Source organism: Carassius auratus, chromosome 48, assembly GCF_003368295.1.
Source record: "Carassius auratus strain Wakin chromosome 48, ASM336829v1, whole genome shotgun sequence".
NCBI classification, from domain to species: Eukaryota; Metazoa; Chordata; class Actinopteri; order Cypriniformes; family Cyprinidae; genus Carassius; species Carassius auratus.
In genome coordinates, this window is record NC_039290.1 from 5023502 (window position 1) to 5089853 (window position 66352).

General features: G+C 35.5%; 7 protein-coding genes and 1 pseudogene across 24 annotated transcripts; 1 reads left to right on the forward strand and 7 right to left on the reverse strand.

Annotated features, from left to right (window-relative positions):
- Nucleotides 1-8686: 8686 nt before the first annotated feature.
- LOC113065344 (gametocyte-specific factor 1-like) lies at nt 8687-11698 on the reverse strand. Of its 2 annotated transcripts, none has more exons than XM_026236568.1 (8): nt 11593-11698; nt 11240-11365; nt 10932-11050; nt 10696-10822; nt 10032-10112; nt 9771-9834; nt 9289-9359; nt 8687-9020 (listed from the first exon to the last, which is right to left on the reverse strand). In XM_026236568.1, coding segments are annotated over exons 2-8 (549 nt in total). In that variant the 5' UTR covers nt 11325-11365; nt 11593-11698; the 3' UTR covers nt 8687-9018. The 2 variants fall into 2 exon arrangements, with proteins under 2 accessions (XP_026092353.1, XP_026092354.1); XM_026236569.1 differs by lacking the exon at nt 11593-11698 and adding an exon at nt 11550-11568.
- A 1030-nt stretch (nt 11699-12728) lies between these two features.
- Nucleotides 12729-19108, forward strand: LOC113065584 (LETM1 domain-containing protein 1-like). Of its 4 annotated transcripts, none has more exons than XM_026236936.1 (9): nt 12736-12859; nt 15096-15244; nt 15345-15460; nt 15551-15633; nt 17403-17589; nt 17692-17793; nt 17883-18035; nt 18117-18213; nt 18837-19108. In XM_026236936.1, the coding sequence occupies exons 1-9, from the start codon at nt 12741-12743 to the stop codon at nt 18941-18943; spliced, it is 1113 nt and encodes a 370-aa protein (XP_026092721.1). In that variant the 5' UTR covers nt 12736-12740; the 3' UTR covers nt 18944-19108. The 4 variants fall into 4 exon arrangements, with proteins under 4 accessions (XP_026092724.1, XP_026092721.1, XP_026092722.1 ...); XM_026236937.1 differs by having other exon boundaries at nt 15114-15244; XM_026236938.1 differs by lacking the exon at nt 18837-19108 and adding an exon at nt 18422-18830.
- Nucleotides 19109-19370: 262 nt separating this feature from the next.
- Nucleotides 19371-30130, reverse strand: LOC113065585 (CD63 antigen). The gene is made up of 8 exons (XM_026236940.1): nt 29945-30130; nt 27095-27178; nt 22008-22190; nt 20891-20965; nt 20712-20804; nt 20205-20351; nt 19913-19996; nt 19371-19807 (listed from the first exon to the last, which is right to left on the reverse strand). The coding sequence occupies exons 2-8, from the start codon at nt 27158-27160 to the stop codon at nt 19742-19744; spliced, it is 714 nt and encodes a 237-aa protein (XP_026092725.1). The 5' UTR covers nt 27161-27178; nt 29945-30130; the 3' UTR covers nt 19371-19741.
- Nucleotides 30131-31469: 1339 nt separating this feature from the next.
- LOC113065586 (myosin light chain kinase 3-like) lies at nt 31470-40160 on the reverse strand. 2 transcript variants are annotated; one of them, XM_026236943.1, is made up of 16 exons: nt 40034-40139; nt 39041-39312; nt 38621-38706; nt 38164-38233; nt 37081-37828; nt 36645-36838; nt 36006-36114; nt 35779-35872; nt 34070-34179; nt 33835-33976; nt 33610-33680; nt 33248-33376; nt 32775-32846; nt 32545-32625; nt 31821-31953; nt 31470-31713 (listed from the first exon to the last, which is right to left on the reverse strand). In XM_026236943.1, exons 2-16 carry the CDS (start codon nt 39300-39302, stop codon nt 31621-31623), a joined length of 2394 nt encoding a protein of 797 aa, XP_026092728.1. In that variant the 5' UTR covers nt 39303-39312; nt 40034-40139; the 3' UTR covers nt 31470-31620. The 2 variants fall into 2 exon arrangements, with proteins under 2 accessions (XP_026092728.1, XP_026092726.1); XM_026236941.1 differs by having other exon boundaries at nt 31471-31713; nt 39041-39317; nt 40034-40160.
- Nucleotides 40161-42276: 2116 nt separating this feature from the next.
- Nucleotides 42277-48449, reverse strand: LOC113065587 (targeting protein for Xklp2-like). Of its 4 annotated transcripts, none has more exons than XM_026236946.1 (18): nt 48299-48449; nt 47603-47728; nt 47358-47504; nt 46649-46766; nt 46485-46550; nt 46361-46408; nt 46028-46150; nt 45440-45549; nt 45188-45351; nt 44931-45099; nt 44533-44671; nt 44228-44444; nt 44034-44129; nt 43770-43940; nt 43539-43685; nt 43229-43340; nt 42807-42973; nt 42277-42642 (listed from the first exon to the last, which is right to left on the reverse strand). In XM_026236946.1, exons 2-18 carry the CDS (start codon nt 47709-47711, stop codon nt 42532-42534), a joined length of 2214 nt encoding a protein of 737 aa, XP_026092731.1. In that variant the 5' UTR covers nt 47712-47728; nt 48299-48449; the 3' UTR covers nt 42277-42531. The 4 variants fall into 4 exon arrangements, with proteins under 4 accessions (XP_026092731.1, XP_026092730.1, XP_026092729.1 ...); XM_026236945.1 differs by having other exon boundaries at nt 42807-42994; nt 47603-47725; nt 48299-48425; XM_026236944.1 differs by having other exon boundaries at nt 42361-42642; nt 42807-42994.
- An 840-nt stretch (nt 48450-49289) lies between these two features.
- Nucleotides 49290-51619, reverse strand: LOC113065588 (trafficking protein particle complex subunit 6B-like). Of its 3 annotated transcripts, none has more exons than XM_026236948.1 (6): nt 51324-51619; nt 51129-51196; nt 50750-50888; nt 50557-50640; nt 50081-50174; nt 49290-49876 (listed from the first exon to the last, which is right to left on the reverse strand). In XM_026236948.1, the coding sequence occupies exons 1-6, from the start codon at nt 51399-51401 to the stop codon at nt 49845-49847; spliced, it is 495 nt and encodes a 164-aa protein (XP_026092733.1). In that variant the 5' UTR covers nt 51402-51619; the 3' UTR covers nt 49290-49844. The 3 variants fall into 3 exon arrangements, with proteins under 3 accessions (XP_026092733.1, XP_026092734.1, XP_026092735.1); XM_026236949.1 differs by having other exon boundaries at nt 50750-50885; nt 51324-51618; XM_026236950.1 differs by having other exon boundaries at nt 50750-50867; nt 51324-51613.
- A 564-nt stretch (nt 51620-52183) lies between these two features.
- Nucleotides 52184-57471, reverse strand: LOC113065589 (zinc finger protein PLAGL2-like). Of its 8 annotated transcripts, none has more exons than XM_026236956.1 (3): nt 57241-57471; nt 55508-55571; nt 52184-55257 (listed from the first exon to the last, which is right to left on the reverse strand). In XM_026236956.1, the coding sequence occupies exon 3, from the start codon at nt 55209-55211 to the stop codon at nt 54081-54083; it is 1131 nt and encodes a 376-aa protein (XP_026092741.1). In that variant the 5' UTR covers nt 55212-55257; nt 55508-55571; nt 57241-57471; the 3' UTR covers nt 52184-54080. The 8 variants fall into 8 exon arrangements, with proteins under 8 accessions (XP_026092741.1, XP_026092736.1, XP_026092738.1 ...); XM_026236951.1 differs by having other exon boundaries at nt 55508-55574; XM_026236953.1 differs by having other exon boundaries at nt 52184-55275; nt 55508-55574.
- A 2252-nt stretch (nt 57472-59723) lies between these two features.
- LOC113065289 (PAN2-PAN3 deadenylation complex catalytic subunit PAN2-like) lies at nt 59724-66349 on the reverse strand (annotated as a pseudogene).
- Between the last annotated feature and the right edge of the window lie 3 nt (nt 66350-66352).

A 66352-nucleotide genomic window follows, 5' to 3' on the forward strand; every position in this document is an offset into this window, starting at 1 on the left:
TTTGCTTAGAGAGAAATGTGTTCCCTGTAAAACAAGTAGAAGAAATTACACACTTTTATATGGCAAATGGAACAAACCTCTCAAAGTCATAGGTTAGTTCTTCTCTTTCTTGATGCTGCAGTTGACTTTAAAACACACATACACACACTCACACACACACACAAAATGCAGTAAATCTAAAATTCTATTAAAAAACTATAACATACTAATGCTAAAACTAGGGCTAACCATTAACTTTTGTTTAACCTAGCTAACATACAATTTTAGGGATGAGGCACAGATGACAGGAATCGGGAGTTGTTTCACAATAAACAAATGCACAACTGCTCAAAATGTTGACGTTAGTATGATTTTTAAAACAAATTAACACTTTTTACAGTAAGGATGCATAACATTTTATTTCTGACAGCGTAAACAAAAATGCTGAAATGTATAGGCCTATAGGCCTATAAAGAAAAACACAGCTTTCAAACGTTAAGTGAGTATTATTAACGTTACTGATTTTATTATTTGAATAATTTACAAGATCTGTTAAGTTTATAAGTATAGGTATCGGTTTTGACAATACTGGGATTGAAAACAGAGGTACAGGACAGAAAATTTTAAAAGAGGTTTGGCCCAACATGGTTCAGTGTGTAACCTCCGATGTGAGCGGCATGATGCAACTAAGGTCAGGAAGCTTTAGAACCCATTAAAATCAATGATCATAACCCTATCTACAATGGATGACGGACATTGTTATTTCTGACAAGAAACGGATTTGCACTTTACAGTTACTGTTATTTAGCCTACTGTAAAGGGAATTTGCAGTATTAAATTCACTGGGGGATAACAGTGAACTACAACATATGTAACTTAACCTAGGGCCCTCAGTATCTTAATTACATTAACGAACTGCTCCATAAAATGGCAGCCACTTGTGTCACTTTAAAGAACATGGTCAAAGCCATTCACTCTAATACATGTGACTGTTTGAAAATGTGCCAAAGATAGAAATCAGTGCCTTAAAACAGATGGTGCTAAAAAACATGCAATGGAGAACAGGGAGCTGTAATCCAAATTAGAGATTAAGGGTGCATGCTATATCACTGACCCCAATCCTAGGACATTCAGCTCATAAGACCCCACCACATATAATGGGTCACTGCTTTTTTTTTTTTTTTTTGTGCTTTTTATGAAAACAATGCACTGCTTTTAATGCACTGCTATACCACACAGATGCTGGTTTCATACTATAAACAGCTTAATCCAAAATTGTTAAGTTTTTGATTGATAAACAGTTGGCTCAGGTGGGATTTTTAAAATAAACTCATATTTTTGTTCAGTATGCTGATGCATTAAATTAATCAAATGTGATCGTAAAGACATAAAGTTACAAAAGATTTCTATTTCACATTAATGCTGGTCTTTTGAACTATTCATTAAAAATACCTGAAAAAAATATTTTATGAAGTTATAATGAATGCATTATATTAAGCCTTAATATTATATTTGATTATTTTAAGCCTTAATATTTATAAAAAAATCAAGCAGCACAAACATTATAACATAATAATAATAATTTTCTTGAGCACCTAGAAGGAGTTTTGAAAGATAATGATTAATTTAAATAATTCTATACATTTTTCAAATAATATACTTATTTTAAATCACACATACAAACATAAATATTGTGCATATACATATACGCCAATTTGATAAAAGTGCAAGTAAAAAAAATTATATTGCAAATTCATCTGGGCCTGTCCTAGGATGAATATATATTATGGATAGGTATCTTTATGCATATCTAGTGTTTAAATATTTTAAATATTTTCACAGTCATAATATAAATAATTGAAACTCTTTTTCAGTCTGTGCAGTTAAAGGGTTAGTTCGCCCAAAAATGAAAATTATGTCATTAATAACTCACCCTTATGCTGTTCCAAACATGTAAGGCCTCCTTTTACGGTATACTGTCCATGTCCAGAAAGGTAAGAAAACATCATCAAAGTAGTCCATGTGACATCAAAGGGTCCGTTGGAATTTTTGAAGCATCGAAAATACATTTTGGTCCAAAAAATAGCAAAAACGTAGACTTTATTCAGCATTGTCTTCTCTTCCGTGTCTGTGTGAGAGAGAGTTCAAATCAAAGCAGCTGGATTTCCGGTTCGCGAACGAATCATTCAGTTCACCAAATCGAACTGAATCGTTTTAAACGGTTCGCATCTCTAATACGCATTAATCCACAAATGACTTAAGCTGTTAACTTTTTTTAATGTGGCTGACACTCCCTCTGAGTTCAAACAAACCAATATCCCGGAGTAATTCATTTACTCAAACAGTACATTGACTGAAACTGCTGTGATGAACACTGAGCCGAGCCAGATAACGAACAATAGACTGACTCGTTCATGTTTTTGGGCGAACTAACCCTTTAAGATTCTGCCGTATATGCAGATCTTATTTTTCTCCTTTAGAATATCATGAAAATCTTGAAGACAGAACTAAAAAGAGAGAATCTTGCTATGGGTTCTCATGAATTTTCCCCAGATAGGCACTGAATGATTGATGCCATGATTGCTTTATATTACTTTCGGACCTTCTTGAAAGAAAGAGGGAGGGCGAGTGGATGAAAGGAATGGAAGAAAAGGTCACTCCCGGTGGTTGTGGCTGTCAGACAGCTGTATGGTCCTGAGAAGTGACGTGGCATTATGAACTGACAGAGCTAGAGAAAAGCTATGGAACAGGGGAAATGTCAAAGTAAAAAGGAGGGAGAAAATGTGAGGTAAATGTTAGCATAAATGTAAAAGCATTAAAAAGGCTCTTGGTGGGATTCAACCACCTTAACCTGTTATGCAACAAGCATTGATTCTACAGTGATTCTTTAAAAGGCCTACCAGTGAAATACTTTGTGCACAGGAAGTCACTGTTTGCTACCAACTGTCACTGAGACTTATACTGACAGAGAAACAATTATAACGATGCCCTAAACTATTTTGAGGTGAATCCAAAACCATTCACCATCTATGAAATGTCATCGTTTTAGATCATATCTGACAGCTTTAACTCCCACAAGTAATCAGCATTTTTCTTCATCGTTGACAGAATGTTATACAAAATCAAGGGTCTGCCCAAAAGCCACAGGGGACACAGTCTAAAAAAAGATTCTCTGGAGACTAACTGTGTGACCTCAAGGAGGAAAACTTCCTGTGTTTAATCACACCAACGCATAGCCTCAGTTACCCTCGACATGCAATATACAGTCGATATAAATCCTTCATTCAGAAGAAAGTTTTAAAATATAGTTCTTTGGAGTCGTTATGGCTTCATTAAGTTTTTTGCAGATGTGAATGATTTAGATGTCAGCATGAGGCGGCAGTGGCTCAGTGGTTCATGTAGGTTGTCTACAAACCGGAAGGTTGGTGGTTCAAGTGTCGAGGTGTCCTTGAGCAAGACACCTAACCCCAGCTGCTCCCGACGAGCTGGATGACGCCTTGAATGGCAGACACCGCAGTCGGTGTATGAATGAGTTGTAGGAATGGGTGAATGTGAGGCAAATTGTCAAGCGCTGTGGATGGCCATGTGGTCTGTTGAAAGAGCTATATAAATGCAGTCCATTTACCATTTAGATATACTCTACATATGCACAATTATATTTATATAAAACAAAACAACAGTCACACATACACAAAAATATATTCAGCACAATAAAGTCACAAATCACACAACATACACATTATTAGTTCAAAACTGTGTGACTGACTAAATCTTACAAATGTTGACGTTAAGATTAAATTCACACACAGAGTCTGGTTTATCATTGTGGGGACACTATATAGGCGTAATGGTTTTTCTAATGTAAAAAACGTATATTCTATCAATAAAAACCTAAACCTACCCCTCACAGAAATACTTCTGGATTTTTACATTTCCAAAAAACTAATTCTGTATGATTTATAAGCTCGTTTTCCCCCATGGGGACCTCAATTTAGGTCCCCACGAGTCGGTACATTCAGGTTCAAGTAACCCCTGGGATAAAAAAAATAATAATAATAATGGAACAAACAACATAAATAGGCTAGTATTTAAATATCTTTAAAAAGATTTTAATTGAATGATGCTTTAGTATGGTACCCCCACAGATGCATTAATAACTGACATGAGGCACCATGATGATCAGACAGTTGACCTGGCTGCTCTTTCTCATCCTTTTTAATTCATCTTGCTTATTCAGTTGCTTATATATTAGAGATATAGTTGCCATTGTTCTCTATCCCTCTGAAAGGCTATCTCTGTTTTGCATGGACAAATGCAAATGCTCTAATGCGCTCCCTGTCGTCCCACAAGCTGCAGACTTTAGTTTAGCATTTGGGAGTAACAGCTGCAATACCTTTCCATCACAGTCAGGACAGAGCGACCCATCACTCTAGTGGTGTGTGAGGAACAGGAAGTGACAGGCTGTTTTTCCCCCCTTCCCTTCCTTTTTGTTCAGTCCAATGAGTCTAAATGTGATTGACAGAAAAAGGCATTTTAAACCCAGCCACTGCACTGCAAAGCGCAAATGTTTGTACAGCACACCAAATATTGCATAACTAGATTTCAATGAGAATTGACAGCTTGAGTTGCTGGCTGCGTATTATTACACATTTTGTTTTTCTGATAAAAGGCCTACGAGAGTTTTATGGGTGTTGATAAAAGCATCCGAGGCAAACATACTTTGAATTTCAAAACAAACAAAAAAAACTTAACACTGCATTTTATATATTAATATGAATTTACCATTTAAATCTTCACTGAAGAAAAAATAAAACTTTTTTTTTTTCTTTGCTTATATTTGCTTTAACGTGTTTGGTATATTAACATTATAATGTTAATATACCAAACACGTTAAAGCACAGAACTGCATTTCAATAAGAAACTTGAACTCTAGGTTGATTTACCCTGAGATTGGGTTCAACTTAATAAAACAAAAAGGTTCACAGGTGTAGGCTACATGACTTTACAAACATTTTAGTGTCTATTTTAATCTGCAGCAGCTTTCCACATAGTCTCATGCTCTCTCACATAATTAAAATGTTCTCTAATCCAAACTTTTGCATTTCTTAAATTAATGAAATAATCATTTGACTTTTATCCTGTTTTCTCAGGTTTGACACGTTTCCCCTCATTTCAGGGTTAATATACTAAAATAAAAATAAATAAAAAACACTTTCACTCCCATTACATCAATATTTATCCAATTAAATCAAGAATTATTTGAAATCTTGAGTCTTAAACTTAAAAATCTGCATATGTAGGGGAAAAAGCTAATTTATAAAAAAAAAAAAAAAAAAAAAGAATCAAAAAAATGTTTTTTAAATCTATATTCAGGGAAGGACTAGGATTCCTGATCTAATGATTTTAATATAAATTATTTAATAATTTCACCTGTATATAAGAAAATACAAAATAATCAGAAAGGCTAAAATATGAACAGTGAAACAATATTAATAATAATGAATATAATGAAGTCCTTTGAAGTCTTTTTTTTTTTACTACAACTGATTGCTGAAACAATATTTTGTGTGTTGAATTTGTATGAAATGAGATTGTAAGCCTGCGGTGTGACAAGAGACATGTCACAATCAAGTATTTCAGAATCCTGTATGATAAAGTATATATATATATATATATATATATATATATATATATATATATATAATTCTTATTTAACCATAAGATCAAGCACGTCCTCTGAATCTGAAGGAACAGTGATGGAATCAAATTCCTTCTGTATGTCTACCAACTGTCAGAAACGTCTTGCTGTACCTTTTCAAACATGCTGTCTCAAACTGCAGCACGTTGAGTCCTGTTGAACAGCTTTTTCACACAGTGCTTACGCAGATGGTGACCCAGACACTGCGGAGACCTCAACCTAAGCTCAGAGTCCTTCAATTATCACATTGCATGCAATAATACACTGCATCCTTTCCCACCTGACTGTACTGTCTGGGTTTCAGGAACCCTCACAAACACAGAGCACCATTTAAAGCAAATACTGAATGCTTTAAGTGCCTTACAATGATTTAAGTATGTCACCGCTCTGCATTAAATTAGATCAAATCTTGTTAAAGTCAAATAATTTTTATTGCTGGAAGGGGAAAACTTTAAGCTGGATGAATTTAGTACAAACATTAAAGAGAACACTGAAGAAAAGAACTTTGATCTTCTTTAAAATCCATTTTGTCCAAAGATCAAACATTCTTAAGTGTCTTATTCCCCTTTAAAGTTCTGCCAGCTATACTGATAAACTATCAACATTGAAGTACCAGCAGAAACAGATGAAACCATTCTTTTCTGAAGACAACAACGAAAACTTATTGCAAAAATGTTGTGCCACTGGGTTAAAATGTGTATATTGTGCAAATATGTACCTGGACACAAAACACACAACTACAAATATGGCATACAACAGATCACAAAGTGCATTGTGCTTTACAGATTAATCCTATCAAATTTCATGATTTGATCAAATAGTCAAAGTTAGTACATAATTACACAAACTTATAAGACTATTGTAATTAAAAATGTATTAAAAACTTTGTTTTTTAAGATGGGAACTGGGCATTACTCACTGAATTAAATGCTAAAGCATATACTCAATGAATGCACACAATATCTACCAAATAAGAAAAAAAAACATGCTTTGGTAAATCTATGACACAAGTCATAATTAAGACAAAATTATGACAGTCAATTATGAGCTGAAAAGCTAAAATGAGATATAAAGTCATAATTATGACAAAGTTGAAATTGATGGCCAACAATTAAATGAAGTCAAAATTACAATATACGAAGGTAAATCATGACAATCAAAATTTAGACACTAATTCATACCTTGAAATTGACAATTTGAAGTTGAAATTATGATTATGAAGTCAAAATTATGAGATACCAAGTCAAAATTATGAGAAAAAGGCAAACACTGAATTCCACTGAACTATGAAATTCTACTTAATAACTTTTATTGGTCTAGTAAACAGCAACCAAACGCTGCTGTTAGGCGCTCTCTGACGTAACTGTAAAACGCTGGCAGAACGGAAAGGCACAACACAGGCTGCTAGAATTGCTCTCTGGGGAAAATTAACTGAAGGACAGAATACATTTGCAAATCATGAATAGTATACAGCAATCCAGAGCAAGGGTGGAGAACCACACTCACACCACATTATTTTCTGCTCCAACTTTATTATCCAAGCAGAACCTATTAATGCCCCCATTAAAATCTATGAATGAGACGCAATCATACAATGTTATTTTTCTATCAGCAAAGCTTAAGGGTACGAGTGCCCCACTTCTTTCCATTTCTAGACTGTCCTATTCTGCAGACCGTCATGGCCAATGATGAACTGACACGCTCGTGTCAAAACATAAAATGCTGAGCGAATGGAAGCGTGTGAGAGACTACAGTATGATGCTGATTAATTTCAGCATCTGTTGGAGGGGAGAAAACCAGATGCAAATGAGGAGACTTTATTATCGGTCACGTTGCAGAATGTTGTGTGTGTCATCTAGGATTTGTCTCTGCATTCAGATCTGATTTAATTATGGTTTAAGATTAAATTATTTTTTAATAATACTAGAAATTCTAGTTAGAAATATTAGAAATTCTCTCAAAACATTAAAAATAGATTTTAAAATGTTAACGTTTTTATATGATATAGCAATGTTAAGGTTATTTTTAGATTTTAAAATGTAATTTTTTAAAATACTGCTGTTACTTAACCTTTTAGATTAAGTATAGGATATTAGCTTGAATTTTAACCATCATGCAACAAACCATCACAAAACTCCGACAGCATTGCACTTAAATTTGCTCACATACCCATAAAGTGAAGTTTAAAAATAAAAGGGAGATTGTAAACTGCTTCTCGGCACAACAGTGCAACAAAGGAAGCGCTACACAGCTGTGTTTAACAGGCACAGAACCAGATCAGCCCTGCCTAGTGCATACGCAATTGCAAGCACACATACACAGAGACCCTCTGTGTAAATTTCTGTCGTCTGTGCAGCTAGCAAAGGGAGAGCTGGTGTGGCCAGCTGTCTGTGCGGGTTAAACAAGGCAGAGGAGATGAGGAAGAGGGGGCAGACCTGTGGCCCTGCCATACTAACTCATCCTTCATTCATATTGCCACAGTTACACTAGCCCATCTTCTCTAGGACTCAAATAACCACTGTAAATGGAAAAAGGACAGAACTTTCACACACTAATTAAAAATGCTCCAAGCACACTGTGGGTGAGGACATAATCTCCAAAATAAAAAAAGATTTCAAAAGACTGTTACAATAATGCAACAATTTACAAAATTGAATCGATCGGTTAAATTTACAAACACTTTTGTTAATGATATTAATCTATGAGAGCAATGCTATTCATTTTAGACTAAAGCCTAAACGTGTGTAAAAATGTATTCCAGTCACAATTTAAACAATGCATTTTTACACTATCAAAACCATATACACGTTTTTTGGTCCAATTTAAATTAAGTCATTAACTGTTTGAATTTTTACTTTTAAGTTTCTAATATTGTTAATTATGGATACGTTTAAAACTAAACTTATCAAATTCCCAAAAGTAACAGACTTGATTTGGGATTGTAGTTTGTACAAAAAAAAAAAAAAAAAAAAAAAAAAAAAAAAAAAAAAAAAATTATATAGAGCAATAGAGGCTTGCACTTAAATCTTTAATGAATCATACAGATCAGGATTAAAGAACCACTTCCACAAAAAGCAAAAGGTCCAGATAGATTGGCACTGAATGGGGTCTCACTTGAAAATGACAATTCTTTGCTTTAATAAGGAGCATCTCTACACATGGACCATAACCGTTTACAGAGTGTATTACCTTGTAGAAAATAGGAAAAGGGAAAATTTCACAACACTTTAAAAATTAAAAACTTTAAAATATAAGTAGACTTTAAACAAGTTAGGCTAGAAATCACACAGGGCTTAAAGTATTAAGTAAGATTAGTAGGTGAAGTCCATCCAGTGGTGACATCCTTACCAAAAAAAGAAAGAAAAAAGTGAGAATGCCAATATTGTTATTACACACACACACAAATAGCATACACAGCTTAGACTAGTCTAAAAGTAATTAATTTTTTTACAATACTGGTCATAACTGGTTTAGAAAATGCCACAGGACTGTTTGAATCCGCTAAGAGTGCTGCTGCCATCTACAGGAGTGTTAATAACTCCCATGGATAGAAGCGCAGGCTCCTCTAAAAGTTACACCCCTGGTTAAATTAAGAGTGTTAAAGCGCTTACAGAGTTTCCATGGAAGAGTCCGTGGTGCCCGGAGTCCATCGGATAAACTGATGGTGGTAGATGGCTCTGGACTAACAAAAGCAAGAGTGCAAGTGTATATAAAGCAAAAATAATAATAATAATAATAATAATAATTCACCTGAGTGGAGCCACTTTAGCCCCGTTTTGTCAGAAAACATCAGACAATGGTCAGGTTTTTTTGTTTTTAAACGCAGGAATAAGAGTACCATAATTCCTCAAATAAAAGCCTGGGCCTTTATTTACCTGAGCTGCAGAAGGTAACAGGCTTTTATTTGAAGCAGGCTTTTATTAGAGGCAGGCCTTGATTTCTAATTCCATCTGTTTGATAAGTAATTGTTTTAAATAACCAGTTTTACATTTTAAAGCGATAGCGTTGCAGTGGACAGAGATCATAACATTAGCACAGAATCAAATCACAAAAAAAAAAAAAAAAAAAAAAACCTCAGACCATGAGGACTCACTCGTTTTGGGCAAGCTGATTGTTGGATGCACCCCAGACAAACATAGCAGCATTATCATCAGCCTCTGCAATCATAGGGCCAAACAGAGGGAATCCAGAAAGAAGGGGATTTATTCTTTTAAACCAAAATAAAAATACAGAAACTACACATATTTAATTAGGCAAACTGGCAATGCCATAGCAGATATACAACAGAAGCCTGAAAAAAACGAGACTCAAAATGGCACCCCATACACTCAACAGATCACACACACACACACACCTGTTTCCCAGTCCTCATAGGGTGAAGGGTTTGTGCAGGTGTTAACAGGCACCTGAAACTTCTCCAGCAGCTCTACATTTCCTATAAAAAAAAAAAAAATGATCAAAAGCATACAAGAAAGTTCAATTGCTATTATGTGTTTTTTTTTTTTTTTTTTTTTTAATCAAATCTTTGTATACTGTAGGTATGACCGAAAACACAGGCATCTAACGGTTAATCTACAAAAAGCATATACATAAACCCAAATAATAATAAAAAAAGTTATTGTATAAACGTGTCCTATTCTGAGTCCTAAACTTCTGAAACATTGGAGTCTCATTTTAGAGAAGTCAGTGCAATTTGGGAAAGAAATCAATTAAATCTATGTGGGTGGGGATTAAAATATTCAGATGTAAACCTTTCTGTTATCTTTAACATTTTCAAAAGTAACTAGTTTAATTACACTTTCTCAGTAACTTATGGATTACGGTTACATTTATTTTGTAATTAAATTACATGCAACTAGATACTCCCAAACACTGATCCTGACTGACAAATGAAAAATATCTTTAAAAAAAAAGATTTTGGAAAGGAGAAACAAAGTTTTTTTTTTTGTTTTTTTTTGGTCCCATGAAAGAACAACGAAAATCTCTCAGTAACAGACCATCAAACATGCAACACTAACCATCTTCAGCATTCAGTGACCTCTTGTCTTCACAGTTCGCAATGTGATGAGACAACTCATGCTTGGGAAACAAGTGTCTGGCGTTGAAGGGGCAAGTCTTCAGTTCACTAGCCAGTTTGGGGTGGTTCTGATACAGATAGGGGGTGGACAGATAAAGTCCTCAACACCTTCACAATTTCAATAAATATATCATCAAAAACAAACACATGGAGATCTCCCCCCCCCCCATAACCCACCTTCCTGCACTTGAGAACATGAAAAGGGAAGCGAGAGGCTCTGATCTGGTGGTTTTTGTCATAAGGGCACTGCACAATCCTGTTGGGGTCACCGACGTCATCAGTGTCTTCACTATAAACTGTGGAAACAAGAAGCTCATCATCAAACTTGGTTGATCTTGTGGCTGGTTCACACGGAACGCCTTTTCCGTTCCACTGCGCTACTCGTCCAGTGTTTTTCTATGTGAACGCGCTAGATGGACGTGTTTGACTGTAATATTGTGATTTCAGATGGGGTAGGCCTATAATAAATCCAGCTGCTAAATTACCGTTTTCTTCAGTCCAGCCATGATGTTGATTTTCAGAGTTGACTCCGGACGGACCAACGCTACTCCCGAATCTAATAGTGGCCATACTCGCTTCCTTCTGGGGTTTTGGGAGTTCAAAATGTCACCCTAAATAAAACACGCCCAATTTAAAAACAAGCCAAGTTTTAAGTAGAAAAGTGGCTCGTGCTAAACAAGACAGTTAAAGCACTTGAAAGAAGGTACGTCGAACGCCAAAAGTCATAGTAGTTCGATCAAAAACATTTGCAATTTTTCTTTCAAAAAATTAAAAAACAATCACAACGTGCAATACTTTCTAATCTCTTTACATGGCATAGTGTCGACAGAACACTTACTACTTGTTTTTGTAGTCTTAAGGTATGGCACGTGCTCCCCTTCACTTGATTGACCGTGAAATGTCACGTGACCCACTACGTAAAAACCTTTGTTTCGTCATTACAATATTACCATAATTAAATACTATGTTCAATACTTTTCCAGATAGAGACAGAAAAAAACTATTTTATATAAAATAAAGTTAAATAAAACAATTAAGTTCAATTCATTTAATGTTAGATTAAATTAGATTAGAAACAGCTGTGCTGATTAATGTTTTTGGAACCTGTGATACTTTTTTTCAGGATTCTTTGATGAATAAAAAGCTTTTATTCAAAATATAAATGTTTTAATTTGTAACAATATACACTACCTTAAAAAAATTGGGGTCAGCAAAAAAAAAAAAAAAAAAAACTTTCCTTTTTTTTCTTTTTTTGTTGTTGAAAGAAATTAATGCTTTTATTCAGCAAGGATGTGTTATGATTTATATTGTAAGAAAATATTTATATTTTAATGATTGCTGTTTCTTTTTATATTTATTGAAAAAAAATTTATATTTATATTTTGTGAAAAAAGATTCACAAAAAAAAAAAAAACAGGTTTCACAAATTTCCCAAAAAAATAATAAAATAAAATAAAAATTAAGCTTTATTATGTTTCCAACATTGATAATAAATCAGCATATTAGAATGATTTCTGATCATGTGACACCAAAGACGTAATTAGGATGAAAAATCAGCCTTTGAATTACAGAAATACATTTTAGGCTATTTCAAAGTATATAGAAAACCATTATTTTGAAACGAAATAATATTTTACAATATTATGTTTTTTTCTGTATTTTAGATCAAATAAATGCAGCCTTGATGAACAGAAGAGACTTCTGTAAAACACATTAAACATCTGACTGATCCCAAACTTTTGAACAGCAGTGTACAAATATATTAATTTTTAGTTTGCTTGAGCCAAGAAGACTAATACTGTTTTGAAATTACTCCAATCGCACAAATACTACGGTATCTATCGAAAAAAATAAATAAAAGTGGTGCGTTTCTCAACGGCTCTGGGTAATGTATGTGCTGTGATTGTAGCAGCCAATCACAGCGCCGCGCCTGCATTCCATTCTCTGAAGACACGCCCACGAGAACTGTCAGCTGCTCCGTCCAAGATGGCACTGTCCTGTAGAGGTGTGTGGAGCGGAGCTTCTTTGATCTTATTTTATGGAAAACGACCTGTCGGAGTCAAAGCAAGTCTCTGCACACCTAGACTGGATTACACAAAATCCAGGTAGCCTACTATTCATAACAAGTATAGGATTATCGATCATATGTATGCGGTTGTGTGCATACCATACATCTAGGTGTTTTTGCATATGCACTCGTTATAAAATGATACTAAAGATAACGTAATGTTTCATCATAAATTATACAAATGGAGCTACTGGAAATATTTCTCATTGTCTGTCCTCCTTTTAATTAAGTTGGTTCGACGTTTGACATTTGTCAGAGATTCGCCCTCGGAAATCTTCTGAGCTCAAGGACAAGAAACATAATGTGTTATAATTGTTTTCAAATGTAGAAGAGAACACGCAATGTGTTTTATTTGTTTTTATCTGCCTTAAGGTATTGTCACTGATAGTCCTTGTAAAAGTGCAGGGTAGGGACCGCCTGCAAAGTGCAAAACCAAGAGCCACTGAGCAAAATCACAATTAAAAATTGTCTTATTACTGGTTCATAAAATAAAATTTAGATGTTGGTTTTATTTACAGAACTGCAGGTGCATCTCAATAAATTAGAATGTTGTGGAAAAGTTCATTTATTTCAGTAATTAAACTCAGAAAATTGTGAAACTCGTAAAATAAAGTGCACACAGACTGAAGTAGTTTAAGTCTTTGGTTCTTTTTAATTGTAATGATTTTGACTCACATTTAACAAAAACCCACCAATTCACTATCTCAACAAATTAGAATATGGTGACAATCAGCTAATCAACACAAAACACCCGCAAAGGTTTCCTGAGCCTTCAAAATGGTCTCTCAGTTTGGTTCACTAGGCTACACAATCATGGGGAAGACTGCTGATCTGACAGTTGCCCAAAAGACAATTATTGACACCCTTTACAAGGAGGGTGAGCTACAAACATTCATTGCCAAAGAAGCTGGCTGTTCTCAGAGTGCTGTATCCAAGCATTTTAACAGAAAGTTGAGTGGAAGAAAAAAGTGTGGTAGAAAAAGATGCACAACAAACCGAGAGAACCGCAGCCTTATGAGGATTGTCAAGTGAATACAATTCAAGAATTTGAGTGAACTTCACAAGGAATGTACTGAAGCTGGGGTCAAGGCATCAAGATCCACCACACACAGAAGTGTCAAGGAGTTTGGCTACAGTTGTCGTATTCCTCTTGTTAAGCCTCTCCTGAACCACAGACAACACCAGAGGTGTCTCACCTGGGCTAAGCAGAAGATCTGGACTGTTGCCAGTGGTCCAAAGTCCTCTTTTCAGATGAGAGCAAGTTTTTTATTTCATTTGGAAACCAGGGTCCTATCTGGAGAAAGGGTGGAGAAGCTCATAGGCCCAAGTTGCTTGAAGTCCAGTGTTACCTTTCCATACCTTTTGTGTTTTTTTTAAACCAAAGTCACTGCACCCGTTTACCAAGAAATCTTGGAGCACTTCATGCTTCCTTCTGACCAGCTTTTTGAAGATGCTGATCATTTTCCAGCAGGATTTGGCACCTGCCCACACTGCCAAAAGCACCAAAAGTTGGTTAAATGAGCATGGTGTTGGTGTGCATGACTTGCCAGCAAACTCACCAGACCTGAACCCCAGAGAGAATCTATAGGGTATTGTCAAGAGGAAAATGAGAAACGAGAGATCAAAACAATGCAGATGAGCTGAAGGCCACTGTCAAAGAAACTTGGGCTTCCATAGCACCTCAGCAGTGCCACAAACTGATCACCTCCATGCCACGCCGAATTGAGGCAGTAATTAAAGCAAAAGAAGCGCCTTACAAGTATTGAGTACATGTACAGTAAATGAAAATACTTTCCAGAAGGCCAACAATTCACTAAAAACTCTTTGTTTGGTGAGCTTTTGTTAGATGTCAGCCAAATTCATCACAATTAAAAGAACCAAATACTAAAAACTACTTCAGTCTGAGATGCACCTGTATAGCACAACAAAAGCTATTGAAATGGAACATTTGAGAAAAAGCTTACAAAACATCACAAATATTGTGGAGTTTACCGCCCCCTAGAGGACAATGTTGCACTTGTCTTCAAGTTTGACATTCAGAAGTTTAAATAAATTAATTTAGAATGCACACAGTTTGATATGTAAACTTTAATGGGTGTGTCTTGTTACTTGTTCAAAGAACAATGTTTACAGCCATTAGGGTGCATGCTATTGAATTCAAGTTGAATCTGTTAACACATTCATTCTCAGAAGAAATTGCCCTGGGTTCATCAGGAAATACAGTACATGCCCTGCCGTTTTGATATTTTACAAATTTATGTATGTATGTGTAGTAGTTTGTGGTTTGTTAGACACTACTCACCTTCACAAGCAAGACATGGAATTGGTCGAAGCATTCTGAAATGGACCAATGAGAAATATGAGAGATTCCTGCAACGTCGCTTTCCACGATTTTACGTTCTCTATCAGACTTTTATGAGAGGTCAGAGTGAATATATGTTTAAAATCATTACTGAATTTGTATCCTCATAGCATCTTGGGCAAATATGATATAATATAGGGTTTTATGATTTTCAATAAAGGTTTCCGACTCCTGTTTCAAGATGGTAAAAAAGTGAGAAGAATCATAGCCTGCATGCTGAATGAAAAAACTGAGTACCAGAATTTGCATTACCGTGATATGGAGAAAATCAGGCAGGTGGGTCAAAGAGCTGAAACAGACATTTTTGGGATATATTGCTGTTATAAGTTGTATTCAATTGTTATCATTTTTGTTTGTTGCTTTCAGGTCCGCAGGGACTTAATCAAAGCCATCCCATTGGTCATCTTATCAATACCTCCCTTTGCCAACTATGTGGTCTTCATCCTTATGTGAGTATTTAACTTGTTTTGGTGTTTTGGCTTTTAGCGATTATGAAGTATTTTTGCATCTTTGAAACTGCTTGAATATTGCATGTCTCCTTTATTATCTGTCACTCTTCCATTCATTGATCCAATGATACTTCCATCCTCAGGAATGTGGTTTTTCTGTATTTATTCAAATTCCTGTATTTTCTGACAAAAGCAAAGCAGCAACATTATTAAGAGGGGAAAAAATGGCAATTTGTCCATAAAATAACCAAATGATACCTGAAGTGAGTGTTGTTTATGGCTAGTGATCTTATTTGCCTGTTTATATATTTGTGAAAGTTTGTTCTTCTGTTTAACTGTTTTATTACAGTAACATTATATGTAAACATGCATTCACAGTGCTCCGATTGACCCGGTATGCAAATTTCAGGGGGCCAATAGATCTCTCAATTTCAGATGACAATTCCTTTCTATGCGTTTCATATATTTGAAAAGAACTGATTTAAGCGCAATTGGACAAAAGTCATTTACCAATTTTGCATGAGGTACTTCGGTTACAGGGATGACGCATCTCTTGTATTTCCTCTTTTGAATCTCTTTATATTCCTTCTGTGTTTTTTTTATCTTACTTTAACTGCTTTATTTAACTCCTTTACGTTCTGATGACTATGCGGCATGAAATAAATTTTTTTTCCCATATTTAAATAATGTTTCAAATCTTTGTTAATCCATGGCTTGTTATTTTGCTAGATTCTGACATTCTTTGTTTGAACAACAGAATTTACACAGAAACTAATGTAGCAGCTTATTGTATCACTCATCAATTCATAGTTACTACAACAATCATTATCATTAAAAAGAAGCCCGATTCAGTAAACTCAAAGCACACTCTTAACCTCTCTATTATAAAATTTAATTAAGAAATATATTACTATTGCAAAAATATTATTGTAATATAGCAAAGGAGTGATAATAAAATTAATGATAATAATATTGAATAAGCTCAGGCTACCTTACTGCAGAGCTCTATGAGGTTGGTTTTGAGTCGGCTGTCATGGACAGATGAAGATGTAAAATTTCATCAATCTGAGGGAAAAATTGATGCGTTTTAAAATAAATATTATTATTAATCCTTATATCTATTACAATAATATTTTTGCAAAAGTAATATTTTATTAATTGTATAATTTTAATAAAAATATATTTATGTTATATATATAGTTTTTGATAATAATATAATTATTATGATCCTTTTAATTTTACAGTGTAATTGTATTATTGCAATTGTAATATTTCTTTATTGATTGTTTTACATTTATTTTTTAAATGTTAAAATACTAAACCTTAAATACGTTTATCGTTGTTGTTGTTATTAAATACTAATAACTCAATAGTATTATTTCAATAGTAATAATAATTTATTTCGATTTTTACAATGTAAATACTTCTTCAGTAATAGTTATTAAATACTCAACAAATAATACTACAATTATTTTGCAACAGTATATTATTTGGGGAAGTCTTGGCCTAATGGTTAGAGTTTGACTCCTAACCCTAAGGTTGTGGGTTTGAGTCAGCAATACCACGTCTGTGGTGCCCTTGAGCAAGGCACTGAACCCCCAACTGCTCCCCGGGCACCATAGCATAAATGCTATGCCCACTGCCCACTGCTCTGGGTGTGTGTTCACGGTGTCTGTGTGTGTGTGTGTGTGCACTAAATGGGGAAAGGTGGATGTTTTTCTTCTTTCTTGTCCTTAGCTGATCACATGCCTGCATCATCCTCTACGTAGGTACCTCTATCCTCGCCAGCTTCTGATCCGGCACTTCTGGACCCCACAGCAGCTGGTGGAGTTTCAGGGGGTGTATCATGCCCAGAGAGCACAACACCACTGGGCTATAGTCAAAGGGCTGGAGAGCATATCAACATCTGTCCAAGACAGCCGCCTCAAAAGCCGCCTCATGGAGCTCTGCAGTAAGGTAGCCTGAGTTCATTCATAATGTTACGTATATGCGAAACCATACCCTTTATAATTTAATTCTGATTTTGACTTTTCAATAAATATAAATGTGTGTCTGCAGGTCCGAAGTGGAGTCCATCCTGTGGTGTCTGATGTCCATGCAGTGAGAACTTTGTTCTCTGGGCCTCCCTTGGGTATCAAGAGAATATATGCAGATCAGATGGTGAGCTTCAAATACTCAGCTGAACAATGAACTGCACTTTAAATGTTTGTTATTTAGTCTTGTATTTGAAAAAAAAAATGTATTTGCAGAGGCACCTGTGTCCTTTGCTTTTCCTGACGCCCCGCCTCCCAGGCTTCTGGATTGGTCGACGCTTGAACAGCCACGCCTTAGAACTCATGCAGCTTGACCGCGCCATTGTTCGATTAGGCGTGCACCAATTAAACGATGCGGAGCTCAGAGAGGTCAGGGGTCACTCTTTCCTGCCTATTACATTTTTTAAGCAGACTTTCTTTTGAAGACTATTTTTACATCACATCTCCTAGGCATGTTACGTGAGAGGGCTGAATCCTGACCATCTGAGTCCCGGACAGTGCCGGGAATGGCTCACACAGTGGTTGCAGTTCTCAACACACCTCAAAGGTATACAAGCCATAAGACATTTATGGAGTGATAAAAACAGATGTCGAAAATGTCCCTCTGTGAAAAGAATTTAAAGTTAATGTGAAATAAGAATTTTGAACCTGGCCTTTTCCAATGTTCAGATTTTGGTTCTGGATATGTATGCAAATTAGTGCATATTTTAGATAATGTAAACATAACATTTAATTTGCAACATTTCTGTATGCAGATTCTCTGTAGACAATACAACATGTCTGGTGTACAACTGAATGAATTGCCGAGGATACTGTATCCCATAATGCAGTGCAGTGTTATGAATGAAGCAAAAGTAATTTTAATGATTATTTACTCAAAATTAAAACGGTTCTTGATGATAACAGTGTGGCATATTAATATTAAGAATTACAGTTTAAATGTTGTTTTTAAGTATATTGTATACTGCACAGTATTCAGTATTTGAACATAAATGTACTCTAAAGTTAGCTTTTAATACACACTGAATGTTTCTTAATTGGTCAGTTGAGGTTTGTGTTGATGGCATGAACAAATAACAGAAGAAACCACAGTTTTTCTTTTGAAACTGAGATGACAGTTACTGTGTTGCACATTCATTGTGGTATTGTGTTTCCTTTCTGTTTGACCAGAGTCAGAGACCTCCCTCTATTTGCACTGTATGGTGCTGCTCACTGTAAACTACCCTAAACACCCAGGTCACTGGCCTCAGAAAGAAGTAGATGACTTCTCTTCCTAATGCCCAGTGCTGAAAATCCACCACCACACCCAAAGGCAAAACATCACAGGAACAAACAGACTCATGTTTGCAAATCCAAGCAGGGCAAAACCTTTTTTTTTTTTTTTTTTTTTATACATGAGTCCTTTGGCTCAGTCACACATTATTTTCATTATGAAGGAATTATTCTTTAAAAGTGTTTCTTGGCGATCCAATTTAGTTTATTTTAGTAAGGAACAGACAGGAAGGTCATTGTCACTGAAAGATGTTATCGGGATTCTGGAACATGCGGAATAATTAAATTAATTTGTTTTCTTCCATATAGTTAGGCTGTGTAATTAGTGACATACATTTACACTATAAGAGGTTCTAACAACCTCTGAGACAAAAAGTACACTGAAAAAATGCCAAATATAACCATTTGGAATAAAAGCTCATTGGTCTTGAAACATTTTCATTCTGAATATTTATTCTGCTAACAATAGTTGTTCATGCACAGTCATTTGTGAATTGAGTTTTGAGGCATTTTGTGCCTTTGTTTAAAATATGTTTTAAATCAGAAGGTTTACAGCCTTTAAAAATTCTGGAGATATAGTGTATTCCCTAATATAATCCCCTAATATAAGTTCTATAATGCAGCATATACTCATTTTAATTAAATGTATTATTTATTTTTGAGATCTCAAAACAACACAAAGAATATTGCTCCTTGTTCCTGACCTATCAAATAAGAAACAGTTTTCTGGAGCACTGGGCTGTTTGGTCAACGCATTAGTGATATGCTTAATGAGTTTTGTCAGATTCTGTAACTAGATGCGATCACATGACCTCATACCCACTGCGGATGGCTCGCATCAGAATGCAGGACAACACAATGCCTGTGATCTACAAAAAAAACAAACATATGTATTGGTTAGAGTACAAAGAAGAGAAGGTTGCAATGACTTTTTATGCACATATAATAGAAAAAACGAATCTTGAAGGTCTTACCTGCACAAGTCCAATGACCAGAGCTGGCACAGAGATATACAGGATGATATGCTTTAGAAACTTATCCATAATGGGCTGACATCCCTGTGTGAATCAATCACATAAACAAAATCTAAGTGCTTATAGCACATCCCACATATTCTGTCCAATAAACAATCTGAACTAGTCTTATTTAAAAAAAGAACATTTAAAAACTCTACATTTTCTATTTAAGCTATGAGGACACAGTTACTTTTTTTGTAGAACTTCTTTATAAAAATGCCACAGTAACGAAAAAAGAAAGGTTTCTTACATCCATGTAGATTTTTCTGGTGTCTCGGATAGCTCCTTCACCACAATCCTTAGTGATGTTTTTACAACAGGAGTCTGGGACTGAATCGTGAGCCAAAAATTTTGAGTTCAGCCAATCAAGAGACGAGTTTTGTCCACAGCACTTTTGCTGAAAGAAAGACATTACAATTTCAACTTACACATTATCTGGTCTTTTTGTAAATTATATATATATGTGTGTGTGTGTGTGTGTGTGTGTGTGTGTGTGTGTGTGTGTGTGTGTGTGTGTGTGTGTGTGTGTGTGCGTGCATGCGTGTGTGCGTGTGAAAAAAAAAGTGCAGTACACGGTCTAAAGTGATTTTAACCACATAACAGCACAAGAGGAAGCAGGATGTCAGTTTAGCATCAACAGATGGCACCAAGCAAAAATAATGGGAGAAACTCATGTGAAAATGGACACCGGAGCAGGATCACAGGTCTTGTTTGGACAAGCAGCACATCCAAAAAGTGAGAGTTTGGGTTTACTAACCTCTTGCTGTATCTCATCAATGATTTGACGATTTTCTGTTTCATTGTATCCTGCGATCAGGATGTCAAAGCGTTCATGCAGTAGACCATTCAGCTGCAGAGAAAGATAAATTATTATGAGACAAATGGCACTAGGAAATACATTAATAAAAATGAAGTGCCCATGAGAAGAGTGCTCACCTTCCCCCATAGGACATATCCAGCGATGGCGGCTCCGATTTCAATGATGATGATGAGGGACAGAAGAACAGTGAACTAGGAAAGAATAAATAAAGGTGAAGAAATTCAAGGAATAGCGTTTCAAAGAGTTTAATGATTTTCTTGAGAGAGGGTAGGTGCTATACAATGGCATATTCTGAGGCACCAGTTCATTCTAACTTTGTTATCCATTTTAGTGAAATATGCAGTTAGTTACACATCTATTCTTCCAATTATGTGTTATGTCAAAAGGAGTCTGGATTTATCTGTTGGCCGTTAGTAAATAATCAAAAGCATCAGCATCAATTTAGTGGAAATAAAACCTAGATGTAGTTTTCCTTCTCTGATGACGTCAGATTCACAGTATGAGCAGAATATGCTTAACCATTCTCTTCCAACCATTAGTTTACTGCAAGCGAGAAATGGAGAGGAGGTGCAGTCAAATAAAACCCCAACCTATTTTATGTTTATCATTAATCTGTATTTTCGTTTGTGAATTAATCTTATTTATTGCTTCAATACTGGTTATTATTATTTTTTTTTATTATTAGTAGTATTATTTCTTGTTCCAGATTATTTTTACATACAATTCCCAAATCTGTCATGTTATTCTATTTGCATATTTAAATATATAACATGTAATGGAATATTTCAATAATTAAATTAGATAACAAACAATAGATAAATCTTTGAAAATATAGCAATATAGTATTTTTCTCACTTTTCAACTCAAATTTATGTTCTCCGACTGCTGCATGAGGTTAAATAAGATGAAAACAAATTAAAACCAAAATGCATGGATTTCAAAACTACTTCCTGATTACAAATTTGGAAGCAACAAAGGTAAAAATGCCATGTAATACTTAGTGACTAAGCCTTTGTTTACAAGGAGCTTGTGAACTAATAGGTACAAGTTAAGAATAAATGGTGCAAACAAAATGTATCCCCTTGTGCAAGCAGCTGAAGTGACTGTAAACACTTAAAACGATTTCCTTTATCTTAGTGAAACTGTCTGAACAACCATTAGTTTACATTTATTGGAAAACCTGAATCTCATTTTATGCACTAGAACACAAATATTTTCCTCACACATCCCTACCATGGTCATCATGTACTGATTCTCCTTCCAGGCACCACAGCAGCCAAAGAATGCAATGAAGAAGATGATGGATCCCACCACTATCAGCAATATAGGAGACCCCAAGTATCCTTTGATGATGGCTGAGGTGTCGATAGACAATTTAGCCAATACCCCAATAATTATTAAGGCCAGGCCACACAGCTAGGGATAAGAGACAGAGAGAAGTGTGAAAAACAGTAGTTGTATAGTTGTAAAATTGAGAAAACAGAAGAACGATGATCAAAAATAAACACAAAAAGAGGACCAGGAGACTTGAGACAGAAGCCATATGTCATATCGTGTATGCATTCTCAGAGTCAAATGAAATAAAAGTACCAATTCTCATCTTAGTCTATTTTATCATTTAACTATCTTTTAATTTGGAATAAATAATTCATGTTAACTAGGTTTTATTGGAGTGTTGGTTTCCACTAAAGATGTAAAGAACAGAAATTGTACCTTAACTTATTGCATTAGCATTAAAGAGAAAAACAAAAAAAGGGAGCTGTAACTAGGTGTGGGTATTGTAACAAATCTTTGTAACTATCAGTACACTAACTTGCCATTTGCACTGGCTTTAAATATCAATTCATCATGCTATGTAAAGTTTCTCAGCAATCAGGAAATTAGTTACACACCATCATCACATAGATAATGTACTGTGTAAATGTTTCTTCAGTAAAGTCTTGAGGACTGATCGGCAAAGCTGAGCAAAGTGTAAAGGATGTTTAGTAATATGTATGTGTCGGCTGTACAAATGTAAGATACATGGGCATGTCACAGCAAGTCAACCCCCAGATAAACTTTTATGTCTACACCAAACCGACTAATGTACAAAGCAACACCCATGGAAATATTTGAGGGTAATAAGTGGCAGCATGTACCTGAACAAAACTTACAAAGAGGAGGATGAATCCTGCTGAGTGAAAAGATATACACTGAAATTGTCAGGAGTGTCTATTATTACAGTAAAAAACACATTACTATGTTTTAAATAAGGAGTTTAATTCTCTATTATCAGCCCATATTATTGAGGGCTGCACAATATTGAAAAAAAAAAAGACAATGCGATATTTTATTTTTCTGCGATATATAATGCGATATGAAATCGAATTTTTTCTTACAAACAAAAATGGGGTGAGCACACTTACATTCTCATTTTAAATTATTTCAAAATCAGAGTATTATTTAAATTAGAGTTAATTATTTGTTTGTAACTTTAGGATATGGTTTGAACTGTTAACATATTAACTAACATTAACTTACCACGAGTAATACTTTTGTTACTACATTTATTCATCTTTGTTTATCTTAGTTTATAAAAACTAGAGCCCGACCGATATATCGGCATCGGCCGTTTCATGCTTCACTCATGTTATGAGTGTTGCATAGTTTGCCCACCAGAGGGAGCTCCGCAGTTGAAGAGAGTCTGCAACTCCACTATAGAAGAAAGCGATCAGCCAAGCCACAGAAATGTACTGTTTTGACGGTAAGTCTGTCGTTCGTCATGAGAGATGATTTAGTTCATACACTGTATATAAAAACGGTGTGGTAGTTCTAGCTAACGGTCCTATCATTATCACTTTTAAATATTCTGTAACATCACTTACGGCCGCTAATGCATTGCTTTATTAGATTAGCCACAAAGCTAATATCATGTTTAACAGTGGAAGAGCGCTAATGTTAATAAGAGGTCAAACTATAACTTTAGCTTTTATCTTATTCTAAATATATCTGCAGTGTTTCCCACATAATGACCGCGTAAGGGGCAGTTCACATATCGCGCCTAAAAACGCGTGGAAAACGCTAGGCGCGCCGCTTTTTCCTTCTCCAAAGCGCTCGGGCAGAAGCGCTCCTGAGGCGTCTGCCTTTGCTATGCAACCATGACGTGCTCTCTCCATGCAGAGTTTGCTATGCAACCATGACGTGCTCTCTCCATGCAGACGGGGAAATTTCAGCAAAGCATAAATGGATTTGCAGCACTAAAAATCGCTCGCAGTAGCTCTGCTACAAAATTTATTTCAAAATGGCAATCCATATACAGCTATGAACAGCTGTTCCTTCATCTTGGCTCAGTTTTCAACGTTGTTACGGGAAAGGATGAACCTGATTGGTTAGTTCTTGTCACATGACCCGCGGTGCGCTTGCAGCATTCTGAAAAGTTGAGATGTTTTTAACTCAATGCGGTGCGGACGCGCCTGGAAAAAACGGGCGCGTCGCACCGCGTGCGCGTCGCTTCCCTGCACAAAGAGAAGAGAAGATATACAGGTCCGTTGTGAGTGTGTCTGTGAGAGCAAATATATTGTAGTTACAGTAACTACAGTAGGTGCGTCAGAAATGATTAAACCAGAGGGGATATGTAAATAAATATGAGTTGAACACGCGCTTTTTTCTTTTTCACAGATTGTTTCAAAGCAGCTTTACAGACATAACAGGAAAATGTTGTAATAAAATGGTTAAATATAAGTAGGTAATATGTCATACCTATATATATATATATATATATATATATATATATATATATATATATATATATATATATATATATATATATATTTCTCATTTTTGCCTATGTAGGAGATCCCTGTCTATTATAATTCTAATTCTAATGATGACATGAGTAATGATACATGGTGATATTATTAATACACATGCTTATTCTTTCTCTGTCTCTCTTTCTGCCCTAGGTGAATGCTGTAGCAGCAAAGTGTGGGACTACTTCTGCAAATACTTTAACTTTAGTATTAAAATTTATTTACAGTACACACACAGACTGTTAAAACCAGCTTCAACTGGAAGAAAGTAAAAGTGTTAAATGTTTAAAACCACACTGTTTTTTGATCATTAAAAAATATATACTTTTGATGTGCAATTGTTTAGTCATTGAGACCGTAATCTAAGGCTTTTTTTTTTTAAACATAAATCCCTTCTGGAAAATGGTTTATACAGCCCACATACATAGAACAGGCAGATATTTTGCTATTGAATGTTGTGTAAGTGCAGTTTATAGGAAATGGGTCTAATATCCAGTTTATTTTCAAAATCAAAATATCGGCTTATAAATCGGCTCTTTTTGAGTTAATATCGGCATCGGCATCGGCCCCCAAAAATCCAAATGTTACTTCACAGTGCATTAACTATGTTAACAAATACTGTACAACTTTTGATTTCAACAGAAGGCTGGATAGGTCAGTTGTTTAAACCATTCATTAAATTGAATCGTTAGTTCGCGAATCAGACGTTGTGTAATGATCTCTGCAGTTTAGGATATCGCACAAGATTTGACAACACAGAAAACATGTCATCACTGGATAGTTTGCGATGTACGAATCCACGATAGTCACATTGCGATATCATTGCTTAAACGACACATCGTGCAGCCCTACAAGTTACCCCTTGGCATTCTTTCACAGAATGTGTCACGTTGATCAGCCACATGATGCCATCACAAATAGGAAGATCAATCACATGACTGAAACTGAACTTTTATATCTCACTTCCACTGAGACATATAAGAGACTATTACATTCCCAGCACAAAACTAAGTTTTATTATTTTCATTTTGTTGCTCCAAATCAAACACAATTGCAATTCTCAATATCACTGGGATTGTTTACAGGAAATGTACCCAATATGAAATTAAAATAATCTTAAATTAACAGAAGTAGAAAGGTTTCATTATTATTTGAAAAACAATTAAATGGTAACTGAAACATAGCAGATCCCTTGTTTTAGTGCTTTTTAACATTACAGTTGAGAAACTCCATGTGATATAATGTCCTATTCAGATGCCACAAAATTTCCCTTGGAAAGTTACATTAATTCCCACACATGCAGTTTTTAAATCAATCTGAACTATAAACATTTTTATGATTGTGGTCATATAATATATTTTCAAACATTTCTCATTTACTTTGATGTTCACTGAATCCCATAACTAAAGTCATATTTCTTGTGTCACAAATCATTTATTTAAATGATAAAAGGTGAGTAAACAGATAGTAGTTCAATTACTTGTGGGATATACTGGAATAAAAAGAGATTGAAATTTAAACTTAAAACAAAAATAAGATGAGGTGAATCCAGAAATTGCTCTGAATGGTCAACGCAGTAGCAAAATCTAGGTAGATACTTAAATAATTCTGTCTGTTCAAACTGATATTAGTATTTTTTTGTGATCACAGGACGCATAGCTGGTGGCCTTGAGCACTTCCCAATCAGAGTATATATGAAAAACAAGCTTTAAGCTCATACATATCCAGTAGCAACTATGCTATACATACAAAAAAACACCCATGCTCATGAATGATTGGTCATTGAAAGCTCAACAGCAAAATTTGATTTACATGCTAACACTAAATGACTGTATTCCTGTAATCTGACAAAAACAGGAAACATTCCTGAACGTTGTGAAATTTTTTGGGCCTTACACTCTGAATCACTATAACAGGAAACTTATTTTGTTCTCCACTGGGATTTTTTACTGGCAAAACTGTGTCATCATAGTTACTATGAACTCCTATCACTTTTTTTTTTTTGAGAGGGGGAGGAAAAATTGTGAAACACCACAAGACGTAAGACGTTGAGAAGTACAGAAAAAAATGTCTACATTATTTTTCCTTTTAAAGGAAAACGCCACAGTTTTTCCATATTCCTCAATGTTCTTCCCTTAAATTAGAAGAGTTGTGGGTGGGGGGAGTGCATGTACAGTTCTCTCTCCACCTTCAATACCACGACTTAGGTGCCCTTGAGCAAGGCATCGAACCCCAAACTGCTCCCCGGGCGCCGCAGCATAAATGGCTGCCCACTGCTCCGGGTGTGTGCGTGCGTGCGTGCGTGCGTGCGTGTGTGTGTGTTCACTGCTCTGTGTGTGTGCGCATTTCGGATGGGTTAAATGCAGAGCACAAATTCTGAGTATGGGTCACCATACTTGGCTGAATGTCACTTCACTTTCACTTTCAATAAGCCAAAGACAGTTCAGAAAAATGGGCCAGCAGTTATAACAAGTATAACAAGTTATAACATTTTACTGTATGATGTGAAATAATACATTATTTGTTACTCACCCAGAAGATGAAATTAAAGAAAAAGAGCAGGTATTTGATACATTTCGCTCCTCCTTCTACAGCCATGATGACTTTTAATTAGATCTTGAGAGAGAAAAAAAGGGAAGGTAAATACACATAAATGAAAGTAAGTGACCACACCCACTGCTCTAATAATTAACTGTATATTACTGAAAGTCAAATATCCTATTCAAGCCACTGGAAGAAAATTACAAAAACTAAAATAATGTCAAAGGGCAAGAATATGTAAAGATGAAATGTGATGATTGAGCTATGACTGAAAATGACAATTGTATAGATGCCTATAAACATTCAATAAATCAGATTCTTTCCTCCCAACATTTTCCAGGGTGGACATGTAATGCTTGACCTCATGACTAACATCACAAAATAACTTGAAATAACACAAAGATTATTTTTCTGAGTGGCTGATGTCTCATCCAGTGTGTGAAGTCAGTTTTTACAGGACAGAGTATCACTGGAAAGTATCTCAAGAGACAAAAAAAAAGATTAAATACATATTTATATATTTATATGGAAACGTGAAAAACTTTTTGTGACAGATGTGCCGTTTCTACAAATACTTTATAAATAAAATGTGGGTTTTGGATCCTAAGCCCCATAGTCCCCATTCTCTTTACCCAGAACAAAATCAATGTAATTAGGTAAAAATTAACATTAGAAATGCTAAAACTGCTGACTTGTCTTGAGTAACAAGGAACAAAGTAAAACCATGACAAAGGTCCAACTTAGTACTTCATCTGACTGCAGTCATGAGATTAATAGTTAGAGTTTAGTTTGTGGTTTTAAAGGAAGTGTGAAGGTTTCCTGTCGATTTTTTTTTCAAGGCTACACGATCTTTAACTCACTCAGTAAACTACGTACTACAGAGGTCCCCTGTAGGAGAAAAAAAAACAATCCATGCCGATGGTTTCGCAATCCATCCCCTTAGTTTATAAACCGTATTTACGAATTCTTAAACTTCATTCATACGTTAACATACAGTTTTATTGAAAATTATTGTGTGGAATATGCCTATAGCAAAGTGTATTAAATAATTGTCCATCGATTGTAGTTTGAGGTGGAATACAACGATTTAATAAGAAAGATGTGAATCAAAATATTGTTTAATTTGTGATAATCTTAGCACTTAATTATTATTGTATCATAAACCTGGCATTGTAACTGAATTTGTCCCTCCTTTGTAAGTCGTTTTGGATAAAAACTTCTTATGCATAGCCTCTATAATAATAGATAATAATACAAAAAAAAATAACCGTTATTTTTATTATTATTATTTTAATATATAGGCTAACTATATGAGTGCACTTAAGAGAGTAAAATGTTTGTCATAAAATAATTCATGAATGCTTTATTTTTAAATAACCTTTTACAGTTTTGGAAATGTGTACTATTCTTCGTATCATGAAGACTTATTTTGGTGATTATATTATACTAAGCTTTCCCCCCCAAAGTTACAAATTACATTCTTCACCGTTAATGTTATTAAATAATTAGGCCTAATATAACATTGCATTCAGTTAGAGAGAAAAGAAAGGACAATGTCACAGGCACATTATTTGTTTTGTATTGCTTTTTACCTTCTTCTCTCAAAACTCTATCCTTTTTTTTTTTTTTTTTGGAAAATTCAAGGAATTTTCTATTCTTTTTAGCATTTATTTTAGGCTATAAAACACAGGCGGTGGTGTTTTGTCCTATTGGTGAATAATTAGATTAGATTAGATTAGATTCAACTTTATTGTCATTGTAAATTACAAGGCAACGAAATGCAGTTAGCATCTAACCTGAAGTGCAAGAAACAGTAAGTACATAATATACAAGGTCTACAATATGTTACAAATGTACAATAAATATAAGATTTAAGGCAGTATTATGGACATAATTTACAGATTTTAAATACTATTAGCATGATATACAGATAGGTGTCCTATGAACATACTATACAGATGCATTGTGTAAAAGTGTATGTACTTCATAGGCAAAAACTATGAACATATGAACATCATTTACACTAGTGCAATGGACAGTAGTGCATGGAAAATATGTCAGTGTGCAAATGGATTACTCGGTTTTCAGGGATTAACCGGGTTATTTTGACGTATTATGAATTTGTGTGTACGGTTTATTAATCCGTGGGCACGATTTGTTAAACCGAGGGAACAGTTTAAAACTTCCTGAGTACGGTTTATAAACTGAAGGGACGGATTGTTTTGTTGTTGTTGTTGTTAGTTTGTTTATTTTTCCTACAGGGGACCTCCCAGGCTCCGTAGTAGTTGTAAATAAATAAATAGATAAATAGATAGATAAATAAATAAATAAATAAATAACTAAATAAATAAAGTTTGCGATTACGAAAGTTTACGACACTCAACTGTAGTTCTTGTTCCTTATAATCCCCATCCTCATGTGTTACACAAACAAACGCCTATTTCTTAACTCCCAGCTTCCAGTTCGAAACTTTTAGAAGGTTTAACATTAAAGTATTTAAATCTGATTAAAACAGAGTTCAAATGTTCAAAAAGAAACCCACCAATGTGTCGCAAGTTTGGAAGACTTTTCAGGCCTCGCTTTTTCCGAGAGGACTGATGAAATTCAAACTACGACACACGAAAATCGCAGAGGAGAATAAATAATGTTACTATTCACTGGGATAACTAACTTACATACGCGTGGAATTTCGAGGATTTCTCGTTATATTAAATGACTAAAGAAAACAAAAAATCAGTTCTCCTTATAAACAAAGAGAAAGTGTGGCATTCGTTTCAGTCTGGAGAATAATGTTACTTCAGAAGACGTCACATGTTACATAACAGAAATAAAAACGCGTACCTCTGGTTAAAATGTCAAGTCCCGCGTGCAAGAAACCTGTAGAGTAAAAAATTGGATGCTGCCTGTCCGTCCAAGCAACAGTACACACGAATTTAAGAAGTCGAGTGTTGGATTGTGTAAATGTGACCCCTCCTATAAGTGTACCCCAGCCCTCACTGCAGAAGAAAAGGCTGAACCTAGGACAGAAATCATCTATATACTCTAAGCCTTTCTTTCTTATTTCAGTGGACTAAAACTGTTATGGTTAACAGATATTGTCAACAACAATACAAGCGTCACATTTTAAAGGTGCACTCAGTATTTTTAAAATTAAAAAGTTTTTACACAAAGAAGTGAACAGCACTTATAATAAGGATGTGCACAATAGCATCGTACAATCACTAAATACAATTGTACATGAAGAGGTTGTCCCCTCATGAGCTCAACCATGTTAACATCACATGGTCAAGTTATAAATAATAATAATAATAGTTATGAATAATATATTCATAGTTATATTAATAATAATAAATATTATATATTTATAATACATTCATCCATATGTAGCTACATTAGATAAATGATATATATATATATACGTGCATGCACACACATACAAATTCAGGGTTTCACACCAATACATTTAAGTGTTAAGTCTAAAACCAGTGAGACGGAAATAGTTAAACATAAATAAAGATGACTCAAAGTTTATATTTTAATTTTGATTTGACATCATATGACTAAAAGAATATACAAAACCCTAACCATTGGGGCTTTGACTTTTGTGTCTGTTTTTGTATTGTTTATAAGTTCTTAATAAAAATTCAAGAAACATGACCAGTCCATATCACTAATAAATGTTTTAAGGAGTAATGCTGTTTGCTATAATTACAGTTAATATGAGATCATTTTATTACAGTCTTACTCATATCATTTGACATATTAAAGACATCAGCAAAGATTAGAAATCATTTAGCTTCTTGTTTCCCGTTACACATTCACGCCCCTTGTAATATAATTTATTGCAGCATCGTCAGCTCAGCATGATTGAAATAAAATGACTGCATGACAGTCATGCTGATAACATCATCAGCAATGATGCAATTTTAATTCCAGGGAAATTCCACTAACATTTGCTCAAGTTCCCTTTTAAGATCCATTTTGTAACTTTTTCCTGTTTTAAAATGCTAAAGGGGGCGGCTTGATCTCATTTTATGTTTAAGTCTGATGAATAATAATAATAAAAAAATATTGCTCTGCAAAGTTGAAAAGAAAATTGCTAATGAGTATAATGTATATATATATTCCTTGCATGTTTAGGATAAAACTGATTCAACGATCACACCACTGGTCTTCGTCTATACACCATCAATATATAAATAGAAGAGTAACTACTTTTTTAAATTCTTTTTTTGACTCATCCACATGCTTTTTCAATTAGAATAACATTTTGACAAAAAAATAAAATAATTTAATGAATCCTTGAAAAACACCAGAGTTTTTAACAATGTGATGGCAAAAGCAAATAAAAGAGAAACAGTCCCTTTGTACATCTGTTTTATTGCATGTTACAGATGCATGTGAATAATTATATTGGCAGCCAGTGAGTATTTAATTATGAAAGGTGGGTGGCAAATACAGCACAGCAATACAAAAACATGATCTGCATATTATAAAAGCACACATAGTGAGCACAGTCAGTATGACGTCTCTGACGCAAGCGCAGTTAGGGAACCTGAACTTCCGATCTTCTTAAACCTATTGGCTGCAGCAACAGCTATGTAGTTTTTCTGCAAAAAAGAGACAGTTGAAAGAGGATGGAGGAGAAATTAAGTGAGTAAGAAAGCATTTAGTATCTCAAGTGTTAAGAAAGTGGTAATTCATTGTGTGTTCTCACCTTCCACATTCGTCTGGCCATATACTTCTTGAGAAGAACTTGAGACTTGAGCACAATGTTGGTGCTCTTGGCTTTCTCAGTGATGTTGTTAAGCCACGGGTGTTTGAGACACTGTGTAGCACTCAGACGACCACTGTTAAAAAAGGACTTGGAATAAACACCACAAGTTGTATGAAGTACTTTTATTGTGTTTTTATGGTGTTTCACATCTTTTTTTAGAGCTTGACTGCCACTAGCTTTCATTGTATAGAAATGTGCAGCTCAGGCATTCTGTTAAGCATCTTCTTTTGTGTTACACAGAACATTCTTATATATAGCTGACCCCAAATTTTGCTTTAGAAACTTTAGTGCATCCAAGATGTATGAGTTTCTTCCTCAAGAAAAGAGTTGGAGAAAAGTAGCATTACATCACTTGCTCACCAATGGTTCATATAGAGTGGTCTGATGTTTTTATCAGCTGTTCAGACTCTCACAGCAACCATTCACTGCATTGGTTAGCAAGTGATGTAATGCGACATTTCTCCAAATCTGTTCTAATGAAAAAAAAAAAAAAAAAAAAAATCTTGGATGGCCTAGGGGGCAAAATTTAAGCACATTTTAAATTTTGGGTAAACTATTCCTTTACATGTTTTTGGAGTGTCAAAAGAATCTCATTTTAAGATAAATTATCATATTGAGATGAAATTAGTATTAGTCTCTTGAATTTCAGTCTTTTCAATCTCACCTTCTTTCTCTGATCAGCAAGTTGGAGACGAAGTCCCTAGCCTCAGCAGACACATGCTCAAATGCATCCTCATCAAAGTACCTACACACATCCAACAGGGGGCGATGTTTACAGAAGATTCCATTTTAAAACGTTCTTTAGATTTGATGATTTCTATAAAGGTATTTCAGTGCTTGTTTGTAATTAGTCCATGTTCTGTTGTGTATAGAATCAATATAACAGTGAACTACCAGTTGCCCATAAGCACATTGTTGAGGGTCTGGCTGTCATCATCGCCCAGAAAAGGAGAGAGGCCACTTAAGCTAGAATAACAGAAATTGAATGTGATTTTAATTGTTTCTCCAGTTCAACATGAAGCTAACAGGTTTGCACAAGTTTCTTTTACTGTTTTGGCGGTGACACAGAATACTGCATAACACTGGTATTGCTTTAGTTAGACTAAGCAGTTGACTGAGTGACCCTGGATTCTGTTTTACTGCCTTGTTTGATATTTTTGGATTCACTCCCAGTACCTTCACTGGACATCACATCTGTTAGCTAATCTTTGTAAATAATTTGTATGAAATCGCTTATTAAAAAATAATTGAATTTGTTTTCATTGCCGTCTTATGTATCTTTTGGAGTGGTACAGCAAATTTTAAATTGGCTCAAATTATTGTGTAATTGTGAATTACATGTTCTGGTGTGTGTTAATGTGATTTACAGCATGTATGTGACAACTCCCAAAGTCCACATATCTGTAGGGAAGGAGACAAAATCGAAGTTCACCACCTCCGGAGCTAAGAATTCAGGCGTTCCGAATGAAACTTTGAGCTTCTCTCGTGGTTTATATCTGAAGAGAGACATGGAGAAGAGTCAATTGAACCATAAAAATAAGCCTTGGCTATAATATTTGAACTCTCAGAGGATTAACACATTCAAAAATACACAGTGGTCATGGAAAGGTATGTAAGGCAAATGTCATGCCCAATAAAAATGGCTGATGACAACACTAATCTTGATTTGAACTCATAATCATGTATGGATAAGTACAATACAATAGTAGTGTACAAGTATAAATCCCACCTCCTCGCTAGTCCAAAGTCAATAATTTTCACCTGATGGCTAGAGCGATTCACAAGTAGAATGTTCTCCGGCTGAAAAAGGTGATAAACTGTTACATGTTCCCCTCTGACATTCCAGTTTCCATAAGGTTTATGCTATAATCTCACTGAATCCCTTGAGAAAAGAACAAAATCACTAGCCTAAATCTGACAGAACAAAGGGACTCCTTTTTGTTTCATCTGTCACCTTGAGGTCCAGGTGAAGTACATACATCTGGTGCATGTACTGGACACCCTCACAGATCTGTTTCACAAAAACCATGGCATCCACCTCAGTCAGCGGACAGCTCTCATCCACAATTCTCTCGAACAACTCACCTCCCTCCACACTGAATAAAAAAAAAAAAGAGTAGTCATTTCATCTGCCATGTTGCACTTTAGCCAGTTGTGTTTTATTGCTTCATAAGGATCTCACTACTCACTACTCCAGGATCAGCACCACTTGATTCTTGACCTCAAAGGCTTCATAAAGTTGGAGGATGTTTGGGTGACTTAGCTGGTTCATGACTTGGATCTCATTTAGTGCCATATCCTGCAAAACAACATGAACAACCTTGAGAAATTCATAATTTGTGAACTCTTTTGTTCTTGTGACATTGAAGACTACAGTAATGGCTGTTGAAAATTAAGCTTTAGAAATTATAAATAGAAATGTTTCACAACATTACTGTTTTTGGTCATATTATATTACAGCCTTGGTGAGCATAATAGACCGCTTCCGAAAACATCTAAAAATATTTACCCTTACGAAAAAGAAATGTGCTATTAGTATACTTCTTTTAAACTAAAAATAGGAAAGTATGCTTTTAGTTTACTTTTTATGTACTTCTCAATGTACTCTTCATAAATATACTTAAAATGACATTTAAGTATTCTTGACTTATACGTCCAAAAATTATAAATATATTTGAGCTATACTCCTAGAATCCGTGTTTTCATTGTTATACAGTAGAGGGCGCTAGTACACATCTTCTGTACAGAATTTCCTAAAAAACACAGTTGAAGAAGAAAAAGAAACAACAGATACTAACCTATCTAATCTAACAGGATCATCTTACATAAAACAGCATCAAAACTTTAACGTTATGAAATAAAATGTTGACAGATGAAGAGGTAATAATTACAGTCAAGCTTAGGGGTGTTGATCAACTCCATCTACATTTTAATTATCATTCTGAATCCAATTCATAGTTTTGTTTTGTTTGAAATGTTATTTCTTCATTTTTTATTAAACACGTTAAAGTGTTAAAAAAAATAATGCAAGAAGCTTGAATAAAATGTTTTGGTTTAGAAACAGATACATTGTTCATTCTTTGGATGTTTTGTATGTTCAGATATTCATACAACAATATACAAATTAAAACCTAAATAGGGAAATTTAAAGTATGATGTAAAGTACACTTAAAGAAAATTTATGAGAATACTTGCAGTATAAATCTACTAAACTAGTAGTTTACTGAGACTATACTTCAAAGTGTACAAAGTATTTAATTGGTAAACTATCAGTATACCTATAAGTTCACTTTTAGTGATATTGCAGTACAAACTACAAACATAGAGGTAAACTAGTTGTGTACTCAAAATTTGCTAATGTTATACTTTTATATACTTTTATATACTAGAATGTGGGTCAATTTAGTCTCAGTGAGTATTGAAACAGTACACTTACAAGTACTAGAACACTGATATTTGTATACTTGCTACATAAAGTGTACTTAAAAATATACTTGAACTTTACTTTAGTATACTTAGTAAAATAAACTTGAAGTATACTACTTTTTCGTAAGGGTAGCCCCAAGACCATAATCTGAACATCTATAAGAAGGAAAAATGACACAAACAACTGCAATGCTGCCAAGAAGTAAAAATAATTTTGCATAGTTTAATTGTTTCTTATAGCCTAGCTCTCATAGTGTTTTTAGATTTTTTGTCACAGAAGTAAATATCCAATTCGTGTTGTATGTTTCAAATAACCTCTAGTTTTTTATGGTACTGATATGTTATATAAATAAAAACAAACCAAGGTAGCAGAGCACTAGTTTGACATGTTATGGCATTTCTATTTAAAGTGCAAATGCTTTCAGTTATATTTGTGAAGTATTAAACATACACACAGATGTGGTCTGCTTACCCTTTCTCTGGCATTTCTTGTGTTGATGATTTTAGCAGCAAGTCTCATCCCTGTCTTAGTCTCTGTACATTTGTGCACCTTGCCAAATCGACCACTGATGAAACAGATATTTAATACAGTGGTAAAACAAAAAATATCAAAGGTGCACATAATTGTAAATTATTAGACTATTAGATTCAAGTGAAATAAATGCTAGCAGTTCCAGTAGACAGAAATGATCATCTCACCCTCCCAGCACTTCTCTGGTGTGGATACTGAAGGTATCACTGGGTGGAGGGTTAGACTTCAGCGACACAAACCGGTGAGCGAAAGGTGCAGGCTGAGGCGAAACATCATCTGAAAATAGCCAAGAGGACACTTTTTACAAGTCTTTTTCAGACAACTGTATTTTTGTCTGTCTATTTAAGTGGGAATCTTGTGTCAGCCCTCACTATGAGACATTCATGGTGTTGATATCTGATCTATAATGCTCTTCCTTTTGGGTTGGAGCAGGAACAGCTGACGGAGAGTGGATGATACAATAATGTGCCAGGGACAAAGGATTATCATATTCTAGATACTTCAGATTTCTAAAGTCAGGCTATAGGCCGCCTGTCACCTCTTTAACCTTTAAAAACTAATTCACACAAGCACTGTTCTGTCATTTGGTGGTTATTTTATTCACTTCTGAAAACAATCTACTGAAATTGTCAATTACAAGTGAACTTGATTTCCTATTAAATTATATATATATATATATATATATATATATATATATATATATATATATATATATATATATATATATATATATAGTAATATTTTTAATTGGTTTTTATTTTATCAGGAACATATGATAAAAATAATTAAAAAAACAGGTCACTTACCAATAACTTTAAAACATGTTTTAGGAGGGTTGTTGCTCTTCATTTGTACTGGATTCTTGTCTGTAGCTGGAGTTATTTTAATCTGTATTCCACCTGAAATGGGGTTTGAGGCTAAAACTGCTTCGGTCCCTTTATTAGCCAGAGGTGTTGATATCGTGTGGACCAAATCTGCCTTTCCACCAGTGACCTGTAATCTGTAAAATATGACTATTTATGAATCTATATATTAATGTTAAAAAGTTTAGGGTAACTTTCTTATAGTTTTAAAGTCACTTATGCTCACAGAGGCTGCATTTATCTGACCAAAAATGGTATATTTTATTTAATTCACTGACATTTGTTACTTTATGCTTCAATCAACTCAAGCCCTGCTCCAATAATGATCAATTGCAGTTTAAATTGGGAGACAAGCAATGCATCCATTGCTTGTTTTTACCTTTGTAAGGAATTAGGGCCGCTCTGCACTTGTCTAAGTGCGAAAGCCTCTTTTGTGGCTGTAGTAACATTCAGACCCAATGTTTTTGGTGGTTTGTGGCTTGGCGGTAACAGTGTTGCATCTTGTGATGTTGTCATTTTTGTTGTAGTTGTATTTAATGATGACTTTCCAGAACTCTGCGCAGTTGCAACAGGAAGACCCAGACTTGTTTTGGGAAATGTTTGGATTGGTGTTGAATCTGGTGAAGTCAGCTTGGGAGGACTGTTGGGTACCAGTGAAGACGTACATTGAGGCATTACTGGAGCAACCAGTCCAGCTGTTTTCGGTATTGTATGAATTGGTAGGGTTACATTCACTGTTTCAGTTTGCTTCGGTCCGATTGTGTTGGGCAATACCCTAGCCTTTGTCACAGGAACAGGTGCTTTGGTGTTAAGCGGTGATGTTTTCCTGTCATCTTGGGCTTCTTTATTTGGTGGAGCAATAACAGACCTCTGGGATACCACTGAGGCAGCAATGACGGGCTTTAGTACATCATTCTCGTTTGGTGGCATGTTCTTATTTTCAGCCTTATTCATTTTCTGTGTTTGATGTTGAGATCGATCCAATCTCGGGCTTACAGTGGATGTTCCTCTTTCTCCCTTGATCTGCAATTTAGGTTCATGTTGACCTTTAACCTCTGTTGAATCTTTTTTAGGTTTATGGTCCTCTGTTCTCATTCCATTGTTTTCATTGATTTCTAACAAAATACCTGCACAAACAAAAGATAAAGTATAAGTATTTTTTGTGTGAAATATCCCCAATAAATATGCGTGAAAGTTACACTATTTACTCTTTAAATGTGTAAACCTAACATTCATAGCCAATATTTGAAAATATTGTTTTTTTTTCGTATAGCCGCTGTTGGTTCTTTAGTCAGGTGATTTATGGGTCTCCCTGTCATTCTTCAGTGTATAAATATTTAGCATGCTAACAGACCCGTCATTCAAATTTATGTCCATCAAAAATGACTGTGACAATTATGTTGCCCCACTTCACCTTTCCAAATGATATATATATAGTGTAATGAAATTTGATTGTAGTTACCTTTCTCCAAAGGCATATTAAAGGCATGGGGCACCATACATTCTCTGTCCAAGCGAACATAGACTTCCTCCTGTCAATAAAGAGTGATAAAATACCGTCTTATAACAGGATCGTCTTATATTCGGGACAGTGTGGTATGTTATTGTCAACACTAATGGATAAATGTTTTGATTATTTTATGCATGTACACCAGTTTTGCTGTTTGCTGCTTTAAATGCTCAAGCTCTTTAAACAGTAATGAATTCTGATTGGCTGTCAATGTTTTTTCATTCATCAGCTGGGGAAAAAACTTTCCTATTCTCATACATTTTTTAAAATACAGTTATCGTTCTTGGTGCTAATGGGCCTTAAATGTCTTGTATGGCATGCTGATTAATGCAGTGACTTTGCTATAGTCTTAAGAGTTAATGGAACCGTTTAAAAGCAATTCTGGCTGATGCACTTTCTTTCCACTGACCGCAGAGGTTCGAACAGGCAGTGACTTCCGTCTCTGTAGAGCCGCTAAAGGCACAGACTCTGTCTCACACCGTCTGTCCTCTAGACCTTTCATATTCAAGAGACAGAATAGAACATTGTTTAGACACCAACTTAGTTCCAAACCTGTATGAAATTTGTGGAACACAAAAGAAGATATTTTAAAGAATGTTGATAACTAACAATTTTGGTTTCCTTTGACAAAAAAGTACTTGGAAGTCAATAGGAACCCATACTGTTTGTTTGTTAACATTCTACAAAATACTTGCACTCAGCAGGATAAAAAACAAAAGTTTGGAACAACGTGAGTAAAAAATGATGACAGAATTTTCTGAATTTTGGATGGACTATCTCTTTAAGACAGTTTAATATATCTGATTGTCGCTGCATTCTGGCTCCGTACTGTGTGCCAGATCCTCCAGAGCGGTTTTCATCTCTAAGACTTTCTTTTCAAGAGAATCCAACAATCTGGTCTGAGCTGACAACTGGCTGGTCACGGTCTCCTGCAGTGTGCTGTGCTGAACGCAGGTCCCACACATGGGGCAACTTCTCTCTGGGCTCAAGAGGAGCTGCTCCACTTTTAACCGTAAGTCATCAACCTTGGCCTCCAGGGTTGTGGGGCTGGACGGAGGCACAGGGCATTTCATAGAGCCCTTGAAAGACATTGAATGAAGGCTGTGCTAGAGAGATGGGGAATAAATAGAGGTACTGAATACAAGGTCTTTTTGAGGTCAAAATTAGAAATAGGCCAATAGATTTACACACAGAAGTAAACATCATTATTGTTACTTCCAAATTTTTAATAGAAACCCTGCTGAAATAAATCCACTTATACCATGTTGGTTTGCTGATCTTAGCTGGTTTAAGATAGTCTCCCAGCAAAACCAGCTAAAAAGAACCCAAATTAAAAAAATAAAATAAAATAATAATAATTATAATAAATAGATCTAACTAAGACTGGTTAAACACAAAGTTTTGCGCACATAGCTGTCAAATAACAAGGACCTTTAAGCTTTATTTAACATTAAATCAATACAATTAATATGTAATTAATAACTAAGTTAACAATATTACAATTAAATACATGACATTAAATCACTAGTATTAAAATTATTTAATACCCTAATATTTAAATAATATTTTTAGCTGTACCACTTTTTCAGATTCATAACTTTTTAATTTAAAGTTCTGCAGTATGACAAGTGAACTTTTTTAAAAGCAGAAATATCCCATAAGTATGTTTTCTGTAACTACAGATATACACACACAGTAAGTAAAAAAAGTGGAATAGTACGGTATGAAATAAAGCATAGCTTTCCTCCAGCTTAACAGACTGTAAGATTCATCTTAATAATGTCTTCAGATTCAACTATAATTCAAAAAAATTCACACCCACCTGTAAAGATGTTTGAGCAGTTTAAGTACATGTGTTTTCCGCCAAGGGTTTGAACAGACTGTTCTCTGGTGTTTTGTGGAAGCTCGCAGAGTACCAGTCTGCCAGATTCCTCTTTTATCACTCTGTGGCCACCTCACCAGAAATAGGCAGACAAGAGAAGGGGGGCTAACAAACAGTAAACTGATAATAGAGGCACGCAGAGCTGGCCCTGCGGAGGGGGCACAAAGTCTTTCCAAGACAAAAAGAGTAGAGACAGCAAAGCATGAGCTTAACAAATGTGAGACACGTACCTCTAGTGTTCTCCCATGCACTGCTAACAACAGCAGCTTTAATGGAATAAATTCTCTAATTTACATATAAATTACATATTGAAACAAGAATAAAACTTTGCATGAGAAGTATTAAGTAAAGTTACTAAAAACTATAATGTGCAAGAATTAAAGCTGCAGTAGGTAACTTTTGTACAAATATATCTTTTACATATTTGTTAAACCTGTCATTATGTCCTGACAGTAGAATATGAGACAGATAATCTGTGAAAAAATCAAGCTCCTCTGGCTCCTCCCAGTGGTCCTATTGCCATTTGCAGAAATGCATCGCTCCCGTTAAGAAACAACCAATCAGAGCTGCGGTCCCTAACTTTGTTTGTGTTCAAAATGTAGAAAAATGTATATAATAAGCGAGTACACCATGAATCAAACCAAACCGTGTTTTTAGCTTGTCCTGAATCACTAGGGGTGCACCTATAATAAGTGTTTCGGACTATTTTAAATTGCTTCGGGGGTACCGCGGCGGAGTAACCCAGTACCTTTGTGATTCTTCATAGACATAAACAGAGAGAAGTAGTTCCGGCTACGATGTTCATCCGCAAGACGCAAGCAGTTCTGTTTATTAACCGCTAGAGCGTCAAAAAGTTACCAACTGCAGCTTTAAGAAAGAAATACATAGATTTAATAAGTTGAATGGTCCCGTTTAAGTTCAGCCTATAGGGAGGTGATATGACCAAAATATTATATGATAAATTTTATAATAATATAACAATACATATCTCGATATAGCTATTATTACTTTATTTGTTATTAAAATGAAGCAAATTACAAGCACAGCAGAACAAATAAATATGTAAAATAATCAAATAACTTGTAGTAAGAAATATTATAAAATTTGAATTAAGTGTATAAAGACACTGCATAGACTTCAGTGTATCAATCAGCAGCAGGAATACAAGGCTGCTGGCCCTTTAAGACCAATCCAATATCCGGTTTTCATTTAACACCTAAGCGACTGGCATAACTGTGTGTGTATTTGACCATTCAAGCACAATATAAAAGAAACATTTGTAGAAAATAACTTTCTTCTGCTATCCAATTCTTGTACCTCCTGCAGAATTTTAGTCTGTCCATGACATTTGTCCTGGAGAGACGTGACTTCTTTGCTGCCATTCTTGACACCAGGCCTTTGTCCAAAAGTCTTCGCCTCACTGTGCACACAGATGCCCTCATATCAACTTCACCAAAAATCCTTCCCATGTGTTCAATATCTAAGAAAATTAATATTTTATTGTAATCATAATGCAAAACCTGATTTCTAACCAAAAATATCAAAACCTTGACAGAAAGTAGTCTTTTAAAATATCTAAACATATCTAAGTCTAAAACCTAATCAAATGAATAAATTGTCTAAAAAAAAAAAAATTACACTTTATTTTAATGCCACCAGATGGCACAATTCTCACTTCAAAAATGTTATTTTGTATTCTTTCATTGTTTCAAATGTGAAATATTGCATTTGTTGAAAAATAATAACTCTAATGGAAAACAACTTATTAAAATTGTATAAATATTGCACAGCATCATAAAGTCCCCTCAAAATTCGAGAGGATCAGAAAATATTATTGAACAAAAGGCATCACATTGTAAACTAAAAACAATTTTCCATTTCAAGGCTTTGGTCACTTTTGACCACGGAGGAGACAAGTGTGACCCTTAAATGAACTTGATCAAGTGTGCTACTCTTTATTTTCATGCATGCTTCCTTACCACTTAAAAGTTGAATATAACATTTAAGCAGTATGCTACGCAGATATATTTGCATACTGCAGACTATAGCAAAAGCTCTAACGATAGACTTTATTCTGCGATAACTATATACAACGTCAAGCCACCCAGCACTTGTTCAGCCACTACAGTCATTAAACAACAGCATTTATACTAAAAGTCTCTTTATTGCGAGAAGTGGAACAGTATAAAAAAAAAAAAAAAAAAAAACTAAAAAGTTTTCATATACACATGAGAGTTTGAACAAATTTAGCTGAGGGAGTCATCACACCCAACTGTAAAATTTTTTACTTGACCACAATAGGTCCTTATGCATCAGCCACAGACAGATAAAAACTAGTCTAAATTTTCAGACATCACAGAAAAATATAAAACAAGAAAGAGCAAAACACATTAAGAGAACCATGTGGAATTAAGTCATTGCAATGATGCGTTATGCATTCACATGCGGAAGCGATCTGAAAAGTTTGGAGATTGGGGCACTGTGAGAGACACGTCACTCTTTTTCAACTCCATAGGCTTGTAGCGTCTGATTGGCTGGGCCTTGCGCACCTTTTGAAAAAGACAGAATTAGTTACAATATAAATCAGCCACTTAAAGTGATGAGGAATTTAAAAAAAAAATTATAAGTGCAGATAAATATTTGACTACTTGATCATAATTTCACAACTTTCCAGGCCTCGGAGGATAGGCAACATCATTCTGAAATCGCTTACCTGTTCCTGCCGTAGCCTTGCAGTCTCCTCCCTTTCCTGCTCCTCTCGTTCTCTGGCCCGCTCCTCTTCCATACGAGCCTTCATTGCCTCCTTTTCACTCAACTCCTTTTCGAACTCCATTCGTTCCTTGGCTCTCCGTTCTGTGGCCAACTGGAAGCCCTCTGGAACTGCAGAATTAGTAGTATTGGCTTAAGAAAGTGCCGAAGGTGAATAAAGAGGACCAGATGAAGTGGTCAGGTAGAGGTGATGACGGCAGTGAAAATTGGAAGGAAGCGAGAGTTGGTTTTGGGAGTTAGCTGTGCACTTCAACAAAACTCACACAAAGCAAGCAAGCCCAAGGAAGTTCAAACTGGAGACAGTACACCATGTGTAGCGCAACACTAACTGGAAAGATCACAAAAACATTTACTACAACAACATACCCAAGATGGAGCGATTCTCTTTTTTCGGTATAAATGGTTCTTTGTGCATTACATTGTTTGGCCGTGCCTTAAAACATGCGGCTTCAGCCTGTCGTTTCAACTCCTCTTTCATCTGGAGAAACATTTTAAAAGAATGTACCAGTTAGAACAGAGATTGTAAATAATGTTACAAATGCAAAGACAGACTTAAAAGTGAGTTCCACTGAATAACTAGTTGCAAGTATGCAAACAAAAATGCTAAGCCAGCACACTGAACGTGTGGTCCAGTAGAACCCAATTTTAACAACAGATGATCCATGGAAGATCTTACCATCTGTTCCCAGCGTTCACCCTTTGACGCTCCTCGTTCATCAATCATCAGCTTGAAAGGAGCAGGTTTGGTGGGCTCTACTACCTTTTTCTCAGGGAGGTGCACTTCATGGAAGTCAGGAAGGGGTTGGGCCTTAAACTTGGGTACCTGTGAGATTTGGTGAGAGTCATTTAGGCACAATTATGAAATGAAAAGCAATAAGACTGTCAGCTACTCAACGAAAGAAAATACCTCTTCATTTCTCATTTCCTCCAGCTTCTTCTCCTTCATGACCCTTCGTTCACGCTCACGTTCCTCAAATGAGAAAGGGCACATTTCTACCTGGCTCTTGACTGGCAGTTTGGGTTGGAAGGGCAGGAAGTGGGGCACAGCATGTGCCTTAATTGGAGCAGGAGGCTTCTCCTGAAGGTGCAAAGGGATTGAGTCAAATCGGTTTCATGATTTTAAATAAAGATAAATCAAATTAAAAAAAAGGGCACAGGATTAAAAATGTACCTCTTCTTTTTTCTTTTCAATTCGCACACGGTTTTTAAGAGCAAATGCAGGTGATTCTGGAACAGTCGGATTTAGAACTTTCTTCTCTGGGACACCCTTTATGGTGTGAAGAAAAGAGAAATGGAATTATATAAAGAGACGTCACCCCCATGGCTAAACAAACCCAAAAAGGGGTTGACAGAACTGTTACCAACCACGACTTCCTCCAGAATTCGAGTTGGTAGCGGTCTGGGATGGAATGTGTGGTCCTCTTTTTCCTCAGGCTTCTTACTGGCCTGCCGCTCCTGAAGTCGCTTCTCAATCTCCAGCTGGAAGCCCTCAGGCTTGGTAACTTCTTTACTTTCCGGCTTTTTAGGAACCAAAGCCCCTTCTAGAATCTTTCTGTTGAGTTCTAGAGCTTTGAACTTAAACCTGAGATGGTAGAAGGAAAGTTTTAAGAGACTTTCTTGTGCTCAATTAAAATTCAGCATTAACAAACACAAGTCTCAGCAAAACTTACTGCTGCATTTTTTCTGCTTCCTCAGCCTCAATTTCTGCAGTGCTTTTCACCATCGTGGGACGATGTCTCTGGCGAGTCAGTAGCTGTGGCGTTTTGGGGTGTGTGATTTTTGGCTTCTCAGCCTTCACTGGTGATGGTCCTGCAAATAAAATAGGTAAAATTAGTCAAAAGAAGCCTGGAGGGTAAATTACAAATCATATATCAGAGGAAATTAAATTAATGAAGATGTAAGAATTAAATGGATCCCACTGAAAATATATTAGAGAAAAAAAAAAAAAAAAAAAAAAAAAAACCACACATGGTGCCAAAACTACAGTGGGTGAATAAATGCTTTAACAGCAATCCTAACAACATTCAAGGCTATGAAGACACCAGAAACAGGGTCCGAGTAGACGCACCTCTTTCCTGGCTCTGCCGACTGCGCAGGTGATAGCGGCTGGGAGTGCGTTTCTGAAACTGCTCAATCTGCTGGGCCATCGGCACATAGGCTCCTGCCTCATCAAGCTTCCTCTTGCCTCTGGAGAGGTTGAAGGGTTTGGGAATTGTCGTTCCCTTTGGAGCCTTCAACTACAAAACGAGACAACATTCAAATCACATGAAAACAAGCAGCAGCTTCAAAAAGAATCCAACTACTCATCCAAGAGCCTGGACTCACAGGGGAAGATGGGTGCTTGCGGAGCTGTGAGGTGAAGTCCACCTCCTTGTACGAGCTGTCTTCTGCAGAGCCTACATCCATGTGGTTCTTCAGCCTGCTATCAGAGCAGAAATGGAACTCTTTGGGAATGGTGGTGGACAGCACATGCTTCTTAGGAGGCTGACCTTTAAAACACCAAGAACAGACAGTGAAATACAAAAAAAATTTATATTAATTTTAATGCTTGCATTAAAAATAGGCAGTTTGACTCACTGCCTGCCAGTGCAGCTCTGTAGCTGGCCTCGTTCTTCCGACGCTGTTCTGCCACCTCTTTCTGCAATGCCTCAATGCGTTCCAGCTCTTGCTGTTCTGTGCTTTTCTGTCTGAAATTCAAAAGACAGCATATATAACTTAATGCTTTAATACTAAACCCTTCTGATAAGTTGAAGTTAAATCAACTGGCAAGACACGGGGGAGTTGACCAGCAAAGGTTTGAAGTTGTATGATTTCATGTTCTGAAAAGTCTCGAATGCTGACCAAGGCTTCAGTCATTTTACAATTACAGTAAAACATTTAAAATCCGTTTCAAGTTTAAATTGTAATTTATTCCTGGGATGAAACTTACTACTACAGAAAATTATTCTAATGTGTTGATTTACTCAAGAAACCTTTGTTCTTATTAAATGTTATTTAATAACATCATATAAGTCTTTAATACATCTCTGCTGATTTAAGATATTAATTTCTTAAAAAAAATAAAACCACACACTACAAAACTACACCACCACCTTAACCCTAACTTTTGAACCATAGTGTAGTTTGCCTTTGCTGACTATTCAGACTAATAAGAGTTTCACTTACTGTGTAGTGTTGGAGGCAGAGGCAGTATCTGAGGTCTTAGAGGAAATTGCTGGCTTGCTTCTCAGCCGGACACTGCTCCTTGCACCAGCACCACTGCGTCGCACAGTTCTGGATGTTGAGCTTCTGTGAGGAGATAAAACAAAATAAATATTATATATATATATATATATATATATATATATATATATATATATATATATATATATATATATATAAAAAAAAGTATAATTCAAGTAACATCCCACATTACAAGCCAGGTCACCAGTGAGGTCTACTAAAAGCCCACTAGGTGCGCTCCAAAGCTGGGCAAATGCATTTCTCAGTTAATTTTACCTTCGCCGCTGATCAAAAACTCTCCTTGCTGTGGCAGCAGGTACAACTCTATGCAGCGAGACAAAGTGGCTAATTGAGCACCCTGTAATAGACTAAACACTTATCTAAATTTAGGAGAACATACCTTCTTTTCTTTACATGAGGGGGTGTTGCAGGCTTTTCATTTCTAGGCACAGGCCGTTTGGACACTCTGCAAAAAGAAACAAAACAGTCAACCGATGTAAGAAAAGAGTAAGAAAAATGGACTGTTTAATAGGGTGTATAAATAACAAATAAGGTCTCATTTACCTGCGTGGTTGAGCAGGAACCGATGTCTGGGCCTGACTAGGAGCTGCTGTAGTTCTGCCGTTCCCCCATGATGTGACTATGTTAGATGGGACCTCTGTAGAGGTGCTTTCTTTGACATCTGAAGCAAAGGAGATATTAAAGGGACAATTCAGCCAAAAATGAAAATTCTGTCATGAATTACTCACCCTCGTGTCATGCCAAACCTGTAAGACCTCCGTTCATTACATTCAACACAAATTAAGATATTTTTGATGTAACCTGAGAGCCCTGTTACCCTCCCATATTTTACTGATCTCCTTGGTACATTTCTGGAGGTTGACCATGTTAGGACCCTTGTTGTCCATCGGAGGGTCAAAGAGCTCTCAGAATAAAATTAAAAGCATTTAGCAGACGCTTTTATCCAAAGCGACATACACTGCATTCAGGCTAACAATTTTCTCCTATCATGTGTTCCCCCGGGATTTGAACCCCCAACATTGCAATGCTCTACCACTTGAGCTACAGGAACCTTTTTTGAATGAATCAAAAATATCTTGATTTAGGTTCCGACAATGAATGAAGGTCTCCTGAGATTTGGAACAACATAAGGGCGAGTAATTCATGACAATAAAACAATTAACCTTTAAAACTTAACACTTTAAGAATACTAGTGCAAAACAAACAAATTTGCTTCCAATTATTTTTTTTATTAAAACAGTTTTTCCCCAACCTGTACTTGTTGTCTCATCTTGTTTGATCATGGGAGACACCACAGCTTTGAGTCTGTTGGTGTTGTGGACTTCATCAAATGGCTTTGTGGTCCGTAAAGGGGTGGTGAGCTGTTCCATAATGCCACTTTTAGGAGCTGCCTTCAACTCTAATAGTAAAACAAAGACAGTTGGATATTATAGAAAATAAAAATATATAAATAAGATAAACAAAAATATGTATATTGTAAAGAGTAAAAAGCCTTACCAAACCACCGGTCAGCATTATCCTGAGGGTCCAGGGCAAAATCATCTATTGACTCTATGACATGAGAAGGGGCATCCCATGTGTACGCATCAACAGAGTCCCCTTCCATATTCACACAGGAAACTTCTGCAAAATAATAAAAGCTTTAAATAGTTCAAACAGAATATGTAACAATGCTATAATAGTAAAGCAGAAAATTACATTTCCTGCGTAGCGATGCCTAAAATGGCAGCCATTGGCTAAAATCCGACTTAAGGCCCAAACTACAAAAGAAGCGCTCGATTTATCCAACAAGTATGGATTATAAAATTAACTTACGTATAGTGTTTTAATATGATAAAATATCTTAATTTCAGAACCAGCACTTTACACGATCATTTCAGAATCAGTTCACATGAAATACCCGCCTGCGTCGCTCATTACTCAAAATTACGAGGGAAAACGTAAACAAGCGAAACCTAAATAAGATCTTCACATATGTCAAGATCACAATAATCAATTGAAAAAAAAAAAAAAAAAAACTTTGAAATCGGTCGGTCTATTACCGTTACATTGAACATCAACTTAAAAGTTTGTCTTGCAAGGCTAACCTGTTACGGTCCGATACAAACGCACCAATTAAAACAATTTAAACGCAGCAGCTGAGTAAATTTCAAAATATGACATTGCTTATAAATGTGAAAAACCTATACTTACGCTTCAAACCAATGCCTCCTACCACAACCTAAAAGGCTGGTCAAATGCAGTAAAAATGGTAAATCAACAAACGCTCGCACCTTCCTGCCACAAACAATCCGACGCGAATACTAGTTTGAATGTTGGGGCCGTTAGAACTGCTTTTACGAATCAGCCAATCAGAGGGCTCAAAGCTGCGCGTCTCGTTTCCTATTAGCTTAGCGTTTGTGACGCAATAACCACGTGACTAGCTGAAAGAACCAGAAGCAAAACAGATGGACATTTAAAACTGACTGAAGTTAATAAAGTTTAATAAATGAATTATTCTGCTGTTTTACAAAGCGATCTTTTTTTATGTCAGTTATTAAAAACTAATAATCTTAACCCGTTCAATCCCAAATTTTCCCATACACGAAAATTAACCAAAATATGTTCTTAATTACCCGTTGAGATGACCAATAATATATATATATATATATATATATATATATATATATATATATATATATATATATATATTTGAAAAGTGTGTGAAAAACAGTTTTATGGACAATTTTTATAAAAAAAAAAAAATGTTACTTTATTGCAACATATTGTATAACATAAAATTGTTATATTTGTGCTACCAGTATCACAAAATCAATATCGTAACTTATTTGTAACATTTTTACTGTTATTTTAGCGCAATATTCACTGTAACTTTGTCTTTTCAACATTTTAGTTCAGCCTTCACTAACAAATGCAATTGGATGTATGTGTATACCTAAATGAACTTTTATCACACTGCTCACAATTGTTGCCATCAACATATTTACTCATTCTATGACCACATTCAACAAAACAATAATAATTGTGAATTCATATATTAATTCTAGACACCTTAAAGATAACATTTACCAAAAACCTTTGCCATTTCTTTATGTTAAGAAACTTTACTAGACTTTTGTTTTGGAGCTTTGATACAGCCATCATCTTCTCATGGCACAAACATGAAATAAATACTCTGGTCATGTGACAAATGTCAAACTGCATATATTTAATTGACCCTTTATTCAGATTAATTAGCAGAAAAAAAAGAAAAAAAAAACACCAGTCAGTAACTTTTACATCTTTATAAATGAAAACCTTCTTACTGGCACTATTGTGACCAGTGGGATTAAATGGGTTCATTCTCAATATTCTTTAATTTTCATTATAAAATTCATGAAAAAATAAATAAAACATTTTCATTAATTTAAATTTGCACAAATTAACTGAAAATAAAGCACAAAATAATACTAGGATCATACTAGGATTCCAGCTTTAATGTCCTTTTAATGTGCAAACTAATAAGCAAAACACAGTGAATGTGGATGGATAATAATGCATGTCAAAATACTAACACAATACAGTACAATAAGGCTTGACCTTTGCATGTCAAAACACGTGTAATGCCAGTAGTTTGCAAGTTAATGCAAATAAAAAAAAAAACAATCATAGTGACAATAAAATGGGCAAGGCAATAAAATATGACAAGGCAGTAGAGACTAAGATGCACATGTTGAGAAATACGCTTCTATGTAGTGAATTACATCTTCTGGATCATCACCTGGAATTTACCTAAGAAGAAAGAAAGTGCAGAAGAGGATTGGACGACAGGAGACAAAAAACAAAAAAATAGTTACATTTAACTAGAACTTTAATGAGCTCAGACTTGAGGGAACTATCTTCACTGATGCTCCATTTCAGATTAAGATCATGAAAAATGTACAGAAAATCTAGTGGTTATCTTGTATACATTTTTGAATAAAATGTACTCCTTACAGGCAGGCATGACTGACACTTCCGCCGTGACTATACTTTTTACACCAAGGTTTGAAAGTGCTCCTCGGACCAGTCCACAGGTGAAGGCTAAAAACTTCAGGTATTAAAAAATGAGAGAGAAAAATTAGTTGTACGATCTCTTTATGAAGCATTGAAGTGACAACTGTGTAGACAAAAGTCTTACGGGTTTGCAATGAAATGAGGGAGAGGAAATGATGACAGAAATTTCATCTTTTGAGGTGACTATCCCTTTAACTGCATTAATTTATATTTTATTAAATAATATATATTCCTTCTTCCCAATCTGTAGATATAATATTCTTGTAAACAAACTGAAGTACTAAATATCACATTATGCTATTTTCAAAGAAAAATAAATTATTACGATATTGATTCAGCAATTTTAGTTTAAAATATGTTTTATGTTTTTATTCAATGCACAATTAAATCTTATTGAAGGGGTTTATGCTGCTTACCTTTGGCGCATGCTCCAAATACTGTTTTCCAGAAGACAGTTGGCTCAGCAGGCGGAACTTGTTATCTTGTAGCACATAAATACCCTACAAACAATTTGAATATGTGATGATTTTCTAAATAATCACCTCTAGTCAATGAAGAGATTCGTTAAGATGCCATAAAGCTTAAAAAGTAACATTATAATGTACACACCTGGTGGTTTGTTCTCAGGTTGTCAATCTGCTTCTTAAAAACACTTGTCCAGAAATCTTTGCAGATAAACTTCATAAAATCAAGCTCATCTTTGAAGCGTGGTGTGTCTTTGGTAAACCTGCAATCAGAAATATGCCTGCTGAGACAAGAACAAATGGCTATTTATATCTACTACTAATTAAATGGTCTTTAATATATTTTTTTTCAGTAAAATGATTAAAAACCATTCAAAGTTAAATTTGGATTTTCCACTGACCATCTTCAATACCACAAATAAAACTGCAACAAGTGTAACATCAGATTATAGGATGTCAACAAAGGATCTGCTTAACGAAAGAATACAATTAGGATTTATGGATGAAAAGATCCGCCGTGATACCTCTCAATAAGTCCTTGTCCCACACGAAACCCCATGCTCTCCAGTTTAGAGACACATCGTCCATTCTCCTGTAAACAACAGTAACGTTACTCTACATTAATTCAACTTGACACATTCTCAATTTTTGTTTTACTGTTTAACTTAGCTCTATACGCTATTCTACTATTCTGTGCCAGTGTTTTCAGCGTATCTTACCGATTCCCCAGATTCCACACTGTTGACATATTGAATAATTTCACTGTGCAGGAACTGAAAGAGAGCCTCGTCTGCCATCTCGATCCAGTTCAGTTCAGCCAGACTGACACTGACAAGCGATCCAAAATGAATACGTGAATAAATCAGTTACTACTTCAGTAAATGGACACTACTCATTGTGCGAATAATCAACTAAATTCTAATATTTCGCCAGTTCCCTATTTATTAACAAGGTCCTTCTTCACATCTGTTCCACTTCCTGTTTGGCTAAGAATTAGCTGCCCTTGTATATGCCTGAACGTACAATGTTTTTCTCTCGTTTTGTTTGGAAACTGGTTCCCGTCGTTTTGTTTTATAAAGTGGAGCATTCATGAACACCCAAATGACTGTTTTATTCTATTATGCTTGTTTTAGCTAATTTGGTTTACAATTAATACGCGTGTTGTTGATCACAATGTAGAAACCGTTTTGTGTTGTATAAATCCGATGTAACCCGATGTATAAATCGTACGTCTTGGTAAAGTATTGGATTTTTTTTGTTTATGAAACGAAACAGTTGGTTCAGTTTATAAAACTATTACAAAAATTAAATATTTAATAAAATTATAAAAACACCTGTAAATAAATGTTTGACTATATTTACATCACACGGTTGATGGTCTAAAAAAATGCATTTATCTTTTATACAATTTATTGTAAGGATTATATTTTTATAATAATTTATAACTTTTAATTCATTAAGTACTTAACAGCTTAATGATTTTCAGTAGCCTATTGCATTAACATGAATGAATAGCTACATTTTACAACAAACCACTATTGTTTAACTGACAGTAAATGATGAAGGAAACACAAGAAACTCCAATTCTACAAGATGCTTTATTTCTTAATTCTTCCTTAACATTGTTTCTTTTCCGTATACACCTTAATCTCTCACGCACCCTTGCTTTCAGAATGTTCATGAAAACAAAAAATGCCAATGTTTGGAATTTTAAAGACGTAAAACACCTGTTTACTTCAGCTAAACAGCCAATGAAACTTTACATTTCTTACTAAAGGTACAGTACAGCTGTGCACAGTGTGCATCTCACTGAGGTAGATCCGTCTGAGTCTAAACATCACAGTTGGGTTGAGGTCAATTTCAGTTCAGTTCAGCCAAGGGAGGAAATGCCCATGATGGTTTCTAAATAAAATGAAACTCATGAAATTAATTCACATCTTCAGCTGGCCTAAACTAAATGGAGTTGACAACATATGCCATCACAGTTACCTTATAGGACACTGGAGCATGAAACACTGAGTCAAATGTACAGACAGTGAAGCAGTGCTAAAATACCATTCAAGTTTACATGATAAAACATTTTCTTTCCTGACAGTGCTCCTGGTTTAGCATGGAGAGATACTTGAAGTGCTTTTCAGCAATGAAAGGGTATGTGCTAAGCTTATTTTGTTTGATACTCATAAATCATGGCAAAACATTGAGGGAAACTTTGCAATGTGAGAACTGTGTAAAACCAGTACAACCATTTTTTCTCCCCAAGATTCTTTTAACATCATTATGCAGGACACAAATGTGATAAATTGGTGTTTATTACTAAACGAAAAATGTATGTTATATTTTATTTAGTTCCCATATTGGGAATTTGTCCGGATGGGCTACTTAATTTTAAACAAATATTCGCTTTTTTATTATGATTTTCAATTCCAGAATAATCAAAGCTTTATTCTGCATTTCATTCACAAAATACTCTGGAATGAACAGAGAGAGATGGGTCTACACAATAACTGTGATTCCTTTCATAAGCATTGAGAATGTGAACACAACAGTGCCTAAAAACTTTTACCTAAAGGCTAAACTCAACACAAGCTAATTAATTAAATGCTAATTAATCACCTGACTCTAAAAAAAAAAAAAAATTCATAAACTAAAACCACTGAGCATTCTAAAAAAAATGAATGAGAATGAGAAAATGAAATGAGATAACGTTCTTCATGCAATTTGCATGAGGATTTGCTTCATTTCTTGTCAAAAGGTTGAATTCTATTCGTGACAAGAGTTCAGCTTAGAGAGGTAGGTTTTTGTGTTGTGTGACCGTGAGCTGAGAGGCACATCTAAGACCACAGTTCAACTTGACTTTATGGTGCGGTCACATTAGAGAAATTTTGGCGGAATATCATGGAGAAAAAAGGAAGATGTATGAAGCAAAGCACACACATAAGTCACTTTACAAAACAAGCAGATTTCTGTTGGTCAACATGGCAAATTTGTGTCACCAACTTTGCACAGGGAATCCTTTCATCTGCATACAAAGCTTCCAAGCCAAATCTTATTGAAATGCCTGAAGTTCGCAGATCAATAATAAATGTGACCGCACCTTTAGTCCTAGAAGTGCCGTTGATAAAAAGTGCTTCATTTTACAACGGAGAACACTGTAATAGCATTATTTTCCTTCTTGACAAAAATATTGAGGTATTTCTTTTGCTAACTTTTCAGTTACATTTTTTTAATGAATTTTATAAGTTCATTTATCACTACAAAACACTCTGAAGATCCTCTAGGAAAAACCACAAAGTTAAAACTATTCTAAAGGCAAATATCTATCCTAGCGATCCTTCTGTCTAATTCTACAGGATCTATTTGAAGACCTCGCACCCACCTAACTTTACAGTCTCCAGTTCATTACCTATGAGCTACTTGGCAATGATGCAACAGAATTGTTGCGTTTTACTGGCAGGTCATAGTGGACATGGGCGCCGTCATTGCTGGAAGGCCTGATGGAATCGAGGTAGAGTTGGAGAGAAACCAGAGAGCTGGTTTAAGTGCCCTGAAGCCTGAGGCTCCTGCAGTGACTGTGGCTGAAATGAGGTAAGTGGCCCAGAGATCTGAGAGGTAGGGCTTGGGGACGCAGTGGTGGTGGAGTATCCCAAGGGAGTGCTGTAGGGAGGCAGGCCGAATGGCAGGAAGCCCAACAGGTGCGAGAGGTCCATGTTGGTGGAGCTGGTAGTCGGCTCGGCTGAGGTGAACGCTGAGTTTCTGAGGGTGAAATGGGCACTCTGACTTCCCAGACTATCCGGGAGGAAGTCGCCAGTCCGGGAGACGGCAGTTGCCACAGCGGCCTGTGGTGGCATTGGCCCGCACTGGAGTTCGGCCAGGAAGTTCTCCATCTCCACTTTCAGATATGAGGTAGTGGAACTCGGCTGATATCTGTGAGCCTGCTGGTACTGCTGCAGAGAAGGCTTGTTTGGCTCAAGGTAACAGCCCACACCCATCGGGCTGGACAGGGGGCCAGACACCATCGTGTGATGGTGATGATTGACCCCTGAGGTAGATGTGCTCGGAAGGCCTTGAGGATTGAACATGGCCATGGAATAAGCCTCTGTGGCATCCTTCGGAGATCCGACGGAGCACAAATTGGGACTCGGCTCCTCCTTAATGAGAATCGGAGGAGGGGTCTCCAAATCTTGGGCGTGGCTTTTCTTTAGGTGTCGGGTGAGGTGGTCACGACGGCCAAAGCGCTGGGCACACCGTGGGCACAGGAAGTCTCGTCTGCCGGTGTGCACCACTGCATGGCGCCTCACATCCTTGCGTGTGAAAAAGCACCGGCCGCACCGTTCACACTGATGCTTCCTTTCCCGTACAACAGTCCCCGGAGGAGGCCGGCCGGTGTGCGTACTCAGGTGCTCGAGTAGCGCCGACATGCTCTCGAACGTCTGACGACAAACCTTACAGGTGAGGTCACCGCCGGCGGAGGTGGCATGCGTGGCCACGTGGCGTCTAAGACCTAGACGAGTGTTATAATGCTTTCCGCATTCCTCGCACCGTAGCTCCTGCTTGTTGGGGTCGTGGTTTTGCAGGTGGCTGTTTAGCTGGTCTTTGCCATGGAACATTTTCTCACATATATGGGTGGTTTTCAAGGAGTATGTCACTGTACATCTGTGAAAAACCAACGATCTGTGAGAAGTTAAAAATTTTGTACAATCATAATCACATTGTTTTAGAGCAGGGGTGCTCAATCCTGGTCCCGGAGATCTACTTACCTGCAAAGTGTAGATTCATTCAAAAAAACAGGCACACTTGATAATTACAAACAGGTGTGTTGGAGCAGGGCTGGAACTGAACTTTCCGGGAAGGTAGATCGCTAGAAACAGGATTGGGCACCCGTTTTAGAGACAAAAGCAAGTACCTGACAAGAAGCTCCAACGGGTGATTTTTCTTGGGAGTGAAGATTGTTTTTTTGCATGTTCAGACTTCTGCACGGAAACAAAAAGCTGATGATTTGGAAACAATTTAATTAACAGTGTCCTTACTAAAGTAATAATAGCAAATATTGCATAGTTACATGCAAGTGACCTTGAATCTAACCCTATGGTAAGTACATATTGTTTTTATTTATATATATATTTATTTTGCTTTTTTGAACACAAAACAATCCAATCTCAATGGTAAGTACATATTGTTAATTAATATTGCTCAGTACTTATTTGTACAATTACAATGCAATGACAAAATGTATTTGTGTACTTGATTAAAAGGATTGTTTACCCCCCCCCCAAAAAATGTCCCCCAAATTTTTATTTATATATATATATATATATATATATATATATATATATATATATATATATATATATATATATATATATATATATATATATATATATATATAAATATATAAATTTTCTTCTTTTGAAATGCAATACAAAAAGTTAATTGTAACCAAAATTGTGTGATTACCAACATTCTTCACAGAAGAAGGATGGTTAAATGAGGAAAACATTTTTGGCTGAACAATCCTGTTCAATCATGTTAAATATACTTTTTAACTCATTTTATTTGTTCATTAAGGGATTTATTTTATATATAAACAATGAAAAAACATTTTTTAAATGCATTTATAAAACTTTATATCATAAAAAAATAAACAAAACCTAAGTGTTTCATAACAGTGCCATCTTTGACCTGAACCTCCTCTGAATAGTAACAGATTTCAACACAAAAAAACTTGAAAAACAGCCTGAGGGGATGTCCATGATGATTGGTTAGTGACATTTATAAAGGGTTTGTTTACCTGTTCTCACAAAAGCACATTCATTATCTTGACAGACCTCCGGAAAAAAATGCATGTCCACTATTACTCCCTCCCTTTTAGAGAATGGATGGACATGATTCATACAACCAACATTTCATACACACAGTTTGTTTTTATAATAATAATAAAAAAATACTATGAATTTGTTTTAATTTTGTAAGTAATATTATTTTATTAAGTTTTAAATTTGGTTCTTCTTTAGGGACAAAATGTGCTTCTTTTATCTATTAACTTTCAAACATTTCACTCATGCAATCACTAAACTTGTAAAAAAAAATTAAGTTGTCTATGGTGCTATACATTTTTTATTTTTCCTTAAAAAAATCTTATTGATTTGATATTTTAGTTTATTTACTTCTGGCACGTTTCGGGTCACAAACTTTTCAAAAACGTTTCGCTCTACTAAATCTCTAAAGAACATTGTGATTTAATGGTAAAATGGAAATTATCCGTAACAAAGAGTGGATCAACACAAATCAAACAATCCTTTCGTGCTTCCCTGGTGTTAAATATTATATATATATATATATATATATATATATATATATATATATATATATATATATATATATTTATTTATTTATTTATTTATTATACACACACATTGAATGCACCAACAGTCTCATGCGTTGCTAATGTGTTTGCTCATGCACGCAACATTTAAACCTCTTAAGTGGGATAATGGTGTACATTTATCTTTTCAAAAGTCAGAAAATACTAACTACGAAACTCTATGAGGGTTTCAAACATCTGAACATCAATGCAAACAGTCCACGCGGTCCTAAATTCACACTATAACATTTGCATAAAAACAGTCTTGCGCTCACCAGAAACTTTTGATCCCCACAAAAGTTGCATTTCACGCGCATTCTTCCATCTTCCATCTCACAAGGGTGCAGATAAAAAAAATCGATTCCCAGCCATATCTCGATGAACTCTCAAAAACTGTTCGCAGTCGACAATGAATTTTTTTGTTCAATAATGTGTGTATGTTTCGGGCCTGCTGTTTCTTTCCCTCTAAACACAGCAGCACTAGAGCTGACGGGCGCGTGCATTGTGGGAACGTGACGTCAGACCATTTTTTTTTGGCCAACTTTCAGGGTGATTTATTTTTCACCGTTTAAACGATCACAAACTCTTACATTGCATCACAGTGAGTTCTATAAATAGAAAACAAATGGAATTTTGCAAAATGGAATTTTGATAGTTAAAAAAATAGTTTCTGACAATTAACTTACATCTTTTCGAATTATATCATGAATAATACTGTATCTGACAAGATACAATTAATATATCATCATTTCGCTTGTTTACAACGCACGGTTTGTTGCACGAGAAGTTGCCGATATGAAAAACCTTCACGTGCGGGAACCAATTTGACAAAGTAGCAGAACCTTTCATCTCTTTTGAGTTCATTATGCATTGTTTTGAGATAACGTTTAGAACAATTTCGTTTTAACCTTGAGTATATGTAACGAGTAATGCTTCTCTATTGTTTCCATTTCATAATGGAACGTTTTAGTTTCCAGCATGTAATAATTGCACGTGCAACAAATACATCCGGGAAAATCTCATACAACTTAACAAAGAGCAGTCATTATTTGTCTATAAAGATTCTTGAAATTGTTATATTATTACCGTCGGTAACTGCTCATTGAAGAAGATCAGTAAGTGTAAATAATTTATTTATAATATGATAGAGCCTAAAATAATACATTGAAATATCCAAGTAGGCTATTATATTTAACAATATTACTTTTAAACACATGCATATATTAACATATTATAGCCTAATGTATTTATATTTCAGAAGTTGGATAATGAAAATTAACTCATTCAAATAGTTTTAGAATACTTCTACAAAATAATTATTTTAATAATTATTCATAATTACTATTTTGATATTAGATTTAATTGTACATTTTGCATGCATTTTAATTTAACAAAATAAAACAGAGCTGTTATTTTGCAGTGCAAAAGAATGCTTTTAAAACTCTCTCTCTCTCTCTCTCTCTCTCCATAAATTTTAAGTTATTATTGCATTAAATGAAATAATTTTAAAGCAAGTTTACAGTAAATGCATATTGTTGTCTTTAAAATCATATATATGCATTCCTCTCATCTAGTTTTCACCTTGTTATAAAATTACTAACTAAAATTGCTCAATACCTGTGACATGGTCCTTAAAAGGAAAATGTTCAAACAGAAAAGTTAGAATGAAAGTTTGGGTGAAAATATATCATTACTGTTAATTTCCTTAAACAGTAGTCCTTATTTTTAAAATACACATAATCAAAAAAAGGTATAAAGTATAAAAGTATAAAGGTATAAAGTTCAGTATAAAATGCAAGACAGATATACAATATACAATGCAAAGTTGAAATTTTACTAAATATTGTGCTGTAATGTGGTGCATTAAATTATACATAAAATTATACATAAAAGTACAGACTAGGAAAATAAATGTTGCGAGTGCAGGTTGTACAGTCTGAATGTTTGTATATGTTTTATATATATATATATATATATATATATATATATATATATATATGTGTGTGTGTGTGTGTGTGTGTGTGTGTGTGCATATGCAGAATAATACTTGCTGGTAAGATAGCTTTTGCATACAATGTTTAATTAGTACAGGAATAATACATCATTGTTGTCAAGAGCTAAATTATTTTCTGCACTTACAGCCCCAGACAAGAGACATATCCGTCCTAAAAAGTTTGTCATGAATTATTACTAAAACAACAGATTTTCAGATTAATCTGTATGAGCAACATCATCAGTTATAAAGGATGAACCCAATATGTTCATGTTTTACACATTTTTAGCATTAAGAATCATTCAAATTGAAATCACTTCATTTATAAATCCTCAGGCCAGTTTTGCTGTCTCTTTGGAGAATAGCCAAATCAAGAGAATGATTCAATCCTAAATCAAACATACATATTGCTTGAGTAAATATGCTGTATACAGAACAGTAGATTCTGATCCAGCTAATGAAGTATTTTAAAGCAGAGCATAACCAGAAATGTATGTGAATGATATATTGCATTGGCTTTTTCATTTTATTTTTTATTTTCATTAAATGCACGTTTTGGTGCTTTTTATGTGTTCTCATAGTATAGCATTTAATTGGTTTAATGTTTCATGTGCATTTCTGAGTACATACCTTAGATAAAGAGGTTGATATTTCTTTTTACTTTGAGACTACATTAGCCCTTTTTTAATAATGGTTTACTGCTAAAATAAACCACACAGTTGAAATGATCTTAAAATAGACTCACAAATTTATCAAAAGTCTTTATTCAGCTGCCACATTATGAAAGTGTACATCTTTGTTACAGTATAGAAAATAACACAGTAAAGCCATTGACTTCTTAATTCATATACTGTGTGCAGTAATACATATAATGTAAGTGCAGTTTTTGACACAATATAAATACCTTGGTGAAAAAAGCCACTGCAGGGTCAAACACACGTAAAAAAAAAAAACACTTGGTTAATGAGTTTTGAATCCTGAAAACTGACCCTCCCCCCGTTCCTTATGCATATTTCCTTAATACCACACACGGGCTACAGAATACGGTGAAGAAAAACATGACATTATGAAATGTTTTAACATTTCCTTTGATTCCAACAGTTTTAATAGCAAAAAACACATTTCTAACAAGGTATAACAAGCCTTGTGTCAGATTTGCCATCTAATGTTAATGAAATATACTCATTAAGAGGTGTAATTTGGCTCAAGAGATGTTAAAGGAGAACTGAAAGTCTGTACAAGAAATGACTGGTGAAATGCTGGCATCTGTTTGGCAGGAATATAACCAACATGGGTCTAATCATAAACCCATCACAGAGGGAAACACAGCTGTACCTGCAAAGGGGAAAAGAGCATCAGACATTCATCAAACAACATTTGTTAAAATTGTACACTCAAAAAAAAAAAAGTTAATCATGGGCATGTGCTCTGTTATGCAGTTAAATTGAATTATATTAGTTTTTGCAATTAATATTTTGTTGAGACAGACAATACTGCTTTTAAGGATGATAAACTGGCTAATATTTGGCCTTCTTGGGCGAATAGCAATAGGTCACCTAACAATTTCCTAATTTACAACTTTTTGTGACGTGAAAAGCTGCATGTCTGTAAGAAACACATCCATCAGAAAGGCGTTTAAGTTTAAACCATTATTTCAGGTCAAAATATGAATCCATAATTCCTTCCATCCCCTGTTGTCCTCTCACATCACACAGAATATTTTGTTTAGAACTGATTTGGAATGTTTTCACTTGTAGGCAGTGTTTGATCTGTGCATATTTCTCCCTTGATTCAGGTAAGATGACCTTTTTCACTAGAAAAGGCAATATGGATAGAGGACTCATATTTTACAAAACATTTCACAAAATGTTAATTGATGGACTGGAGTTTTGTGGATCACTTGTGGAATATTGTGATGTTTTTATCAGCCGTTTGAACTTTCATTCTGACGGCACCCATTCATTGCAGAGGATCCAGCAAGTGATGCAATGCTAAATTTCTCCAAATCTGTTGAGATTAAAAATCTCCTGTTCTGATGAAGAAATAAACTCATCTACATCTCGGATGGCCAGAGGGTGAGGACATTTTCAGCCAATCTTCATTTTTGTGTGAACTACTCCTTTAACAGAAGGGTTACCTCTTCATTGTGTTAGTTACAAAATCTGCTGACAGTCTTGTTTATGGATAGTGCTCAAATTCAGCATTCAGGTTTTCAGTAAACATTATATAAAATTAGTGTGTATTTTATTGTATTATACCATATACAGTATATTAGCATTTTTACAAACCCATATCATTCAACTTTGAATGTGTTGCAATTTTTTTCCCCTAACTGTTTAACAGCCTCTAAAATATTGTACTGATGTACTTATTTAATACCTGTTATGTATAGACAAAAACACTAATATAAATTATATGAAATAATCTCACTGCCATGTCAGTGATTCGTACTTTTTGGGCTACCTTGACCATCTGCAGAGTCAATTTCTGGAACTTTCCAGTCTAGCTTGCGTCCTTTCTCATAGAGAGCCTTGAGAACCTTCCGGAACTCTTCTTGTCCTCCGTTATGACTCAGCTCGGAGTACTTCCTGTACAACTGTAGGGCAGTGCGTGCATCTTCGATACTGTCATGAGTTTCGCTCTGAATGTTCAGATCTAAACAAATGTTCGAAAAGCAAAAAAAACACTGATACACAGAAAATGACATATGACTGATACACATGACTGATACACAGGAGATTAGGGAAAGTTTATGCACGAAACCTACCAAGAAAGTACCACGCGAGGAAGCGCAGGGAGATCATTCGCTTCCTAGGCATGTGGAAGAGGTAGACGGTGTCAAACACCTGTTCTTTTGGAACCTAAAAATTTAAGGGGTCCATATTTACTAACAATTAAAACATTTCCAAATACTAAATAAAAATGATTTCGCAAAAATGCAGCTCACCATCAAGTTAATGACCCGGAAATCCTTCTGTAACCCGTGGCCGACAAAGCGAACGCCAGTGTCGATAAGAAATCGCAATTTCAGATATGTCGATTTCAGAGTCGTCAAATGTTTCGAGGAAATCTTTGCATCCAGGTCTCCAGGTTTGATACCAGAGTACTGAGTCAGGTAGTCCACCACCTGTACATGTAAAGATGGAAAACAAGTAAGAAGCAGAAACGTTTTTCCAACATTTTGACAAAAACACAGAAAGCAAACATGTGGAAATCACGAGGACAGTAATAGTTATTCCCTGTGATTCACCTTCCGATTAAATGATTCAGAAATAATTCTTACAAGTGACACTAACAGATAACACTTATCTTCTGATAAGGCACAAAACGGTGGTTCTCACTTTATGAGGTCTTTAACAGGTCCTGATCAGAACAAAAGGTAATTTCCCTATTATGTGACATTTCCCTATTATGTTACAATTAGAATGATTCAAAAAGTGTTGTGACCTGCTCCTGAGTAGATATGTAGTCATCAATGAACGGCACTCCCTCATTGGGTCCCTGGCCTCTCACGCATGTGATGCGAGCAACAGACATCTGACTGGGCTTGATGGTGGACTTGGTCCCGTCACTGCGCAGTTCTGCCTCTTCCTGTTCAAGCAGCAACACACAAAAGCATTCAAAATTTGGGGTAGGACAAAATGTAAAAACAAAACATCAGCAATTATCGAACTTTAAAGTGTTTCCCACTGACCTGGTTGAGCGTGACAAATTCTGCATCCAATCCAACAAGGTCTGAAGCCTGCGGCATCTCGCTCATCATGAGGGGTATGAATGTGGCGTGACTCTTCCTCTGTTTCCGTGCCAAAGAGGCCTCCGTCAGCAGAACACTGGCATCAATAGGGTTCTTAACTGGGAGGAAATGAGAAGAGGAAGGAATAATTCAAACAGATGCTCATCAAGGCTGCATTTCTTTGATCAAAAATACAGTTTTCTATTTTAATATACCGTATTTTTCTGACTATAAGTCGCACCTAAGTATAAGTTGCATCAGTCCAAAAATAAGTCATGATGAGGAAAAAAACATAAGTTGCACTGGACTATAAGTCACATTTATTTAGAACCAAGAGAAAACATTACCGTCTACAGACGCGAGAGGGCGCTCTATGCTGCTCAGTGTAGGCTACAGGAGAAATGAGCAGCATAGAGCACCCTCTCGCGTCTGTAGACGGTAATGTTTCTCTTGATTAATTTTTAGTTCATTTCTCTTGGTTCATGTCAAATTAATTTTGAGAAATAAGTCGCACCGAACTATAAGTCGCAGGACCAGCCAAACTATGAAAATAAGTGTGACTTATAGTCCGGAAAATATGGTATTTTAAAATGGTATTTATTCCCGTGATCCTTCATAAATCATTCGAACATGCTGATTTGACGCTCATGAAACACTGATTATTTTCACATCTGCTTAATATTTTTGTGGAAACCATATGATTTGTTTTTCTGAATTCTTTAAGAAATACAGAGTTCAGAAGAAAAGCATTTTTTAACATTCTAAATGTCTTTACTCTCACTTTTGAATCATGTAATACATCCCTGCTAAATAAAAGTATTCATTTAATTTAAAAGTTTTTGAACAGTAGTGTATGCATATTATAAGATAAAATGCAAATTTTTATGAACATTTTTGGGATAGCACAGACACATTTTTAGTGAGAAGACGAAAAGTAGATTCTGTGAGATAAATGATCACATACTTCGCAAATCATACTTGGCATGGTAGTTCCTCTTGACGTAGTAAAGTACAGCAGGAACCTTCCAGTTCACATCAAACTGAAGCTGATTCAGCCTAATAAAGACATATTTGCAACACAATTCAGTGTCATATTTGATGCATTTCCTGTGGGTATAGAGAACTTAATGTGCTAGTCCATAATGTATGGTAATAAGGATGAAAGTTTGAAAATTGCCCAATGTTTGGTATCTTTACCTTGTCAATGGGCTCAATCAGAAAATCATTGAACAGATACCACTGTTGGTGTGTTACTCCCTGAAATCAAGACAGAAAACCACTGTTCCTTTTTGTCATGATAAGATATTATGTCAAAGGTTAGCAAGTACTTTAAAAGATTTGCTCACACCTCTTTCCTCTGATGATAGGTCTCGCCCACTTTGATATGTGCCACCAGATTTCCTCCAGTCCGAGCATGCTGGATATGAGATACGGTGACAACCAGGTCAATAGACAGACGCTCCTTCTGCCTCTTCACTTTCAGTCAGCTAAGAGAAGAAACAAGACTATTTATTTGTGCAGGGTCAGTTTAATAACCTTAAGACGGGTCCATATTTCCCAGGTATGACCAATCTTGACCGTGGTTTAATGAAGCTGAAAGAGTGAAAAGGTGTTCTTCACCTCCTCTCCCTCAGACAGGCTGCTGACCTCCAGGCCCTGGAGTCTTACTAATGCACATCTTTCAGACTGAGAGGGATCCACACGTGCCTCATGTCCTCCGCTTGAGTGTCGAAGGTCAAGCCCTCCACGCTGCACAGCTCTTCCCTGTACATTATATAGATTATATATAAAAAATGTAGATGTTTTATGCATTTCTACAATCAGCACACTTACTCTAAACACCATTCTGTCGGTAAAGGCTCTTTGGGTTTGGGAGGTTCAGCTGCTTCTTTCTTCAAGCTTTGTTGTACGCATACTGTGAACAATAAATGGGAAATTAAGACAAATCAATGTGCCTAGAGTGTACACTCCAATAACATACAGATCAGCTGAATGAAACAGGCTGTTGTATTGCTAATGCATAGTATTGTATTATTATATGAGAGAAAAATATCATGCAGTAAGGCATCTTTAAGTAATGACTCCAATGGAAGCGTAAAAGCATTAGAGAATATTTAAGGGCAGATTTTATGGCTGATTCTGTAAAGGTATTAGTGTATATCCGTCATAAAGGTCTTGACCTCAGTCTGGGCCTTTCCAGAACTTCTGCCTCCTTAGCACTGTTCACCTCACAGTTGATCACCAGAACATCAGGCAGACATCGGAATGTTCCTGGTCTGAACCTAAAAATACATCAATATTAAGCATTTTGTGTTTTACACTTATGGTTGCTAATTTGGTAAGAACGTTTGAAATAAGTCAAAATACAATAAAAGTAATGTTTGAAATATTATTCAATTAAAAATAACTGTTTTCTATGTTAAAACTAAAAAGTAATTTATTCCTGTGTTTCAAATTTTGCGTGAATTTCAGAAGACATTGATACTTGAGAAATCATTCTAATATGCTAAATTTGGTTCAGTAAATATATAATTATTATTATCAATAATGAAGATTCAATGTTGTGCTGCTAGACATTTTTGTGAAAAGCCGATGCATTTTTGATTTATTTGAAATAGTCTCCACTACAATCATGACCAATTTAATGCATCCTGGTAAAAAAAAAAATAAAAAAAAGTATAATTACTTTCAAAGTCCAATTTTTGTATCAATGTTTTGAACTTGTGTATATAGATATCCGTGTAAAACTACGTACTGTTGGCTGGTATTCTCACAGTTGTCACACCAGGCCTGTGTGCTTGTTCCAACACAATACTCTCTCAGGATCTCTGCAAACTCATATTCCTCTATCGGTATCTGTCCAAAAAAGCAATTTATTTAATTAATTAATGCAGTTTATAGAAGCAGCAAAATCTAAATCAAACCATACAACTCCAGCTAAACATCTGTGCTTCATGACCATGTTGGTCTACAAAGATGGATTGATGTGTGATTGATGTGCAGTTTAGTGGTTCTGACCTAGAGATCTTTGCTCAGGGTAGTGCATGGTAAAGAGCAGAGTCAAGGAGGAGCGAACGGTCTCCTTTCCACATCGACACATACTGCTATTCTCCACTTCACAGCCAAACAATCGACCAATCACAGACTCCCTGAGGAACCCAGCGTACTCGTACTGTCGAGGACAGAAAACATAAAACACACTGTTCTTGTGTAAATTATTGCATTAAATTCAAGAACGGTGCAGCTCCACACCTGCTGCTGGCTCCTCTGTATGCTGTGGCCCTTCCTGCTCCAGTGTTTCCTGATGTAGCTGTGCAAGTATGAACGGTTCCAGCTCTGGATAAGATGTCCCAGAACGGGCTTTCCCTGTCTGTTCATCAGAATCAGCCAGGATCAAACTAACGCCGACGCCTCCGGATTGTCCGGAAAGCCCGGCAAAAGTTACTGGCCTGTGAAGAAACAAACAAGTGCTGTGTGTGAGTACATATGCTATGCATGGCTGACAGCTCTGAATGCTACATACAGCTGGATGAATTCTGATTGAAAAGAGAGTGTTAATGTACCTGGCAGGGGTCTCCTCTGCTCAAATCAGCATGTGAAAAAGGAACCCCAACTCGCAGGCCAGACAGACTCCTTCTGGACACAGATGATTCTGTACCAA

Excerpts from the sequence above, each read along its gene's own strand:
- LOC113065344 (XM_026236568.1), bottom strand. The coding sequence starts at position 11,324 with ATGGCCACTATTAGATTCGGGAGTAGCGTTGGTCCGTCCGGAGTCAAC. Across the intron at positions 10,823-10,931 it reads ATGTTCTCAAGTGCAGGAAG|AACCACCCCAAACTGGCTAG; the intron begins GTGGGTTATGGG and ends TATCTGTATCAG. Across the intron at positions 9,360-9,770 it reads AATCAGCTTGCCCAAAACGA|TCCAGAGCCATCTACCACCA; the intron begins GTGAGTCCTCAT and ends TGCTTTTGTTAG.
- LOC113065584 (XM_026236936.1), top strand. The coding sequence starts at position 12,741 with ATGGCACTGTCCTGTAGAGGTGTGTGGAGCGGAGCTTCTTTGATCTTA. Across the intron at positions 15,245-15,344 it reads CTATCAGACTTTTATGAGAG|GTTTCCGACTCCTGTTTCAA; the intron begins GTCAGAGTGAAT and ends TTTTCAATAAAG. Across the intron at positions 15,461-15,550 it reads ATATGGAGAAAATCAGGCAG|GTCCGCAGGGACTTAATCAA; the intron begins GTGGGTCAAAGA and ends TGTTGCTTTCAG.
- LOC113065585 (XM_026236940.1), bottom strand. The coding sequence starts at position 27,160 with ATGGCTGTAGAAGGAGGAGCGAAATGTATCAAATACCTGCTCTTTTTC. Across the intron at positions 20,966-22,007 it reads ATCAGTACATGATGACCATG|TTCACTGTTCTTCTGTCCCT; the intron begins GTAGGGATGTGT and ends ATTCTTTCCTAG. Across the intron at positions 20,352-20,711 it reads TTGATGAGATACAGCAAGAG|CAAAAGTGCTGTGGACAAAA; the intron begins GTTAGTAAACCC and ends TCTTTCTTTCAG.
- LOC113065586 (XM_026236943.1), bottom strand. The coding sequence starts at position 39,302 with ATGTCTTTCAAGGGCTCTATGAAATGCCCTGTGCCTCCGTCCAGCCCC. Across the intron at positions 38,707-39,040 it reads TCTGGAGGATCTGGCACACA|GTCTAGAGGACAGACGGTGT; the intron begins GTACGGAGCCAG and ends TGAATATGAAAG. Across the intron at positions 36,115-36,644 it reads AACATGTTTTAAAGTTATTG|ATGATGTTTCGCCTCAGCCT; the intron begins GTAAGTGACCTG and ends GGCTATTTTCAG.
- LOC113065587 (XM_026236945.1), bottom strand. The coding sequence starts at position 47,711 with ATGGAAGGGGACTCTGTTGATGCGTACACATGGGATGCCCCTTCTCAT. Across the intron at positions 45,550-46,027 it reads TCTGCCTCCAACACTACACA|ACAGAAAAGCACAGAACAGC; the intron begins GTAAGTGAAACT and ends TTTGAATTTCAG. Across the intron at positions 44,445-44,532 it reads GAAGCAGAAAAAATGCAGCA|GTTTAAGTTCAAAGCTCTAG; the intron begins GTAAGTTTTGCT and ends CTACCATCTCAG.
- LOC113065588 (XM_026236948.1), bottom strand. The coding sequence starts at position 51,401 with ATGGCAGACGAGGCTCTCTTTCAGTTCCTGCACAGTGAAATTATTCAA. Across the intron at positions 51,197-51,323 it reads GTGTGGAATCTGGGGAATCG|GAGAATGGACGATGTGTCTC; the intron begins GTAAGATACGCT and ends TGTTGTTTACAG. Across the intron at positions 50,175-50,556 it reads ATTTGGAGCATGCGCCAAAG|TTTTTAGCCTTCACCTGTGG; the intron begins GTAAGCAGCATA and ends TAATACCTGAAG.
- LOC113065589 (XM_026236956.1), bottom strand. The coding sequence starts at position 55,211 with ATGTTCCATGGCAAAGACCAGCTAAACAGCCACCTGCAAAACCACGAC.